Source organism: Zingiber officinale, chromosome 4A (assembly GCF_018446385.1).
Source record: "Zingiber officinale cultivar Zhangliang chromosome 4A, Zo_v1.1, whole genome shotgun sequence".
In the NCBI taxonomy this organism is placed as follows: Eukaryota; Viridiplantae; Streptophyta; class Magnoliopsida; order Zingiberales; family Zingiberaceae; genus Zingiber; species Zingiber officinale.
Window position 1 is genome coordinate 60,811,856 of NC_055992.1, and position 72,089 is coordinate 60,883,944.

The 72,089-nt window shown below is 41.3% G+C and overlaps 1 protein-coding gene across 1 annotated transcript; it reads right to left on the bottom strand.

The window, feature by feature from the left end:
• Positions 1-18,695: 18,695 nt before the first annotated feature.
• On the bottom strand, positions 18,696-55,602 carry LOC121969953 (catalase isozyme 2-like). Its single transcript, XM_042520286.1, has 8 exons — positions 55,544-55,602; positions 55,127-55,223; positions 20,844-21,121; positions 19,566-20,339; positions 19,395-19,484; positions 19,022-19,089; positions 18,839-18,932; positions 18,696-18,755 (listed from the first exon to the last, which is right to left on the bottom strand). Exons 1-8 carry the CDS (start codon positions 55,556-55,558, stop codon positions 18,696-18,698), a joined length of 1,476 nt encoding a protein of 491 aa, XP_042376220.1. The 5' UTR covers positions 55,559-55,602.
• Between the last annotated feature and the right edge of the window lie 16,487 nt (positions 55,603-72,089).

The window sequence follows — 72,089 nt, forward strand, 5'->3', positions numbered from 1 at the left end:
CTCCTTGATATGAGATTTGGAGCTTTTCCCATGCTTGCTTGGCCGAAGTTGCACTTGAGATTTTCTCAAAACCATCCTCATCTAAGGCTTGATAAGTGAGAAAAAGAGCGTTCTTGTCTCTCTTTCTTAAATCTCTTAGACTGTCTTTTTCAGTCAGAGTTAGCGTCGAGTTGTCACGTGGCTCAACGTAGCCTTTTTCTACAACCTCCCAAACATCATGAGCTCCAAGAAGCGCCTTCATCTTGATACTCCAATTGTCATAATTACTCGTTTTGAGTACTGGAACTTGGAAGGGAACCATACCTCCATTAGCCATGGCTCTGATACCACTTTGTTAGAAAAAGAATTATTGGAGAAGAAATAAAAGAAAATATGGGAGAAAATAATATGAAAGAGGAAGAGAATCTCTACGTGGAAGAGAAGAAGAATAAAACAAAACTCAACTTGCTTCATTCATGAAAAGAGTACATATTTATAGGTTTATTGGATAAGCATCAAACTTAGATAATCATGACCTTTTTATTATTATTATTATTATTTTATCTTCACAAAATTCTTATTCCTATCATGATTGCCACCTCATCTATTCTATCTCCACAAAACTTTATCAAAAACTTTTATATCTAAAAAAACAAGTTTAATTTCCAACAGTAACCACGGGGGTAGAGAACCTCGGAAAGGCATCGGAAGGTGGAGGACAACACCGGAGAACCACTTCGATGATCTGGAGATGATCAGAGATTGTTTCCGCCGCCACTACATTGAACCCTAGCCCTTGCAAACCACTCTGGCGAGAGCAGCAAGGATGCCACGGAAGAAGGGAAAATTATGAAAAACCTCTCTGACGAGTTGAGCTTGATCGGGGGATGTTGTCGCCGTCGCTCGCAACTGCCAGAACCGCTGTCGTTCGTCGCCGCTTGGAGAAGATCGGGAAGAAGAGGAATTGGGGGTGTCGGGCGTGTGGGAGGAGAAGAAGAAATGTGACGCACACAGAAACGAAGAAAACCCGAGCCCGCCGAACCCTTAAACCGAGAGATGCCTTTTAACACTGCAATTGAATCGAACCAAACCTGTGAACCGGACTAAACTGGCTGGAAATGAGCCAAATCGGATCACTAAACCAATCAAACCAATTCAATTGTAATTTTTAGGATTTCTTTAATTAAATTTTGAAATTAGGTGTTTCTTCTTCTTTTATCCTGTAATCGAACTGAATTATAATATGAATCGTATTTGATAGAACCGACGTCTTCTGCTCAATTATTATCTCTCTCAATTTCTACAAAATAAAATATAATCAAATAATATCTAAAATATCTATAAAATATGCAAGAATTAAAAGGAAAACTAATAAAGATTTAAAGTCATGAAACACAGTAAATACATATGATTTAATACATAAAAGGATATAAATACCAAGTTATAACAATAAAATAAAATGTCCAAATGTCAATTATTATTTATTTCCTTACCTCTATGTCTACACTTTATAGGATTTCTAACTAATGTTTGGCATAACCCTGCGAAGATCGCATCGAGAACTTTATCCAAGTTCTAATTCCATTAAGTAAAGAAGCAAACTCTAGAAAGTTTAGTTAAAAGATTACCCTAAGGCTCCTTGGGTATACAATTCTACAGTTATCCGATTTACTTCCTAACAATATATTAATGCAACTAAGTACAAGAGGTAATATAGAAAGTCCGGTTCAAAGATTATCTTCTGTCACAGGGCTCCCCGATTATACATTTCTGGATTACACAAATCACTTTCTAAATTAATTTCGAAAAAAACCCTCTAAACTCTAAGTAGATGTTCCTTTGTACAGAATCGATCTCCTTGTAAGAGGATTATTCTATAAATTTCACTTAAAGGATTACCCCTGTCATAGGGTTTTGCGGTTATACAATTTAGCACTTCTCCTCTACAAGGTGGCCAAATCCACTACAACCCACATGTATACACCATATACATATTTCGTCAAACATGTACAAGACACTATACATAAGAACAAGTCACAAAACATATCATTGAATAAGGAAATAAGCAAATACATAGTTCATACATTAACACACATCATAACTACTTCCCACATCCTAAAATTGGAGAATTTACTTCATTGCGAAGGGAGACACAACCAATACATAAAGAAATAGCATCCTATAACACAATACGTGAAATAAAGAGAAGAAAATACTTATCCATGAAATTCGGCGTTGTTGGAGGTGCTCCCTTGCTCAGGAGGAGGGCATATGGTGTGGATCAGCGAAGATGAAGCCATAGGGTTCTCCCAAGGTGGAAAACCCTTTCCTAAGGAAAAGGGGCAGAACTCTAAACCAAAGATAGGTCAAAAGGGGAGAAGAGTCCCTTTTATAGGTGAGGGACTGTGCCCCTCATGTTCTCCGCCACACGACCCCGTCGAATGACACGGTTAGAGCATGTATACCACGCCCCTGGCAGACACGATAGTGGCTCTCTCTGGATGGATGAGGCATGATCGTGCTTTTGGCACGGCTGCCCCATGTCTTCTTCTGAGATGGGAGACACGACCGTGCCCTTTGGCACGATCGAACCGTGTCTTCTTCTAAGATGGGAGGCACGACCGACCAGTGTTTCCGGTTGAGGGTTACACATGACTGTGCCTTGAGGCACGACCGACCCATGGGAAGCTATTGGGGAGGCACAAGGCTGTGCCAGGGCAAGACCAGGTTGTTGGATTTTCACAAATTGCTTCAATATGTGCCTTTGTTCTATTTTCGCTTCAAATGATGTTCTGTCAATTAAAATATGTAAAGAGCAGATATCTGAATAATTAGAATAGAAGTATGACATAAATAATGAAATATGGAGCAATAGTCATAGATTATATTCATGAAATTCTAGTAGATGTGCATCAAATAATGCCTAGAAATATATATAACCTACACACATGAGTTAATCCAACTATAGTAAAGTTGATATTTTAGGACATTTTCAAGGTATTATGATATCTTGAAAATAAAATTTCAAATGTTATCTTTGAGAATTTTTATAATGTGTCAATCAAATTTTGAATTCTTAAGTTGATCAAAATTGGCATGATAGGATAGATTTCTCAAGTGTGCCAAGTTTTAGGTTTTTGGCACATTCAAGGGAGTTAGGACCGCTAATGTCAAATTTTGTATTTAACTACATAATGATTGGTTGAAAACACCTAGATTGAAAATTTAGGCATTTTATATTATTGTGCCATATTTTTCATGCCTTGAGTGTCATATCCTATGTCATAACATCATATCATGCATTTATCATATCATGATAATATGTTGTTTATCTTGAAATATGTATTGATATTATCATGTCATATCATATAAGCATCATTTAAATTCCTTGATGCATGATAGATTTCTTATCATATTATGATAGACTTTTCTTTCAAAGTTATGCATTTGATGTATATCATACTCATTTACATGCATAAATTTTAATTTCTTATAATTAAAGACAAATGATATTAGTTAACATTTTAGGTAGGATGATCAAATTTAAAATATCTAGATAAATATGCATGATCCTTTACTTTAGAAAAAAATAAATTTTACATCTCACAAGGACAATAGAATTAACTTGTATGTATTTAGACATATTAGAAATAAATGAGATGTTAAGATGATGAACTAAGTTCAAGATATTGATTTGGTGCATCAAATTGAGCTAAATTTTATCAAATCAAATGAATTTATAATAACTAATTACAAGAAAAACTAGTGCACAAGTCATGTGCATTTAGCCTATAGATTATAATTGAAAAATGATTTTGAAAATGATTTCAAAATTATTTTAGAAAATATTAGTGAAATTTATTTGTTAATAAGAATCACTATTAATTATTGATACAAAGTTAGAGAGAAACATTGAAGCTTATAGTATTTTCTAACTTTGTACCATTTTTTTAAAATAAAATATAACTATTTTTCCATGATAGTATTTGACATAATTAATATCTGTATGCATGAAGTTTTGTGATTTTTCAAAAAAATATAGAATTACCTATATATTTCTAAAATTTAGTAATTGTAGTTTTTCAAATTAACAATTGATTAATGTCCACTAGCAATCGATTGCTACTTGTATCAATCAATTGACATCCAAAACAATCAACTGTTATAGTGAGTTTTAATTGAAACAAAGTTATTTTAGTCGGTTAAGCTCAATCCTAGAGATCTTAACCATTCATAACACTCTGATATGCATGGATAAATATTCAAAGGGAATTTTATGAGTGACAAGAAAGGGATGTTAAAAGGAAAAGATGAGAAATTAAGAAGAGATTTAGTCTCAAGTTGAAATTTTATAATCTCATGACTTAGTTCTTAGAAATTCCTAAAGGTTTGGATACTTCAAAATATTATTGGTGTAATGATTGAAGTGGAGCATCCTTTGAAGGGAGGTCCACCTTAAAGACATGATAAAAATATGAAAGGGAGAATTGAAAGTTTGGTAAATGAATGAAGGATTGTAAACTCAAGTTTGTGCATCGGAGAAAATAAAAATCTCCAATGTTGGAAGTTTGGAATGGAAGAAGTGAAATGATTTTGAAAAGAGTTTTTATACATGCCAGAGGGTCCTACTTTGGCATGAGCAGAAGGACGAAGTAGACAAGATAATGAAATTTGAAAGATGAGTTATAAACTATGGACTAGGAATCAAAAATACCAAACTATATAAAATCCAAAATGTCGCCGGTGCTTATTCTTCTTGAACAACTAATAAAAAACCAAAATTGATCCGTTGCACAACTAATAACTAACCAAAATTGATTTTGAGTTTAGAGATTGCAATTTCATGTTACAATTACTCATCCTCTCCTCTATAGCTGGTTCATCAATCTTATATATAAAAGATGAATAACTATACTAAATGCTGCTTTAGTTTTGTTAAAAGTTCCTTTCCAAAATAAATATTACATTAGGGTTTTTGGTTTCATTCGGAACAATAGAAATAAATATTACATGAAAGTATTAGGTTCATTCCGAACAATAGATAAATTTTTTTTTCTTTCAATATTTTAAATAAATGAATTCATTTTTCTCTTAGATATTTTTGATTACTTGGAAAATTACCTATAAACTGAAGGGGGAAAAAACTTCCAAAATCTCTAAATTGAATCTTGTTTCTTCACATAGCTGTGTTTCATAGAATTTAATATTAGTGCTCTACCCAAGTGTAACTTTATCTTTGGTGAGATCGATTTCAAGGTGCTCATCTTTTTTCACAAGCGGTGCATTGTCCTATTTTCAATCATGTGATGCCTTAACCACCAATCTACTATAGGCATTACTCCAAGTTATGTAACCAGTTATACAGAAAATTTTCCAAACAACTCTTGACCAATTTTCATAATTGTCTTGTGCTTGAGATGATTGATGGGACAATATGCACAAAAGGCAATCAAGTTCTAGTTGATGTGTATGACCCTTTTACGACATCTGTCCTTGGAACTTCCACTGGCGTATGCGCATACTTTCTCTATGGACTTGGAATCGAATTTACTTCTTTTCCACTTACAGACTCCACCCCACCTCTCCATACATCCGTCAGTTTCAAGGATTATAAAACTTCTGCAGGAGGTACTGTGAGATCTGGTAATTGTTGAACAAGATCTTTGATGTGTTGAATTAAATGTCAGTTCTGAGTATTCATACGCTTATCTCCTGTGGGTTGGTTTTTGCATAAAGTGGGCTTAAAAGCCTTCCTAAATTTGGAATATAATTACGGGCATAATTGAGAAGTCCAAGTCATGATCGAAACTCATGTTTGGTCATTAAATCTTCATCTTTGAAGTTGGCTATCTTTTTAATAATGTGAGGTTGCAGTTTAATTCGTTGATTGCCAATTATAGCACCTAGAAATTCAATTTCAGAAACAACAATCTTCATTTTTATTGGGCTAAGGATTAATCCATTTTCTTGACATATCTGAAGCATCATTTTTAAGTATTCGGCATGCTCTTCCTCATTTTTAGAAAATACTAAGATATCATCAATATAGACTGCAATAAAATTTTCTTTCCCCTTAAAACAGTTATCCATTTTTCGTTGGAATATTGTTGGTGCGTTTTTGAGTCCGAATGACATTGCTAACCATTCAAAGAGGCCATTTGGGGCCCAGAATGTAGTCCATTCAATGGAATCATAATGCATAGCTACCTAGTGAAAATCGCTTTTTAAATCAAATTTTGAATAAGCTTTGCTATTACTGACCTTTTGAAGAATGGTATTAATTCCTGACAGGCTGTATTGGTCCTTATTTGTCAAGTCATTCAAGCGTTTATAATTAAAAACCATTCGTTCCTTTCCTTTGACTTCTTTGCCTGTCTCAGGATCTATAGTTGTTCCTGAATTCACAATAATAGCTGTGGTTCGATGTCGACTCTTGCTTGGTCTTATAACCTTGAGATTTAATAGAGTTGTAATATGCTTTGTGAATGCTTCTTTCTGTTGAGGTGTGAGATGTTTCAGAGGTCGATCTTCAATGATAAAATCAGGATTTTTGACATCAATATGGCATAATATCTTGTTTTTTTGACCAGTGAAGGAGTGGGTTATCTCTAATATAACCTTGGCTTCTTAACTCTGATAATAAGGATTTAAACTGTTCATGGAATTGCTGAGTTATCTGCTCAAGGAGTAATAGACCATTTCTTTAATCTGAATATATTCTTCTTCCTCTAACTCAAGCTCTTCTATGGTTGCACATACAGTTGGTAACGTATTAATTGTTCTTAGCTGCTTATAGAATGTTACCGTATTTCCTTTTATACGGACTCCTCCATGCATTGCTCGTATAAAGTTGCAGCCAAGTATCATCCGGATCTTGTCCCCTAGGACCATTGGGAAACTATATGTATAAGGGATTCGGAATATGTTATCCCCAATAATCATCTTTCCTTTCTTCAGTTTTAATTTAGCGGATTGGTGAGAATTGATTCCTCTAAAATGAACAATAAAAGTATTTTCTTCGAGTGCTTCCTTTGGAACAGAATTTTTGTCAACGCAACAAGTTGTCGCACCAGTATCAAGTATAGCTTTCAAGGAAAATTTAGGAATTCCAGGAATATCAATCTCAACCTTTAGGTTATATAACATATTTTTGACTAACCTGAGGTTTTGGACTTCCTGGGCCGCCGTTATTCTGCTAGTTGTTTCTTCATACAGCATATTGGTAGCTTCTTCCTCTTCTTCTTCAGGAATAAAAGGCTCTTTTCTTTGTTCCATTGTCTTAAAATCTGTGCTTAATTTTTCTTCAAGAAATCCTTCATATAAGGATTTGTAATAATTTACCTCTTTTTGGAGCCTTTCCATTTCTCCTTGACACCGGAATATATAATAGTATTGCTCGTGAATTAAGCTTTTAGGGAAGAAGGGGGTAGGTGTAGCATTGTAGCAAGGGCTACTGGTACCTCTTCTTTGAAATAATTGTAGGGAGATCGATGGCCGGCTTAAAGGGGGGTTGGATAGACGACACTCCCAAATCGATAGCTTCCTATACTATTGTTAGCTTGCGTAGCGGAAATACAAACAAAACAAACAAGCTAAACTAAAACTAAGACAAGAAATGAAATGCAAACCAATACACATCTGTTTAACGTGGTTCGAAGATTAGGGCTCCTACTCCACGGTTGTCCGTAAGGTGGACGATCCTGATCCTTTGGTGGATTACTCCCCGGTAAACTCCGGCTAGCTCAACATCCTTATGGGTGGAGAAACCTCACCACAACCCTCACAAGAACTCCTTTGACGCTAGGGCACAAGTTGACTACTAATAGAGATTAACCACCTCTATTTCGTCAACCTCAACCAAGCTTCCAAGGCTTGGTTATATAGGCCGCGGGTTAGAAAACCCCGCCTACTAGTCGACTGTCAAAACATGTAGTTAACTGCCCTCTGTGGAAATTCGATTGTTACATCCCAACGACTCGATACCAGTCGACTGGTAAAACTAGCAGTCGACTGCTCCACACTGGTTGAGCGAACAGAAGCATTCTACTCGCTCCCAATGGACTACACCAGTCAACTGATGAAACATGGAGTCGACTGGTACCGAGTACATTCTCTCACAACACTCGTACCCTCACCCTTACGACTCATTTGACGCTTCCTTCGCAGCCTTGACCTTTTTCCTTCAATCCTACTTCCTCTTTGGCTCTCGTCCCTCGGATGCATACAAGCCCGCGGCTTTTCCCAATGTCATCCTTCGCGTATGTCTCGAAGTCGCTTCCCTCGGCCCTTGTCCTCGCTGCCTTGTCCACGGTCCCTCGGATGCTCCATTCTTCACTAGACCCAAAGCCGTCAACCTGAGTTACATGTGTATCCTGCAGTCCTACATAACTCAAGTACACATATCAAATAACAAGGGTGAACCTAACTTAAATCCTTTGCCCAAACACCAAAACACATGGTCCCACAGACCATTGGGATTGCTCCAACAATCTCACTCTTTTTGGTGTTTGGCAATACGTTTAAGTTAGGGAAAACAAATAGAAAATAAACATGCTAAAAACAATAATGGACTTACGATGCCAAGACTACACACTTGGACTTACTCCGCCAAATGGACTTACGTTGTCAAGGCTACACACTTGGACTTACACCGCCGAATGGACTTACGTTGCCAAGGCTACACACTTGGACTTACACCACTGAATGGACTTACGTTACCAAAGATACACACTTGTACTTACACTGCTGAAACAATGCAACAAGCATTGGAACCTATAACAAGGCTCCCCCTACACCTATGCTTCCCATTGAGCTAGGATTTTCCAGCAGGACTTTTTAAGAACCTATCCCAAGGCTCCCCCTACACTCCAACTCCCCATTGAGCTAGGATTTTCCAATAGTAAGAACCTATCCCAAGGCTCCCCCTACATCTCAGCTCCTCATTGAGCTAGGATTTTCCAACAGGGCTTTTTAAGAACCTACAAGGCTCCCCTGCAAAGGCACTAAGGTTTTCCTAACTAAATCTTACTTCTCCCCCTTTGCCTAACATCCAAAAAGTTCTCCAACAATATCCCAATTGTTGAAAACTTGTCATCCAAATTGACCCTAAACTCGTGTATTCATCCCCCATGGATTTTATACACATATATAAGCTGACCCGGTCCCAAACCAAAGCTGAAAACAGAATCAGCCTAGTATCAATCGACTGCCCCAGTCGACTGGACTCATCGAAACAGCACACAGAACCATTCTATGTTCGATTTTCACTATTACCAGTCGACTGGTAACTGTACCAGTCGACTGGCACACTGTTTCGGCCATTTTCAGCATTTCTGACCCAAATTCAAAAATGCACCAAATATTCTACAGACATCCAAAAATCTCCAAATTTTGTGGAGAGGTCTGTTTTACCCATGTCTACTTGGGAAAAATACATTCAAAAATGTACCTATTACCAATCCCAAGATTGACACAAAACTAGCTAAATGGTTCAATTGAATCTTGACCTAAAGTCCTAGTTTTGACTTCCTCTTGATGTATTTGCCCATAATAACCCATAATGCATCCATATCATTGGTTTATATGACATCTATACATCCAAAATCAATTATCATGTTATATGACCCCAATGTCATATTTCTAAGCATAAAACATAAACCAATTGTGCCAAATCCGTAGGTTTGAGACTCAAGCCCGTCTCCAAATCATTTGGCACATTCCATGGCTCGTTTAGACTCCCAAGTAAAGCCTACCTGAGATTCATTGGTCATGGGTCCCAACTTGACTCTTTGAGCTCCTCCTAGAGCTCTTAACCTTAGCCACCTCCCTAGGTGACTCATCCACAATTGCTAGGTCACATCGGTGCACCTCCGGTAACACTTGGCCTACAAACCTAACCTTCTTAACCTTGGACACATTGTCCTTGGTTAACTTCTTCTTACCTTTAAATGACTTTCCCTTACCATTTATTGATTTCTCCTTGCTATAGTCATATGCAACCCTAGCATAAGACTTTCCCTTAGTATTGGAGACATTAGATCGTTATTCCAAACCCGATCTATCATTATTGGATTTTTGACTACCCAACACCATACCTAAACCCTTAGATCCAACATTGAATCTTTCTAGGATTTTTTCTAATTTATCAAACTTTGCCTTTAAAGCTTGATTTTCCCTTTCTAGGTTCGTAACCCTAGAATTGACTTGTCCATATTGGACATTCCTAGACCTACCCTTCCTAGGCATATGTCTCCCCTTCTTGGGATTAATGCCTTGGGTCTCCTTAGGTCTACCATTTCTAGAGTTATTATGAATTGGTCTCCTAGGGTTTTGATCTACCTTTACCCTATTTCTATCATGATATCTAAATCTGAAATTTTGCATGGGCATATAATGATTAACATTATTTTTCCTAGCATGCATGGAGGAATTTAAATTTGACTTCAAATTTAAATTAGGATTTACCTTACCCTTTACCTTTGGAGTTCTCCCTTGACATGAGTCTCCATTCTTCCTCCACTTCTTCTCCTTCTTCTTCAAATGTGCCAACTTTTTGATTTCTTTCTTCCTTGGGCATTTGGTGTGGTAGTGACCCCCGCTCACCACACATGAAGCACACTATGTGCTTCTTCTCCTTCTTCTTCCTACAACTCAAATTAGATTCAAAATGAATTGAATTGAGTTTAGGAGATACCTTCTTCTTACCCATTGGACACCTACTCTTGTAGTGTCCCTTCTCATTGCACCCGAAGTAAATTATGTGGTCCTTTGACTTTCCTTCGGTGGAGGTGCTCACTAGGTTGACTTCCAAGACTTCTTCTTCTTCTTCACTTGTCTTGGATTTTTCTTCAACCTTTGAGGATGTAGATGCTACCTCATCTTTCTCATCCACACTTGTGGATGACCTTTCTTCATCCTTCTTCTCCTCGGATGTTGAGCATGGCTCAACTTTCGGTTGCTTCTCCTTTTTTTCTTGAGCTATTAAACTCATCTCCTTGGGTTCTACCTCTTCATGTGTAGGCAAAAATTCCTCCCATGGAATTTTCTTCACTTCGCTCCACAATTCACCGGCGTTCTTGTACTCACCTACACACCTCATCACATTAGAAGGCAACATATCAATTAAAATTGATATTACCTTATCATTTGCCTCCGATCTTGAGGTTTGCTCCTCCGTCCAATATCGTGGTCGGAGCTTCTTCCCTTTCTTGTCTTTTGGGACTTTGAATGGTTCTTCGACGACCATCATTGTGTCCCAATCCGTCTCGAAGAAGTTTTTCATTTTCACCATCCAAAAGGTGATGCCCCATAAACTTCCTCCTTCGAACTTCGGCGGTTCAATTAAGCCGGTCATCTTCTTAGCTTCCTCGGCGGTTAGTCCGACGGAGAGCGGCCTCGCTCTGATACCACTTGTAGGGAGATCAGTGGCCAGCTTGAAGGGGGGTTGGATAGACGACACCCCCAAATCGATAGCTTCCTATACTATTGTTAGCTTGCACAGCGGAAATACAAACAAAACAAACAAGATAAACTAAAACTAAGACAAGAAATGAAATGCAAACCAATACACGTCCGTTTAACGTGGTTTAGAGATTAAGGCTCCTACTCCATGGCTGCCCGTAAGGTGGGCAATCCCGATCCTTTGGTGGACTACTCCCCGGCAAACTCCGGCTAGTTCAACCTCCTTGTGGGTGGAGAAACCTCACCACGACCCTCACAAGAACTCCTTTAACGCTAGGGCACAGGTAGACTACTAATAGAGATTAACCACCTCTATTTCGTCAACCTCAACCAAGCTTCCAAGGTTTGGTTATATAGGCCGCGAGTTAGAAAACCCCGCCTACCAATCGATTGCCAAAACATACAGTCGACTGCCCTTTGTGGAAATTCGACTGTTACATCCCAACGGCTCGATACCAGTCGATTGTTAAAACTAGCAGTCGACTGCTCCACACTGGTTGAGCGAACAGAAGCATTCTGTTCGCTCCCAATCGACTGCACCAGTCGACTGATGAAACATGCAGTCGACTGGTACCGAGTACATTCTCTCACAGCACTTGGACCCTCACCCTTACGACTCATTTGACGCTTCCTTCGCAGCCTTGACCTTTTGCCTTCAAGCCTACTTCCTCTTTGGCTCTCGTCCCTCGGATGCATACAAGCCCGCGGCTCGTCCCCAATGCCATCCTTCGCGTATGTCTCGAAGTCGCTTCCCTCGACCCTTGTCCTCGCTGCCTTGTCCACGATCCCTCGGATGCTCCATTCTTCACCAGACCCGAAGCCGTCAACCTGAGTCACATGTGTATCCTGCAGTCCTGCATAACTTAAGTACACATATCAAATAACAAGGACGAAATTAACTTAAACTCTTTGCCCAAACACCAAAATACATGATCCCACGGACCATTGGGATTGCTCCAACAATAATAAGGTCCACATAAATTGCAAGCAGTTATGAGATATTCTGGGCAGTGTATGCGAGCCCTTTGTATTGTATCTCTTTTACAACAAGTGCATTTGGAAGGCTGAGGAGGGAATATTACCTCATTATGGTGCCATTGATGGGGGCACTGCATTTGCTTGTCTATTACTTTGACCTGAGGGAGATAACCACCATCAATTTCCCTAGCATATAAATCTGCTCATTTAGATATAGGGTTTGGATGGATTTATGTAGGTCTTCATAGTCATCTTCCCCTTCTAAGATGTTGTAAACAACATCACTTTGTGCTTCTCCCTCCTGTACAGAAAGTATTTCGCAATCTTCTAGTAAATCAATTTGCTCGAAAATAGCGACCTTTTTTATATTTCTTTTTTCATTTGGGCATTCTCTTGCAAAATGACCTTCTTGCCCACATAAGTAGCATTTACACTTTTTATTTCTTACCAGGTGCTTCTTCGTTTCAATTCGAGCATGAGTACCATGAGGTTTACCTTTATAAGTTTTTGATTTTCTAATACCCATCTTCTTCTTTTCAGTATTATAGTAGCCAGGTATTTGGATTTGGCTACAGAAAGAAAGATCCTTAAGCGAACGCTTAAAGGCTGCATTTTTACACTCTTGTTCAAGGAATTTATATGCAAATAGTATTCTGGGAAAGATGTCGATAGTGAGGCATGTATATTTTTCATCAAAGGCCTTTTTTATTTTGTTGCCTAAGTCTCCAGGCATTTTGAGTCATAATTTCTCAGAGACCTCTGGTCCCATATATAATCGGCCTATTTTGGATGCTAGCCTCATATAGTCATTAAAATACTGGATAATATTTTTAATATTATCACAAAATAATTTTTCTAGGTCTCTGTACGCTTAATCTTGGATTACGGCGGATCCTGAAGTAGGGTCTTCTGAAGAAAAATATCCGTCTCATTTGAGAGAGAATATTCTGTGTGCTTTCTCGTCCTTTAGAGATATTGATGAGGGCTTCATACTCCATGGGATAAGACATTCTCCATTGGTTCCATACTAATTTTTTTGTTTCTCCCAGTAAATTTTTCATGAATTCTATTTTATTATGAGAGTCAGTAAAACCGTGGCTAACTAGATAATTTTTTGTAATAGATTCCCATCTGGAGAATACGTCATGAAACCTTCCTAAATTTTTTGGTATAACAAATATAGCACCAGTGTGTTGTTGTGCTGAGGGTAAAGTCCATACTTCATTTGTCATATCCCTTTTGAACTTCACAAGTGCAGGTCTTTGTTCATGAATTGGTTGTGATGGACCAGGAATAGGTTGTAATGTTGATGCTGGGGGGGGGGGGGGGGGGGGGGGGGGGCCCTGGGGGACCCATAGTGACTTCTTGTGGTGGATTATACGGAGATATTACAGTGCTAGAAAAATATATTTGCTCTTGAGGGGTCTCTACTAGACGCTGCAGACTTGGGTATTTCATTTCATAACTAGTTGCAATTAATTCATTCCCACCACCTTCTGATGCAAAAGGATTAATAAAATCTTCTTCAAGCATCATAGGTTGAGTAAGAGATGCCATATACTATATTTGGTGAAAGAAATCATAATTAGAATCATCTTGAGTAGTGTCCATGGACCGGAATACAGTGGCCCCTGGGCTTGTAGCTCTTGCATGGTCTTCCTCAGGACTTCTTTGAAAATGTTCTCTTTCATGAGTAAGAGTTAAAATGGTATGACACTCCTTAGGTAATAGAATGTCCATAAGTGGTGGGATAATTTGTTGTGGGGTTTCTGGCGGTTCATCATCCCATGAGGGTGTAGGAAGTTCCAAATCTGGAAGTGGGTTAGGAATTGCATAATTAACATAGTAATCATACATATTGCTTAGTTCGCCTAAAGTATCCCATCGTGCTTCTGGTTTCTTGTGTGATTTATTTTGAAGAATAGGAGTTGTAGATCCAAATCCTTCTGTACCACGGTTGGTAGGTGTCAGATTTTTGACTTCATATACTTCAAGTATGGCAATGTATTCAAGGATGAGTTCAGTGACACAATCTCCTCTATAAATATGAATAAATTTATCAGAATGATTGAAGGCGAGTATTTTGATTTCGCCCCTATAATCACAGTCGATAACACCTGCTCCAATATCAAGACCAAGTCTGAATGTTGCACTTGATCTGGTTGCTATTTGTCCATAAGTTCCCCATGGTATTTCCATGCTAATTCTTGTAGATATAAGTCCCCTACCTCGAGGCTGGATAATATAGTCTTCACTTGTAGCTAAATCTAGTCTTGCAGCACCAGTAGTTTTTCTAACAGGAATAATTACAAATGGAGATAGTTTGTGTACCAGTAAATATGGGTGGTCTGTTCCTTCAATTTCAGGATTTGTTGGGATGTCAACTTCTTCAAGGACACCATTATCCCTTTCAATTAATACAGCCAGTGTTTAAATAGTATCTTCATCACTTTGGATTTCCTCATCTTTATCATTATACTTTAATGGCCTTGATGAAGAAGCAGCTTTATAGTTGCTGAAGCTTACATATATTCATCCATCAATTAGGTTTCTATTATTAACTTCAGCCGATTGCATAGGTATAAGAAGTTGTGGAGGTTTGACAATCTAGTATAGTCCTTGTAAACTGGATGCAGAATATCTTCTTCCTAGCAGGGCTCGAACACATGGCTTGTTAAATAATCAATAACACCTTGTACTTCATAAGCAAATCCAACATTAGGAGTGTTAGAAAGACGACCAACTAATCCCCTAGTAATTAGGAGATTTTCCTCGCCATTCTGCCATCGTTCATATCCTCTTGTGAGGATAGAGATTTGAATATTTCTGTAGAAATCTCCAATGGTCAGCATAATATCAGGAATAACATAAACAAGTTGACTTCCTTGAGTAAGATCAATTTCCATTGTAGCAAGGATAGCTTGATCACCAAGCCATCGATTATCCCTAAAGATAACTAGAGCCATGGTACCTTCTTCTTGTCGATGAAGAGCATGTATACGTAACTATAGAATACCTAAATGAACATACTGCATATGGCTCCTTTGGAGGTTGTTGAAGCTTTCTTCTTGAATAAAACTTCTGTCTAGCTGGCCTCCATTAGTAATAAGCACAACTTCTTCTGATTTATGAACATACACCCTATGGTGTACATCATCTCGTCGAGAATGGTACAAAACTTCAGCAGGGACTATTGAAGCACGCTCCTGCATAGATAAACGTAATTATACCTGAGGATCCAATTGTTGCTCCAAAGTGTATTGTGAGCTCGACTGCCCAGTAAGTTCCTGCCAAACCCCATGGCTTGTTAAATAATCAACAACACCTTTTACGTCATAAGCAAATCCAACATTAGGGGCGTTAGAAAGACGACCAACTAATCCCCTAGTAATTAGGAGATTTGCCTCGCCATTCTGCCATCGTTCATATCCTCTTGTGAGGATAGCGATTTGGATATTTCTGTAGAAATCTCCAATGGTCAACATAATATCAGGAATAGGATAAACAAGTTGACTTCCTTGAGTAGGATCAATTTCCATTGTAGCAAGGATAGCTTGATCACCAAACCATCGATTATCCCTACATATAACTAGAGCCATGGTACCTTCTTCTTATCGATGAAGAGCCTGTATACATAACTGTAGAACACCTAAATGAACATACTACATTGGCTCCTTTGGAGGTTGTTGAAGCTTTCTTCTTGGATGAAGCTTCTGTCTAGCTGGCCTCCATCAGTAATAAGCACAGCTTCTTCTGATCGATGAACATACACCCTATGGTGTACATCATCTCGTCGAGAATGGTACAAAACTTCAGTAGAGACTATTGAAGCACGCTCCTGCATAGATAAACGTAATTGTACCTAATGATCCAATTGTTGCTCCAAAGTGTATTGTGAGCTCGGCTGCCCAGTAAGTTGTTTTCTTAATCTTCCAGTTGCTCGTTGGAGATTATGTATTCGTCATTGATTTTGCCTGTATTCTCGTATCTAGTCTTCAAATAAGGGTGTTGTAACTGAAGTAGGTGCTGGTGCTGGTGTAGTTTCAGTTCTGGTAACCATTAATTCTTTAGTTTGGCTTGTTCTTCTTTAAGCACCTTGCAGGGATGGAAACTCTCAGCTTTCCTTTACCTTCCTCTGGGTTGTCGTTTGAGCCTAGAGATAAGTTTTTCAATTTTTCTACCAAGTCATCAAGTATAGAAGTGGTCTGGACTCCTTTCTTTGTTTGTTCTATAACAAGATTAAGGTCAGATTGTATATCTTTTAGAGTTTCTGTGATCTGAACCAGGAGTTGTATTTGTGTATTATTTTGCTTTATTAGAACAGCTAAAGTATTGGTTGGGAATTCGTTAGGTTTAGCAAAACCAATTGGTGGTGCTTCGAGTTGTTCAGTGGCTTTAATTGCGTCTTTATACGAGTTTGTACTTTTTGTAATAATATAATTGTTCATCTTCTAAGGGGGATTTAGTATTTGAAAAAGATCGGGTTAAGGTACTAAGGGTAAAACTTATTCTGAGATTGCTAGCAAGTTTTGAAAGGGTAGTACCTTACCATGCTATGTCTCACACAGGTGTGCCCTTGGATTTATCACAGCATGTCTTTGCCTTTTACCAAGTTAGGATATGTTCTTTTGAATAACATGATTTGCATAATGCTAACATTCAAAAACTTAATAGATATCTCAGTGTTAGTTTTCCTTTACTACTTGTACCTATGAGGTTTTACCCCCGAATCATCTTTTTAACTGGCTCTGAGAATAGGGGGTGAGCAAAGAAATAAAGAGAAAAGATGTAAACTCACGGATTCTTATTACTTCTTGTACTTAACACAGAACCCCAAGTAAGAACCAAGGATCACTTGTGTTCTTGCAAGGAGAATGGGCTATCCTTATATAGAAAGAGGGTAGAGATGTCGGGTGCTCATTGGGCCCTATCATCGCAAAAGCTCTATCATCTCCTAGTGAGGACAACTTATCGCGAATCTACTTTATAGCACACATATCTTATCGCGAATATCATCGTGAATCTACTTTACAACATACATGCGAATATTATCGCAAATCTACTTTACATATCTTCTGGGCCCACCACTTCCTTAAAGGCGAAAGGAATCCATTCTTCGGACTGCGTCATGTAATGCATAAACCGTTTTCTCAAGTTGATCATTAACTTGTTTTATTGCTGGGTACTAGTCAGACCACCAGTTATCCTTGGTATTCCTTTCGTGACAATCTTGAGTTTTCAAGGAGTGAAGTAGCCTGAGCTGCTGTAGTGCATTTGTTGCTTGCATAGCTGCTTGCTGTTGTATGTTATGCAATTGCTCCCTAACTTCTTGTTTATATTCAAGGGTGTAGGGATACTTGTAGATGGCTTGGATGAGTTGTTGATATCTTTCAACAAGGTTGAGAGGGCCAGGAGAGCCTGGGCCAATGTGGCTTGTGCCTCCTTGCTGGGCTTTTCCTTGAGCCCGTTGAGGGTTGGTGCTACCAATTCCAGCTTGGAGAGTAGAGTTGTCTTCGACCATTCTGTAGTAATAAGACAAGATATTAGTCTTGATAAGGCATCTGCCAATTGATTATCCTTCCCATCTATATGTTCAAAAGTGACTTGAATTCTTATGCCAGTAATATAATCAGTAAATGCAAGCCACCGAACTTTGGATGATTTGTTTACTGAGGACTTTCCAAAGAAAGTAATAATGGCTTGGCAGTCTGTTCGAATTATAAGCTCATTTTTATCAAGATAATAAATTTTTAATGCTTCAAGCAAGTTTATCATCGCATAAATTTCTGTATCAATTGTAGACCGCTAGTTTCCCGCATCTAGTAGCAACCTTCAAAGAATGCATAAATTACCTAGTATTCAACTTTAGCTTGACTGGATTTCACATACAACTTTAAGGCAGAGTCGTTTTGTATATAATTACAAATTAGTATTAGGCTTGTAAGAGGCAATTTTGCTCTCCAAACATTAGATAATCTTGCTGGGGTTTAAAGAGAAATGCTTCTTATTGTTGTCAATTAATTGTATAGTTGAGAATTGAACTTATTCAGGTGATGGTGACTTGAAAACAGGACATTTTAATATTGCGATACATGATACATCTGTAATGGCATATCAGATGCAATTATCACTACATCAGTCACAAATGTATCAGGCATAAGACAAAACTAAGATACATTATTCCAGAACTGTAGCAGATCAACAAACACGTACTTAATATGCTCAGTAGCAGCATTTTCATACCGTCAAACTCAATCTTGACCATGAAGCAGTTCCCTTTAAACGCTTGGCTTTACATTAAGACAAGTAGCGATCTTCAGACCAAGAGACTTGTCACACTGCATTATACCAGACAACAATCAGCAACTTAAACCACTATTGAAGAAAAACATAGAACATTCACAAGAGATGGATAACCAACCTGAGACCAGTAGGAAGTCCATATGCTTCGTATTTCATGGGTCACCCTAGGATCAGATAGTGCCTCAACGCATCTTCGGATAAAGCGGTCTTGTCTGCATTGAGCATCCAAATTTCAGGATAGATTTTAGTGCACGCATGCTTTAAAAGAAAAGAAAAAAAAGTCCAAGGTCAAGGAACAAACCGGTCAGGAACCCAAGAGAGATATCTCTCTCCAGGCTGCTTAAAGTTGTTTTCCTTGGTGATTATGGTCTGAAGTTGTAGAAAGATGGAAATTTAGATCTCATGACAATAGCCATACGACAAGTAGGTAGTTCCACTAATAGGCATCATTAGCAATTTAAGTAATTCCCTGCCTTCATCAGTTTATCTGGAAAATGAAAAGTTTTAAAGTACTTTGCATTAACACTTTGATTTCATCAGACATTTCAACAAGGCTGGGAAGTGGAATGAATGCACTTAACCTCATTTTGATCAACTAAGTTGATGGAAATCACAAAATGAATCAGATCCAACGTAGTCCTTAAGTATAGAGTTGAAATTGAAAAGGGACTCACTTTCTCACGCCTTTCTGTGACAACACTGGAGGGAATAGGGAACCTCTCTGCATGTCGAACAGGATCATACCTGGAAGGGAAGTAATTCACCTGAAAGCAGCAGCTGTGTAAGTTTAGTTAAGAGTACTTCTTTTAAGGCTATCGTGTGGAAAATGAAGAAACTAAGTTTACCTCATCATCTCTGTGCATGAAATTCATAAATCCTTCATGGTGATTGTTATGGTGAGCACACTTTGGGGCATTTGCTGGCAGCATCAAATAGTTTGGCCCTAGACGGTGCCTCTGGGTGTCAGCATAAGAGAAAATTCTAGTCTGAAGTAACTTATCATCTGAATAATAGATTCCAGGAACTATAATTGCTGGGCAGAAGGCAAGCTGTTCATTCTCAGCAAAGAAGTTGTCAATGTTTTTGTTCAAGACCATGCGACCAACCGGCTGTAGAGGAAAGATATCCTCTGGCCATGTCTTGGTAACATCAAGTGGGTCAAAGTCGAATCTATCCTCATGCTCAGGATTCAGTATCTGAATGAAAAGCTTCCACTCTGGGAAATTTCCAGCAGCAATAGAATCATAAAGGTCTTGGGTTGCATGGCTATGATTATTTCCCCCTACACTCACAACTTCATCCTCCAACAAGCACTTCACTCCACATGTTGGCCTCCAGTGGAACTTGACATAAGTAGATTTTCCTTGCCCGTTGACAAGAGTAAATGTATGGACACCAGAACCATCCATGTACCTGTAGTTCAATGGAACACCAACATCATCAAAGAGGAAAGTAAACATGTGCAGGCTCTCTGGGTGGTGCGAGAAGTCAAGAATCCTCCAATTCTCCTGAATGTGGGACTTCGGATTTGGCTTGAGAGCATGAACCATGTCAGGAAACTTCATCCCATCACGGATGAAGAACACAGGGAAGTTGTTGCCCACCATATCAAAGTTGCCCTATGTTCAGTAAAAATGCAGAAAATAGGAGTCAGAAAGAACAATTGATTCTCACATTCAGTTTACAAATTAATATCCAAATCAAGAACACAGTTACTGTTGTTGAGAACTCAGTACTAGCAAAAGCAGTTGCTCAGTAAGTGCAACAGTGGAACATAATTAGCTACCATGTTTAAAATGTGAGCATCATCAGGATTTTAAAAAGAAATCATGTATTGTTCCACTCAGAAGCTAATATATGCCCTTTCATACAAGAAGCAAAGATTGCACCATAGTGACCGGACTTCCAGAATAAATGGTGTTTGGTACTTGAACATCTAGTTCGGCATAGAAATTATTCATTCAGTACATCAAAATATTTATTCTTGTACCATGTAGAAAGTTCAGTAGTATTACAAGCTGCATTATAAAGAAAACTAAACAGTGCAATTCTCCCGGATGCTAAAAGCCATAATTTACATTACCTGCAGAGCAACAGGCTATGTGCACATAATGTTCAGTTACCTCTCTTGTGTAGAACTTCACTGCAAACCCTCTTGGGTCTCTCAAGGTTTCGGGACTTCCACGTTCATGAATAACAGTTGAAAAACGCACAATGACTGGAGTCTGCACTCCTGATGCACGGAGGAAATCAGCACAGGTCAGGTGAGAGACATCATGAGTGACTTCAAAGAATCCTTTTGCACTAGCTCCCCTGGCATGGACGACTCGTTCAGGAATGCGCTCTCTATCAAATTGTGCAATCTTTTCAACTAGATGATAATCCTCAAGGAGGATAGGTCCTTCCAATTAGAAAATATTTTTAGTCAAAGTGCAGATAGACCCAATAAAACAAATATAAGAAAAAATCTTCTAGCCACTGATTGAATATAGAAAGTGACAGACTACTGATGAAGTATCAGCAGTTTACACCAACGAATATTTGACCACTAGAGCCAATCAATAAATGATGAGGTTCAATTTAAAAAAAAAAACATATGAGAGAAAATAGCCAAGTTGATATGCAAAGCATTCCTATTCATAGTGACTCAACTGAATGCATGAGACCACTGTACGCAGGTACTAATAAATAGACGATGCCTCATGAATACAATCATATGACTATTGAACATCATTGAGCAAATTTATGTGTATGTCTTATAGCAAATCAATTAGATACAATAATAACCAAGCTTTTATCCAACTAGATGAAGTTGGACAATAGATCAAGCAGATATTAAGGAAAAAATTAATCAAGAATAATATTTTAAATTCAATTACCACGAAATTTTTCATAAAACTTATAATGGATTAAATTTGCCTTTGGTGTTATGTTTGAGAGATATCCCAAGACAATCGCCTTATGGTTTATACTATTTATTTCAATAAATAAAATTCACTATTTGAGTGCACTTTACTTATGTGTTTATGTGTTTGAATGATCTTAAACTCATTTACTAAATGGCCATAATACGATTCATAGCATAAGAGAACTTGTGATTGGATCACAACTAGTGAGCGTCTCTATATGTGTAATTATGAAAGTATTAAAATATTCCCTAGTCTATGAATTGATGTATTTGGCTATTGTTAGAATAAGTAAAAGGGTATTTGAGTCTTTTGGTGTATATCTTCTTTTCTATATAAAGGGCCTAACTCGTGGGTTTCCTATAACACGAGATTTTAGGTTTTGCTTTGAACATGGTATCAGAGCCAAAACCCTAATTTCTTTTTCTCTTCCCCGCGTCAAATTCCTGTTCTCTCGCGCCGCCTCCTTCCTCGTTCCCTTTTTTTTCTGCCGCACGCCGTCTCTTTTTCTGCCGCGCGAGTTCTCCAGCAGCGAGCGCCGCGCGAGTTCTCCAGCGGCGACGGCCTTTCTGCCGCGCGACGGGCCTCTCTCTAGCAGCGAGCACCGCGCGAGTTCTCACCGGCGCCGACTGGCCAAGCTTCCATCCGGGCGTTGTTCTTTCATCCCTGGTCGCGAATACTCGCCGGAAGCCAGGCACACGAGCTACCTCTTCACCATGCCCTAGCCGTCACTCTTCCTCTCCCCGAGTCCACTTCGTCGCAGGCACAGATTCATCGCCTCTCTTTGCCGGAGTCGCTTCAATCGAAGCCACCAGGCACATCAGGCTCTCGATCCGCCATCGCCGATAGCCGAGCGGTGTTCTCTGTACCTCTCGGTACTGAGCCCTCACGATTCCACCGCACGTTGACATCGCTGCCGATCTTGTGTTGATTTCCACTCTACCTCATTCTCCTCTGCCGACTCGAGCCACTTGCGGAGTGATCCCGACGTCCCGGTCCAGTGCTAGACCTCTTCCTCGCGCGTCTCTACCGACTTCATTGCTGCAAGCTCTGCTGGGTTGTGCCCTAGCTTTGGTTAACTCCAGCGGCGCCGTCTCTTTCTGCCGCGGCCTTTCTCCAGCGGCGTCTCTGTCATCAGCAGCTAAGAACCTTCACCTCTGCCTCTGCTCTGTCATCAGCAGCCAACGAGCCTGACGCCAGAAGAAGCACTTCTGACAGAAGCAAGCGCAGTCCGGTTCATAGTTCTATTCATGGCTACACCTGGCGCTCCAAAGCCAGATACCTCAATCTTTACCAACCATATTACTGCACCCCTCTCTTCCGAGCAGTTGGATGGTAAAAATTATATCTCCTGGGCATCTCACATTGAACTTTGGCTTGTTGGACAGGGGTATGAGACACATCTCACTCAAAGTGAAGAAGATGTTCAAGACGCCGATCGTCCTCTGTGGAAGAAAGTTGACGCTCAGTTGTGTTGTATTATCCGAGCCTCCATCCATTCATCTCTTAGGAATGTTTTCCATACTCACAAAACTTGCAAAGCTGTTTGGACACAAGCCCAACAACTCTTTACAAACACCTCTCGGCGACTCTATCAAGTTTGTGAAGATCTCATGACTATCCTCAACGCCAATCAGATTAAGGATTCAATGTCAACTTATATGGGTTCAATTTCTAGCCTTCTTTGTGACTTCAATGAACTGCTCCCACCTGCGGCTGATCCTGTTGAAGAGCTTGAAAATCGGAAGAAATTTTTTATGTCTTTGGCTTTATATGGTCTGCCCACAGATTATTCTCATGTCCGTGACCAAATCCTGGGCAGCCCCACAGAAGCTACCATGGAAAATACCTGGGCGACTCTTCTTCGTGTCCCGGCCAAAGTCTTGACGATGCCTTCTTCTGTTCCTGTCGACTCGTCAGCTTTGGTCTCTCGACACAAAGGACCTCCACCTCGCAAGGGTGGCAAAGGACGCCCTTGGTGTGATCATTGCCACCGACCGGGACACGCGATTGATAAATGCTGGAGTTTACATGGTCGTCCTCCTCGTGTTGCTCAGATTGTTCAGAGTTCTGTTGCTCCTTCAGCTTCCACTTCACAATTAACACCTGATTCGACTTCAACACCTTCCTATACTGACTTTCTGAAATAGTTTGAGGATCGACAGGCTTCGGGTTCCACTGCTACCATTGCAGACGCTGGTACTTCCTTTGCTGGCATATCTCGTTCTTCGGGTCCTTGGGTTCTTGATTCGGGGGCCACCGATCATATCACTGGTAATAAATCTCTTTTTTCCTCTCTCACTACTTCTGATAATTTACCAATGGTCACCATGGCCAATGGTTCCCAAACTCAATCCCAGGGTATTGGTATTGTTCATCCTTCTTCTGTTGGGTTCTTCAGGCCGAGAAAACCGCTTTTCGCGTCGCGGAAACCCCGAATCACCCAAGGCCAACGGATCCGTGCAAGGAAAAACCAAACGATAAATACGAGTACGAGTTTGAAAATATCTAGATCTACTCCTAGATCTATGTGTTAAGAACTTTACCCTTGTTGCGTGCCTTTCGCGTTCCCGCTCGTCCAAGGAGTTGCCGGATCTCTAGACCGTCAAGCGTCGGCCCTCTAGAAGTATCCACACGGACACGTAGGTGGAGAAAACCTTACACAAAGGTGTGCTAGCACCTTGGTAAGATTCGGCCAAGGCAAGGAGGAGAGGGAGAGGGAGAGCTTGAGAGGAAGAAGGAAGAATAATCACTTGAATGAAAAATGAATGGAAAAATTCAATTCACTTTCAAAAATGGCCGGCCACTTCTCCTTTGTGTAACTCCCCATTAAATGCAATTAATGTGAAGTTATTAAGAAAATTGCTTTGTAACTTCCATGAGGTGGCACCCATGATGATGTGGAGTAACATCATTGGTCTACTTCAATGCCAACTCACCAATGAGGTGGCATAAAGTCAAGTCAAACTTGACTTTTAATCTTCCTCTCAAGTCAAGTCAAACTTGACCAAATCTCTTCCATGGTTGATCGAATCCAACCATTTGATTCAAGCCAACTTAATATAATGAATCTAATTCATTTAATTAAATTGATTCAATGAGCCAAAATCTAAATTAGACTCATTGAACACATGAATCAACTTGAGTCGAACTCAAGTTAGCCCAATTAGGATTACTCTTAATCCAATTTGATTCATCAAATGAATTTAATCCTCTTGGTTCATCATATGAACCTAATTTCCATCTAATTGTCCTAAGTGTGTGACCCTATAGGTTTTTGTAACGTTGGCAATGCCCTAAACCCATTTAGGAGCATAAGTAATGAGCGGTATCTAGCAACACATCATTACTACCCAAGTTACAAGAATGTCGATATCCGACATCACCTTGTGACTACTAATTGTGACTCCTCACAATATGTGACATTGTCCTTCTATCCTAGACATCTAGATTGATCAATATGAGGCATAGACCGTGTCATCCTCTAATCAATCTAAATCTTGAACTCCAAGCAGACTCACTCGATCAAATGAGCTCAACATCTAATGTTGACTCATTTGAACATGGCCATGCACTTAGTGGTCTCACTCTATCAAGAATACCGATGTCGCTCCCGTCATATGGGAGGGATAGATCCCATCTACATCACTCACATCCCTCTACATAATTCGTTATATACCCAGTAATCGCCTTTATAGTCCACCCAGTTACGGGTGACGGTTGACGAAACCTAAGTACATAACTCCTTATGTAGGGATCCATGGTGACTTCAGGTCCAAGGACTAATAGTCATACTAATAGCCACATGAGAAAGTATATGACACTCATATAACGATCCATGATACTTTCTCATGGCGGGTCATTCAGTATACATTCTCCAATGCATACCCATGTGTCAACTTGATATCTCCATATCCATGACTTGTGAGATCAAGTCATCGAGTTGACCTACATGCTAGTCTTATTGCATTAACATTGTCCTTGAATGTTAATACTCGACTAGGAATGATTTAGAGTAGTGTTCCCTATATCATCTCACTATCGATTCAACTAATCGATTGATATAGGTATAAACCTTCTACTCAAGGACGCTATTATACTTAGTCTATTTGGCACTAATACAAATAAGTATAATAACCAAACAAATGCCTTTATTAATATACAAGAATATGATACAATGAGTCCATACAATCATCAAATGATTGGCTCTAGGGCTCTAACTAACAATCTCCCACTAGCACTAGTGCCAATCAGTATAGGCTCTAAGGCCTAATGACCTAGTGTGACCATCATGCTTCCTCTGTGCCAAAGCCTTGGTCAAGGGATCTGCGATGTTAGCCTCTGTAGGTACTCTGCAAATTTTCACATCTCCTCTATCGATAATCTCTCGAATGAGATGGAAGCGCCGTAGTATATGCTTGGTCCGCTGGTGTGAGCGAGGTTCCTTCGCTTGTGCTATAGCTCCATTGTTGTCACAATAGAGCTCAATGGGGTCAGCAATGCTGGGAACCACCCCAAGTTCAGTGATGAACTTGCGGATCCAAACTGCCTCCTTTGCTGCCTCTGATGTAGCAATGCACTCGGCTTCTGTTGTAGAATCAGCTACTGTATCCTGCTTCGAACTCTTCCAGCTGACAACACCACCATTAATGCAAAATACGAACCCCGACTGCGATCTATAGTCATCCTGGTCGGTCTGGAAGCTAGCATCACTGTAACCCTTTACAACTAGCTCATCATTGCCTCCATATATCAAGAAATATTCTTTAGTCCTTCTTAAGTACTTAAGAATATTCTTGACCGCTATCCAGTGACTTTCACCTGGATCTGACTGGTATCTGCTCGTCATGCTCAAAGCATACGAGACATTTGGTCGAGTACATAGCATGGCGTACATGATCGATCCTATGGCTGAGGTATAAGGGATCTGATCCATGCGGTCTCTCTCCTCTCTAGAAGAGGGACTTTGAGTCTTCGAAAGACTTACGCCATGTGACATCGGCAGAAATCCCTTCTTGGAGTTCTGCATGGCAAACCGAAGGAGTACCTTGTCAATGTATGTACTCTGACTTAGGCCAAGCAATCTCTTAGATCTATCTCTATATATCTGAATCCCTAGAATGCGGGATGCCTCACCTAAGTCCTTCATTGAGAAGCAACTCCCTAGCCAGGTCTTGACGGACTGAAGCATAGCGATGTCCTTCCCAATGAGTAGTATGTCATCCACATACAATATGAGGAAGACAACTATATCCCCTACAACCTTCTTGTAGACACAAGGCTCATCTTCGTTCTTGATGAAACCAAACTGTTTGATTGCATCATCGAAACGAAGATTCCAGCTCCGAGAAGCTTGCTTTAGTCCATAAATGGACCTATGCAGCTTGCATACTCTGCTAGTATGCTGTGGATCGACAAAACCCTCAGGTTGTGTCATGTACACATCCTCGAGTAGGTTTCCATTCAGAAACACGGTTTTGACATCCATCTTCCATATCTCATAGTCATGGTAGGCTGCAATAGCAAGCATGATCCGAATGGACTTAAACATCGCTACTGGAGAAAAGGTTTCATCATAGTCAATACCATGAATCTGCTTGAAACCTTTGGCTACCAAGCGACCCTTATAGATAAGTCCATCCATGTCAGTCTTTCTCTTAAAGACCCACTTGCACCCAATGAGTTTTACTCCTTCAGGTAGATCAACCAAAGTCCATACTTGGTTGGTGTACATGGATTCCATCTAGGATCTCATGGCCTCTAGCCATTTCTCGGAATCTGGTCTCATCACAGCTTCCTGATAGGTGGTCGGCTCATCCTCTATGAGCACAATGTCATCATGGTCAGACAAGAGAAATGAGTATCTCTCAGGCTGACGACGTACCCTATCAGACCTGCGAAGAGGTATGTCTACTTGAACTGGTTGTTGTTCCTCAACTCCTTGTGGAACATCATCCACAACACTTTGTGGTTCCAGTTCAACTTCCATCGAGGCTTCAGTGCTAGTATTCGCATCTTGAACTTCTTCAAGATCGAACGTGCTCCTACTAGTCTTTCTAGAAACAAAGTCCCTTTCTAGAAAGACCCCAGTCTTTGCCACAACTACCTTGTGCTGACTGGGAATGTAGAAGTAATATCCCTTAGTTTCCTTGGGATATCCGATGAAATAGCACTTGTCGGATTTGGATCCTAATTTGTCTGATACTTGACATCGTACGTAAGCCTCACAGCCCCAAATCCTCATGAAAGACACCTGGGCATCTCTCCCAGTCCATATCTTATATGGTGTCTTTATCACGGCCTTAGATGGAACTCTGTTGAGAATGAAAGCTGCCATGTCTAGAGCATATCCCCATAGATATGTCGGAAGATCTGTGTGACTCATCATAGATCGTACCATATCTAATAAGGTACGATTCCTCCTTTCGGATACACCATTCCACTGTGGTGTTCCAGGAGGAGTGAGTTGAGATAAAATCCCACACTCAGCTAAGTAATCACGGAACTCATGGCTTAAGTATTCACCACCTCGATCTGATCGAAGTATTTTAATACTCTTGCCAAGCTGGTTCTGTACTTCATTCTTGAATTCTTTGAACTTTTCAAAGGATTCAGACTTATGTGTCATCAAGTACACATAACCATATCTACTGAAGTCATCAGTAAATGTGATAAAGTATCTATAACCGCCTCTAGCAGCGACATTAAAAGGGCCACATACATCACTATGTGTGAGTCCTAACAAATCAGTCGCTCTCTCGCTGTGCCCACTAAAAGGAGTCTTGGTCATCTTGCCTCGTAGGCATGACTCGCATATCTCATATGATTCAAAATCAAATGAGTCCAGCAAACCATCCTTATGGAGCTGGGATAAGCGCTTGTCATTTATATGACCTAAGCGACAGTGCCAGAGATAAGTTTGGTTCAGGTCATTTGACTTGAACTTCTTGATATTTATGTTATAAATAGGGCTCTCAAGGTCTAGAATATAGAGTCCGTTTATTAGTGGTGCACTACAATAGAACATATCTTTTAAATAAACAGAACAACATTTGTCTTTTATTATAAAAGAGTATCCTTTCTTGTCTAAACAAGAAACTGAAACTATGTTCTTAGTAAAAGCAGGCACATAACAACAATCATCTAAATCTAGTACAAGCCCAGAGGGCAGAGATAGCTGATAAGTTCCTACAGCAACAGCAGCAACCCGTGCTCCATTGCCTACTCGTAGGTCCACCTCGCCCTTTGCCAATGCTCTACTATTTCTTAGCACCTGCACATCAGTACAAATGTGAGAAGCACATCCAGTATCTAATACCCATGATGTAGAAATAGATAGATTAACTTCTATAACATATATACCTGAAGTGGAAGTCTCACTTCGCTTCTTCTTAAGATCCTCCAAGTATACCTTGCAGTTCCTCTTCCAGTGCCCGGTCTGACCGCAGTGGAAGAAGGTAGCATCCTTGGCAACCCCTCCTTTAGGCTTCAGTGCCTTGCTTTTGCCCTTGGTTTGGGACTTTCCCTTACCTTTGGGCTTGCCCTTGCCCTTGTGCTTCTGGACCATCAGAATGGGCTTAACCTTCTTAAGGTTGATCTCAGCAGTTCGTAACATACTAAGTAGCTCGGGCAGTGGCTTGTCAATCTCGTTCATGTTATAGTTGAGAATGAATTGACTATAGCTATCCGGCAAGGACTGCAAGATCAAGTCAGTGGCCAGCTCTTGGCCAAGTGGGAACCCCAGTCTTTGTAGGTTCTCTATGTATCCAATCATCTTGAGTACATAAGGACCTACGGGAGCCCCGTCTGACATCTTGCACTGAAACAGTGCTTTAGAGATCTCAAATCTCTCATGCCTCGCTTGTCCCTGATATAGTTGGCGAAGATGCTCAACCATATCGTAAGTGCCCATCAACTCGTGTTGCTTCTGAAGCTCAGAGTTCATGGTCGCGAGCATTAGACAGGACACATCTAATGCGTCATCTTGATGCTTCTTGTAAGCATCTTTGTCAGCTCGCGGGGCATTGGCAGGAGGAGCCTCCGGAATGGGCTGCTCCAGAACGTACAGTTTACGTTCCTGGGTGAGAACTATTCTCAAGTTCCTGTACCAGTCCAGGAAATTCGCTTCGTTGAGCTTGTCCTTCTCAAGGACAGATCGCAGGGAGAAGGAATTCGTGTTCGACGTCATGGTTATCTACAACAGAAAATTTACAGAAATAAATATCATATTCTTTTAAAATCATTTAATTAGGTTTTTAACTAAATGATGCTCCCACTGAATACTATAATTCATGTGGGACAAGATCCACATCATACTAACCCTTGAGTTAGCTTTGGCTAATACGCCCAAGGCTTAGTATGATCGGTAGGTAACGATTACCAATTACATCTCTATGCAACTCTTGTTTATAGGATCAAGATCCATATTTATATTAAAACTCGAGTTAGCTTTGGCTAATACGCCCGAGAGTTAATATAAACGTGATTTTTTCCTACCTTTCCAACTATTAGAAGAATGCCTATAGTTGACTCGATCCAACCGAGTAACTAGGAATACTCAATCTAATTGAGTTTGTATTCACCCATGCGTTGATAGGCGGGACCAAGATTGTCCCTCCGTACCCTACCAAGATAATATGTATTGCTCTGCTTTGGCAGATTCAACAATACATGTGATCGAGGTAGTGATAGGTATCACGGCACAGTTAGGCATTAGAGTTGAGTCGATTGAGATCTAATCTAATCGAAAAGGATGCATCTTGTGCATGACTTAGATCTAATCTAATCGCAGGGGTGCATCATGTGCACGACTTAGATCTAATCTAATTGTAAGGCACTAATTAATTAACTACTTATTAAATATGCATCACATACACAAGCAATTAATTAATCTATTTGTGATTTAGTCATGCCCCTACTACGATCTTCTCAAGCCAATGAGAAGATCGATTGGTCAACCTAGGGTCAACAGCTTCTCCAAGCTCCTCCCTTTGACCACCTTGTGTTGCTCGTGTCCGCCTCGGAACTCCGTCTCGTGTGGACCCTCCACCGCTCCAATTTGTACATTACAATTTGAAACTCGAGTTACATTTGAGTCTAAATCTAATTTACAACAAGAATATAAGAGAAGGCACGACGCGCAGGTCGCGAATATAATACAACACTCGCAAACACATAACGGCACGCAGGCCGTATTATGAATTACAACACAATCCAATCATATTAGGTTTTTGGGCCATGATTATCACAAAATTAATATATAATTAAAAATTATATATTTTTCATAATTTTCTGTAATTTTAAAATTAATTTTTAACAATTTTACGAGTAAAATTTCCCGGCGGACCCGTTTAGCGGTTTCGGGCGCAATCACGGAACGGATCCCCTTACGGGGCCAGGGGCAGCGCCCCTACCCGCGATCTAACCATCGCGAGGGTTCCTTTGCGATCCAACAGCGCCTAAACCCGCTGTCCCAAAACGATTTGGGCCGAGACATTGCCGGTTCGGAAAAATCTTCCCGGCGGGTTCGTTTTTAGCGATTTCGGGTGCAACCGCAGAGCAAATCCCCTTGCAGGGTTAGGGGAAGTACCCCTACCTGCGATCTAACCATCGCGAGTTGCTCCTAAGTGATCTAATGGCACCCAAGCCCGCTGTCCCCAAAAATTTTGGGGCGAAACGAAGCCGTTTTGGAAAAATCTTTCCGATAGCCGAAGCCTACAAGTGCCGAGACACTTGTGCTTCGCTTTTACGGAAAAATTACCCATAAAAACTCGAAAATCATAATTTTACAGAAAATTACAGAAACTTTAGTTTTCATAAAACCAAAAACAAACTCGTACAAGCCTTGCACGTGGCTCTGATACCACTGTTGGGTTCTTCGGGCCGCGAAAACCGCTTTTCGCGTCGCGGAAACCCCGAATCACCCAAGGCCAACGGATCCGTGCAAGGAAAAACCAAACGATAAATACGAGTACGAGTTTAAAAATATCTAGATCTACTCCTAGATCTATGTGTTAAGAACTTTACCCTTGTTGCGTGCCTTTCGCATTCCCGCTCGTCCAAGGAGTTGCCGGATCTCTAGACCGTCAAGCGTCGACCCTCTAGAAGTATCCACACGGACACGTAGGTGGAGAAAACCTTACACAAAGGTGTGCTAGCACCTTGGTAAGATTCGGCCAAGGCAAGGAGGAGAGGGAGAGGGAGAGGGAGAGCTTGAGAGGAAGAAGGAAGAATAATCACTTGAATGAAAAATGAATGGAAAAATTCAATTCACTTTCAAAAGTGGCCGGCCACTTCTCCTTTGTGTAACTCCCCATTAAATGCAATTAATGTGAAGTTATTAAGAAAATGGCTTTGTAACTTCCATGAGGTGGCACCCATGATGATGTGGAGTAACATCATTGGTCCACTTCAATGCCAACTCACCAATGAGGTGGCATAAAGTCAAGTCAAACTTGACTTTTAATCTTCCTCTCAAGTCAAGTCAAACTTGACCAAATCTCTTCCATGGTTGATCGAATCCAACCATTTGATTCAAGCCAACTTAATATAATGAATCTAATTCATTTAATTAAATTGATTCAATGAGCCAAAATCTAAATTAGACTCATTGAACACATGAATCAACTTGAGTCGAACTCAAGTTAGCCCAATTAGGATTACTCTTAATCCAATTTGATTCATCAAATGAATCTAATCCTCTTGGTTCATCATATGAACCTAATCTCCATCTAATTGTCCTAAGTGTGTGACCCTATAGGTTTTTGTAACGTTGGCAATGCCCTAAACCCATTTAGGAGCATAAGTAATGAGCGGTATCTAGCAACACATCATTACTACCCAAGTTACAAGAATGTCGAGATCCGACATCACCTTGTGACTACTAATTGTGACTCCTCACAATATGTGACATTGTCCTTCTATCCTAGACATCTAGATTGATCAATATGAGACATAGACCGTGTCATCCTCTAATCAATCTAAATCTTGAACTTCAAGTAGACTCACTCGATCAAATGAGCTCAACATCTAATGTTGACTCATTTGGACATGGCCATGCACTTAGTGGTCTCACTCTATCAAGAATACCGATGTCGCTCCCGTCATATGGGAGGGATAGATTCCATCTACATCACTCACATTCCTCTACATAATTCGTTATATACCTAGTAATCGCCTTTATAGTCCACCCAGTTACGGGTGACGGTTGACGAAACCAAAGTACATAACTCCTTATGTAGGGATCCATGGTGACTTCAGGTCCAAGGACTAATAGTCATACTAATAGCCACATGAGAAAGTATATGACACTCATATAACGATCCATGATACTTTCTTATGGCGGGTCATTCAGTATACATTCTCCAATGCATACCCATGTGTCAACTTGATATCTCCATATCCATGACTTGTGAGATCAAGTCATCGAGTTGACCTACATGCTAGTCTTATTGCATTAACATTGTCCCTGAATGTTAATACTCGACTAGGAATGATTTAGGGTAGTGTTCCCTATATCATCTCACTATCGATTCAACTAATCGATTGATATAGGTATAAACCTTCTACTCAAGGACGCTATTATACTTAGTCTATTTGGCACTAATAGAAATAAGTATAATAACCAAACAAATGCCTTTATTCATATACAAGAATATGATACAATGAGTCCATACAATTATCAAATGATTGGCTCTAGGGCTCTAACTAACATCTTCATCTCTTTCAATTCATAATGTTCTTTATGTTCCCGGCACTCCTTTTAATTTATTGTCGATAAGTCAACTTACTCGATCTCTTGATTGTGTCATTTCTTTTACTAAGACGTCTGTTTCCTTACAGGACCAGAGTACGGGGAGGATGATTGGCTTCGGATGTGAATCTCATGGCCTATATCGGCTTCAACAACCCTCTTTTGTTGGTTCGGTGGCGGCATCTCCACTTCTTATTCATGCTCAGTTGGGACATCCAGGTCTTAATAAGTTGAAACAGTTACATCCTAGTCTTTCTCACTTAGAGTCTTTATCTTGTGCGTCGTGTCAATTAGGTAAGCATGTTCGTATTTCTTTTTCTCCTCGTATTGAGAGTCGGGCTATGTCTCCTTTTGCTTTGGTTCATTCTGATGTTTGGGGTCGAGTCGTGTTCCTTCTACAATGGGGTCAAGGTATTTTGTTACTTTTATAGACGATTTTTCCCATTGTACATGGCTATATCTAATGAAGGATCGTTCAGAATTGTTTTCTATTTTTGAATCCTTTTTCCTTGAAATAAAAACTCAATTTGGTACTTCCCTTCGAACTTTACAAAATGATAATGTACGCGAGTATTTGTCTACTCAGTTTCGTACCTTCTTGACATCTCATGGTGTGCTGCATCGCACGGCTTGCCCTCATACCCCTCAACAGAATGGGGTTGCAGAACGCAAGAATCGTCATCTCCTTGAAACCACTCGGACCCTTCTTCTCCATTCTCATGTCCCTCATTAGTTTTGGGGTGATGCCGTACTTACTGCGTGTTATTTCATCAATCGCATGCCTTCATCCGCTCTCCAAGGTAAAATACCTCATCAGGTACTTTACCACATCAGTCCCTTCATCCTCTACCACCTCGGGTCTTTGGTTTTATTTGATTTGTTCATGCTCTTGATCGTGGCATTGACAAACTATCTCCTCGGTCTCATAAGTGTGTCTTCCTTGGGTACCCGCGGTCTCAGAAAGGGTAAAAGTGTTATTCCCCTACTCTTCGTCGGTACTTCATCTCTGCTGATGTCACATTCTTTGAGTCGGTTTCTTTTTTTGGTCCTTCCACTTCACAGGCCGAGGTTTCTCCCTCTCCACCTGCACCAGTGACTATCTTTTATCCTCCGGAGGCGCCTCTATCACCTCCAGCCTCGTCTCCTCCTTTGCAGGTTTATCAGCGTCGTTCTCGTTCTGCTTTACCACCGACCAACACTGACACTGCTGTGGGCACATCTTTGGAGCCAAGTCCTTCGTCGTTTCCTCCGGTCCCATCTCCTGACTTTGATGTTCCTATTGCACTTCGAAAGGGTATGCGTTCCACTTGTAATCCTTCTCCTCACTATGTTTCTTTAAGCTATCATCGTCTTTCCCCATCCTATTATTATTGTCTATCTTCCTTGTCGTCTGTTTATGTTCCGAAGACTACAGGTGATGCCTTTGCCCATCCAGGATGGAAACAGGCTATGCTTGATGAAATGAGTGCCCTACAAAGCAGTGGGACTTGGGACCTCGTTCCTCTACCTCCTGGGAAGTCAGTGGTTGGTTGTCGATGGGTGTTTACGGTGAAAGTTGGTGTAGACGGCACGGTTGATCGGCTTAAGGCTCATCTTGTCGCTAAAGGCTATACTCAGGTATTTGGATTGGATTATGGCGACACATTTTCTCCTGTTGCCAAGATGTCTTCTGTGCGTCTTTTTCTATCTATTGCTGCAATTCGCCATTGACCCCTTTATCAGTTGGACATCAAAAATGCATTCTTACATGGTGACCTGCTCGAGGAGGTCTACATGGAGCAACCTCCGTGTTTTGTTGCTCAGGGGGAGTCTTCTGATCTTGTATGTCGCTTGCGGAAATCTTTATATGATCTCAAGCAGTCACCCAGAGCATGGTTCAGTAGATTTAGTACCATAATTCAACAGTTTGGCATGACTCGAAGCGAGGCTGATCATTCTGTTTTTTATCGCCACTCATCTACTGGTTGCATCTATGTAGTGGTTTATGTTGATGATATTGTCATCACAGGTAATGATCATCTTGGAATTTCACAAGTAAAACAACATCTTTTCAAACATTTCCAGACAAAAGATCTCGACAAACTCAAATATTTTCTAGGGATAGAAGTGACACAGTCTAAAGATGGAATCATTATATCCCAAAGGAAGTATGCAATGGATATTCTGGAAGAAACAGGAATGTTAAACTCAAAGACAGTCGACAATCCCATGGATCCTAATGTCAAGCTCCTACCAAATCAGGGGGAGCCTCTTTCAGATCCTGAACGGTATAGGCGATTGGTAGGGAAACTAAGCTACCTTATTGTCACTCGTCCGGATATCTCATTTGCAGTAAGTGTAGTAAGTCAGTTTCTTAGCTCTCCATGCAAAGAACATTGGGATACAGTAACTCGCATTGTTCGATATATCAGAGGTGCACCAGGAAAAGGTCTTTTATATGAAGACAAAGGACATACTCAAGTCGTAGGGTATTCTGATGCAGATTCGGCAGGATCTCCTTCTGATAGAAGGTCCACTTCTGAATTTTGTATATTTGTCGGAGGTAATCTTATTTCTTGGAAAAGCAAAAAACAGAATGTTGTGGCAAGATCGAGTGCAAAGGTAGAATATCGAGCTATGGCTATTGCTAGTCAAGAACTTATATGGTTAAAACAGTTGCTTCAGGAACTAAGGTTTGGAGAGGTTACACAAATGACACTCATATGTGACAACCAAGCCGCTATGCATATTGCCTCAAATCCAGTCTTCCATGAGAGAACAAAGCATATTGAAGTTGACTGTCATTTTGTTAGAGAGAAAGTCATATATGGAGAAATATCTACTAGCTTTGTCAACTCAAATGATCAGCTAGCAGATATATTCACTAAATCACTTAGAGGTCCCCGGATTGACTACATATGTAACAAGCTTGGTGTATATAATATATATTCTCAAGCTTGAGGGAGAGTGTTAGAATAAGTAAAAGGGTATTTGAGTCTTTTGGTGTATATCTTCTTTTCTATATAAAGGGCCTAACTCGTGGGATTCCTAAAACACGAGATTTTAGGTTTTGCTTTGAACAGCTATCATCAATTCTGTGAAACTAGCACAAGTTATACTCCTTAGTCTAACCAAACAGCTGATACTCACTAGCTGGAGACATTGAGATGTTGAGAGTTAAACGTGGATGTTATTTATGGTAATTAGTTCATTGGAGTGACCTATTGTAAGACTTCATATGTTTCTATACATATATGGATATGTCTGTGAAGTATTTACTGCAGCTCGAGTTCAAGTTTCTTTCGACTTGAGGTATTCAAGTCATCTTGATCACAGGCTTATACTTTAACATCTTAAGTAAAGCATCTTTTGGAGATGTGAACCCGAGATAATTGGGTATAAGTCGAAGTACTCGAAGGTGTTTGGATAGCCCATAGAGGATTCATTGCTCCTTGCGAGGAGACGTATACCCTATGACTGCTTGTTAGGATTATTACTCAAAGTCTTTGCAAAGTATCACATGTTAAGAGTATGAGACTCTCGGGCACATGTAAGAGTAATTTAAATCCACAGGATGAGGAAGTATTACTTGGGCTGGGTGTGACGTAGTCAGTTTAGTGGGGAAGACACATATACCATGTCTTGAACCAAGTGGGTATAAGACGAGTGAAAGGAACAAAGCACGACTCACTGTAGCTGCTGAAGGGTTCAAAACTAGTTCTGAAATCAACAGTAATTTTCTGATTAATTGGGAATCATAATGTACTACTAGGTGTCACTCATGATCGATTCATAATTAAATAGTTAACTATAGACGACCAAGATAAAGCAGGAACCTACTAGGTCACATGCACTACGAATATCTAAAAGACATAAAATAAGTTTGAGAATTCAATTTTCAGATCAAGAGATAAGATGTTTGATTGTACCAGATGAAGGGCAAATATGGAAGATATTTTGTCAAAACAAAAGCACGGATGGGTCACATCTCTTATGGAAGAGTTAGACCTTATTTGATTTTATAATGAACCAAAGTGGTTTGGTTTAAACAAAGTTAGTTTGTTTGTGAACTAATCCAAGAGGTTATTGGATCATATTTTGGTTAAGAAATTTGGATCGAGTTTGAACTTTTTAATCCAACTCATCAAGAGAACCTATATATTGAAATAAAAGGGAGAAAATTAATAATTAATTCAGTATTCGTGAGTTTAGGCTTTTGGAAACCAAGCCTCTCTCTCTCTCCTCCCTCTGTCGCCGCCCACCAAAAGCCAAGGAAGAAGTTTTTCTTCCTTAAGCTTTCACTTCTTCTTCCTTTTCTTGGATGATATTGCCTCCACGTTTGGCTAGTACCAATCGGAGGCGAGCGTTGTTGCTTACAGGAGTTGTTTTAAAGAATTCGGCGTGGATACGAATAGAGGCGAAGTTCGTGGATGCCGCCAAAGTTGATGTCATTTTCCTTACGCATCATCCGTAAAGTACGCCTAGTATAATTATTATTCTTAAATTTTTGTTTTACGATTATGTTTGCGTAATTGAATCTTGCATGCATGTGGTGTGTGTTGTAATAAAATAGTTTTATTATCGTATTTTTGCTTCCGCTGCATGTTTTGCAAAACGTATTAAGCACAAACCGTATAAGTCATATCCCAAGTGATATCAAAGTCTGATCGTGCTTCAACATAATCGTAAAATTATTTTATGAGTCATACTTGGTCATAGATTGATTTCTGGAATTTTTTCTATTTTATTAAAAATTTCTATTGTTTAGAAAGTTTCCTAATTTGTTAGGAAATTCCAATTTTGGAAAGATTATGAAATAATTTAGAGATTTTCATTTTGAAAATATTTTAGAAATAATTTAGAAAATTTCAATTTGAAAGATTCTGAATTTTTAAGAATTTTTATTTTTGGAAAGTTTCCTAATTTATTAAGAAATTCTAATTTTGAAAAATTCTGAAATAATTTAGAAAATTTCAATTCAGAAATATTATGTAATAATTTAGAAATGTTTAATTTAGAAAGATTTTGAATTAATTAAGAAATTATATTTTTAGAAAATTTCCTAATTTATTAAGAAATTCCAATTTTGGAAAGTTTCTAAAATAATTTAGAAAAATTCCAAATATAAAAGATTCTGAATTAATTAAAAAATTCTAATCATAAATTTCCTATTTGTTTGGTAATTTAAAATTAGGGAATTATTTCCTGATTGAGTATGATTTTCTAGATAAAGAATGTAATTAAAATTTAAAAATTTATTTCCTAATTTAATTATAGAAATTTTGATTTATGAAAATCAGATTCTTAATCATATTTTATTTACGAATAATATTATGACAATGACATAATTTATACTAAGACATGTCATATATCGTATGTTATATAGATGCATTAATTAATTTTAATTTATGCTATGATTAGATGTAATTATGTCATGTATGTGATGTCATATTGATAGATCATATACATGATGACAATGATATCTAAATCCTTTACAAAATATTAAAACTTAGACCTTTCGTTAATATGGTAAGAATCGGAGTTTTATTACTTGTTTGAGTTGTTGTGCCAAAGCCAAGCTCAACCTGAAATTAAACATGTTCAAATTATTGAGATACGATTTCATGACTAACGGGTTGATTTTAACTTGAAGAGTTGATTTATTGTGTCAAAGCCAAGGTCAACAAGGATAAAGGTGAAGTTGGGTGATATGCATTTGATGTATACTTGTTAATGTGTTAGCAACCTGATGTTTATGCAAATATCAATTGGTTGATAGCATAATATGATAGTTGCATATACGTGATATGTAATCGGTATATTTGATATATATCACTACAGCTAAGAATGACTTCTTGTGCCAAAGCCAAGGTAATTCTTATTTGAAGCGGATATCAACCCATTTGGAGAAAACCTACCATCTCCCGAATTCATAAGTAAGAGCTCTTGAATTCGATAAATAAGCAGGAATTTTATTATATGTAAATTGTTTACATAGAAAAATTATCTCTTTCATATATTTTCATTTTTGTATTTCTAGGTTAATCATTTAATTATAACATCTTTGAATTTGCGTTCGTTAATAGATCCGAACAAACCGACTGGGCTGAACTTCTTGGACTAGTTTCGAAACATGAGAATTGTTCTCAAGGCCGAAAAACTAGTATATATCCTTGAAAAGGCACTTCCCATAAATATAGCAGATAATGCAACACCAGACCAGATATTGGCCTTTGAAAAACAAATGACTGATTCTGAGCTTGCGAGTTGCATCATGCTGGCCTCGATGTCTCTTGAACTACAAAAACAACATGAGCATATGGATGCTTATACAATTATTTTTCATCTGCGTCAGCTATTTGATGAGCAAGTTAGATCCAAACAATTCAAAGTCACCAAGCTACTCTTTTTCTCTAAGATGCAGGAGGGTTCATCTGCAGTATAATTTGTGCTGAAGATGAATGACTACATTGAGCGTTTGGGATCACTTGAATTTGCATTGGATCATGAATAATTGACTTAATTCTGCACAATTTATCCGCTAGTTATTCATAGTTTGTAATGAACTACCGGATGAACGCATTGAATCCACAATTCTAGAGTTTGTCAACATGATCAAAGATGTAGAACCTTTTGTAAAGAAAGAACATAAGACATTGATGTTAGTAGACTCCTCAAAGAAATATTCTAAGAGGAAGCCAAAACATCAGGCCACGGGGAAGAAGAAAAAGGCCAAGACAGTATAATGGGCAATAAAAGGCCCATGCCATCATTGTGGCAAGATGGCAAAGCAACTGCAAGATTTATCTTGAGTTTGTGAAAAAAAAAAGAAAGCATTTGATGCCCCATATGCTTCAGGTATTTTCGCTATTGATTGTCAAACTATTAGCTTTGACACTTGGATATTGGATACCGGGTGTGACTCACATATATATTGACATACAGGCACTAAGGAATAGCAGAAAACTTGTCAAGGGAGAAACAAATCTGCGAATTGGAAATGAAGCAAAGGTTGCAGTCGGAACATATTTATTGAAACTTTCTAGTGGACTTGTCTTAGAACTGGATAATTATTATTTTGTTCCTACACTAATGAAGAACATTGTTTCTATTTCTTGTTTAAATAGAAAAGATTTCCATTTGACTTTTAGTAACCACTGTTGTTATATAATTTTGAATAATGTTTTTTACTGTACGGGAACTTTATGCAATGACATCTACACGTTAGATATATCCGGCGACGTATTCAATATCGAAACGAGCAATAAACGTGCTCGAAAAGATAATCAATTAACCTCCTACTCGTGGCATTGTCGCCTTGACCATATAAACTAGAAACGCATGTCCAAATTACAAAGACTTGTAATTCAAGAATTATTTGAATTAGATTCATTTAATACATGTGATTCATGTTTAAAAGGCAAGATGACAAAGTTACCTTTTACCAGAAAGGGTAAACTAATCAAAGAGTTACTTGGTCACATACATACCGATGTATGTGGACCAATATCAACTCAAGCACTAGGAGGTTATAACTACTTCATTACCTTCATCGATGATGATTTACGATTTGGTTATGTGTATCTTGAAATACAAGTCTGAAGCCTTTGAAAAGTTCAAAGAATTCAGAAATTAAGTAGAGAAACAACTTGGTAAAAGCATTAAGATACTTCGATCCGATCGAGGTGGTGAATACTTAGCCAAGAGTTTCAAGATTATTTAAGGAACAATGAAATATTGTCTCAATGGACTCTGCCTTATATGCCACAACATAATGATGTATTTGAAAGGCGAATCGAACTTTGTTGAAAATGATTAGGTCAATGATGAATCATGCAAGCCATCCCAAATCCTTTTGGGGTTATGCACTTGAGAGCTAAATAGAATTCCGACTAAGGCAATCTCTTTTACTCCATATGAAATATGGACTAGTAAGAAATCTCATCTATTTCATTTGAAGATATGGGGTTGTCCTACTTATGTGAAATGGACTGTGTTAGATAAGCTAGATGCTAAGTCTGATAAGTGTCTATTTTTTTATTACCCTAAGAAATAAAGGGTTATCAATTCTATAATCCCTTGGAACAAAAAGTATTTGTTTCAAGGCATGCGACATTCTTAGAGAAAGAGTTTCTCTTACAGGAAACAAGTGGGAGTATGGTTGAAGACTCCAATAGACACTGAAGAGATGTCTGGTCAAGAACCATAGCCGATTACTCATAATGATGAACCATCGATTAAACATATGGTAACACAACTTCCTTGTAGATCTCGTAGGACACGCAATATTCCTGAAAGATATGGATCTCTCATAAGTGAATCGAATGATGTATTATTCATTAAGAACCTACTAATTATGAAAAAATTCTAAAAAGTTCAGAAAAGGACAAGTGATTTATAGTCATGAAGTCGAAAATGGATTTCATGTATGAAAATCATGTTTGGAATTTAGTGGACCCACCTGAAGGCATTACGCCCATTGAGTGAAAGTAAGTTTTCAAAAAGAAAACTGACATGGATAGTAATGTAATTATCTACAAAGCAAGATGGGTGGCAAAGAGATATTGTCAAAGACAAAAAATTGACTAGGACGAAACCTTCTCACTAGTAGTTATGCTTAAATCCATTCGGATACTCCTGACCATGTTAGCTCATTATAATTATGAGATATGACAGATGGATGTGAAAACAACTTTCCTTAATGGAAACCTACTCGATGGCATATATATGATACAACTTGAGGATTTCACATCTGTTGATAAAAATAAAATACACAAGCTTCAACAGTCCATTTATGGATTGAAACAAGCATCTAGGAGTTGGAATATCCATTTTTGATGAGGTAATCAAAGAGTTTGATTTCTTACAAAATCTTGACGAATATTATGTATACCAAAAGGTTAGTAGGAGTGTAGTCGTATTTCTAATATTATATGTAGGTGACATGTTACTCATAAGAAATGACGTGCTAGTTCTACAGTCAGTTGAAGTTTGGTTGTTCAAGACATTATCTATAAAAGACATGGGCGAAGCAACTTACATCCTCAGAATGAGGATCTATAGAGATAGATCAAAAAGGTTGCTTCATTTTTCACAGTCTAGAGTGTTAAAACACGGTTTAGCATGTCTGAATCCAAGAAAGGTTTCACACTCATGAGGCATGGAATTCACTTTTCAAAATCTATGTGCCCACGCACAGAAGATAAGAGGATTTGCATGAATAAGATTCCTTATGCATTTGGGATAGGATTTATCATGTATGTTATGTACAAGGTCCGATGTATCATATGCTTTGAGTGTCACGAGTAGATACCAGTCAGATCCGACTGTCAAGATAATCCTTAAGTAATTAAGAAGAATTAAAGATATGTTCTTGGTATATGGAGACGGTGATATGATTATACGCGGGAATATGAATGCCAGCTTCTAGACAGACAAGAATGACTCCAAGTCCCAGTTTGAATACATATTCACATTGAACGGAGACACAGTTAGCTGGAAGAGTTCCAAGCAAGGCACCATAGCAGATTCTACCTATAAGGTGGAATACATCTTCAAAAGTAGCAAAGGAAGCGATTTGGATAAAGAAGTTCATCACTGAACTAGGAGTGATTCTGACCATTGTTGAAGCATTACCAGTCTACTGCGATAACACTGGAACCATTACGCAAGCAAAGGAACCCAGGTCTCACTAGCGATCCAAACATGTGCTTCATCGCTATCATCTGATTAGGGAGATCATCCGTAGGAAATAAATACAACTCGAGAAAAATTTCATCGAAAGGAACCTAGCAGATCCTTTGACAAAGACTTTACCACAAAGCAAGTTTGAGAGTCGCGTTCAGGCTTACGGTTTAGGACACCGTGGCGATTAACATTAAGTGGGAGTATGTTATGTTTGAGAGATGTCTTATGACAATCGCCTTATATTTTATACTATTTATTTCGATAAATAACGATTCATTATTTGAGCGCACTTTACTTACGTGTTTAAATGGTCTTAAACTCATTTACTGAAAGTCCACAATACGATTCATAACATAAGAGAACTTGTGATTGGATCACAACTAATGAGTGTCTCTACATGTGTAATTATGAAAGTATTGAAATATTCCATAGTCAATGAATCAATATATTCAGACATCATCGATTCTGTGAAACTAGCACAGATTATACTCCTTGGTCTAACCAAACAACTATACTCACTAGCTGGAGACATTGGGATGCCGAGAGTTAAATATGGATCATATTTATGGTAACTAGTTCATTGGAGTGACCTGCTATAAGACTTCATATGATTCTTTACATATATGGATATGTCTATGAAGTACTTACTGCAGTTCGAGTGCAAGTTTCTTTCAACTTGAGGTGTTCAAGTCACCTTGATAAGGCTTATACTTATACTTTGACATCTTAAGCAAAGCATCTCCTTGGAGATGTGAACTCGAGATGATTGGGTATAAGTTGAAGTGCTCGAAGGTGTTTGGACAACTCACAGAGGATTCACCACTTCTTGCGAGAAGACGTATACACTATGACCACTTGTCAGAATTATTACTCAAAGTTTTTGTAAAATATCACATGTTTAAAGTATGAGACTCTACACATGTAGGAATAATTTGAATTCACAGTACAAGGAAATATTACTTGGACTAGGTGTGACGTAGTATGTCTAGTAGGGGCAGACACATTAGTAGACCTCCACATCATCACTTCCACCTCAGCATCCACCTCATCACTAGATTTTCACAGCATCAAGACTTATTTATGGTTTGACATCGAATTTTTTAAAGGGACAAGGTCAAAGGTAGTAGCTGAAATAGAAGAGGCAAGGATAACAACGATGAGGGCAAATTAGGCAATGTTTTTTTAAGGCGTCAAAGATTAACATGAGATGTCGATGCCATAGAGAGGGTTGTCGGAATGGTTAAAAAGCTGCCATAGGAAGATTGTCTGCATTTGGTGAGGGCACTAGAGGTCAGCACTAGACTTTGAGTGGTGTAACAAGTGTTAGAGTGTATACTGAAAGCCTAAGCTTTTGTAAACATTTATTTTGAATAAAGAATCACATTTGGTCAAATTATCTACATTTGTAGTTGTTCAATTAATTTATATTGTAGATAACATAATATGTGATGTCACATACAGAAGATGATGTTGTCAGTACCTTATAAATTATAAACAGTAGCTCACGACCAAAATGGAAAGGAACAAACCATTGGAAGGTCGTAGTGTAATTAGAAATTAGTTTATCTTAACTATATAATTACACTAGTACACTTAGAGTGTATTGAGTAGGACCATTAGAGGTCGTTTCTTTTATACTGACTTTATAAAGAAACAAATACCTCAGTTATTATGGAAGTGTGTGCTCTTAATCCTAATATAATAACAAGCACATATATTTGATATTTATTTCTTTAATTTATCAATGGGTGAGATTTAGTTCGATAAATCAATAAGCCCGATAAGTTGGGAAATGATATCACTTATAGTGTGTGTTGTTGATTATAGAAGGAAACTGTGTCCTAGTGATCTAGGTTGATAATGTCCCCAAGAAGAGCTCATAAGGATTGTCATGTTAAACCCTGCAGGTGGACTTAGTCCGACATGACGATCAGGTTGAGTGGTACTATTCTTGGACTGAGATATTAATTAAATGAGTTGTCAGTAACTCACTTAATTAGTGGACATTCGACATCTTAAACACAGGGAGATTAACACACTCATAATAAGGAGCCCAAAAATGTAATTTGGGATTGGTGCGGTAGTTCAATAATAGTTCTCTAGTGGAATGAATTATTATTGTAAAAATTAAGTTGAGTGTTCGGGGCGAACACGGGATGCTTAATTTTATCGGGAGACCAAAACCAATTCCTCCTCTCGGTCCCTATCGTAGCCTCTTATTTATAGAGTACTATACCCACCTATACCCACCTTCATACCCATGATGTAGGGGTCGGCCAAGCTAGCTTGTATATCAAGCTAGGGTCGGCCAAGCCTTGGTTCATGGGTGGCCGGCCCTAGCTTGAACCCAAGCTTAGGTGGCCGGCCCCCATTAAATTAAAAAGAATTTTAATTTTAAAATTTTCTTATGTGAAAGATATAATTTATTGGAGAGATTAAAAATTAAAATATCTTTTTTAAAAGGATCTACAAAAGATTAAAGAAAGAGATTAGATCTCTTTCCTTATTTGTAGATTGGAAAGATATTTTATTTTTCTTCTTTGTAAATTATTCACATGTTGAAAAATTAAAATTATAGAAATTTCTTTTTATCAACCATAAATGGATTTTAAAGGGAAATTTTATTTTTTTTTAAATTTCCGAAGACAAATAAGGAATTTTAATTGTTGATTGAAATTGCCTTGTTTGCTCTTATTGATGTGGTCGGCCATGACATGAAGGTTTAGGAAATTTTTGTTTAATTTTTCTTAATTAATTTATGTCAAGGAAAGTTAAGGAAATTTTATTGTAATTAAATTTCCTTATTCACCAAAGCTAAGGAATATAAAAGAGGGGGTTGGGGTGCCTTCATGACACACAACTTTTATTATTCTTCTCTCTCTTTTCTTCCTTGGTGTGGCCGGCCTCATCCTTTCTCTTCTCTCCATCTTTGTGGCCGAAATTCCCCTTGCTCTTGGAGATTAAGTGGTGCCCGGTTTCTAGCTTGGAGAAGAAGGAGAGAAAGCTTTCATCCCTTGGAGCTTGGTTGGTTGTTTCTCTTCTTCCTTGGAGGTGCACTTGATTTGGCCGAACCTTGCAAGGAGGAGAAGAAGGTGCTTTGGTGATTTCTCATCTCGGAAGATCGTTGCCCACACAACGTCCGAGGTTAGAAGAGGAATACGGTAGAAGACCTAGAGGTTTTTGCTTGCAAAAGAAAAGGTATCCTAGTATTTTATTTCCGCATCATACTAGTTTCATCTTCATGTAAAAAATACCAAATACAAGAGGCATACGATTCTAGTATTTCGAATTTGTTTTCGATGTTGTGTTCTTTGTTTTTTCTTTTCCTTGTGATTTGATTGTTCTTTTCGGTTGACCTAAAGTTATTTAAGGAAATTAAATATTAGTTTTCCTTAAAAGGCTTTGTCTAGGCGGTGGTGGTTGTTCCCATATCCAAGAAGGTCATGTGCCTCGCCATGCAGTCATGGAAGCCAATTTTGGAAATTAATATTTAATGGAATTAATAACCTAGGTGATTTGGATCGAACGTGTTAAGTTCCGCAGGAGATCCAAGTCTAAACCTAAAAGAAGAAATAGATTAAACTTTGGATCAAACGTGTTAAGTTCCGCAGGTGATCTAAGTTTAATTTAAAAGAACACATGGTAGCTAGGAAAAGGTTCAGACCTTTGTACAAAATTTTTGTACAGTGGAACCAATAGGTTTTCCGAGTAGAAACCATCAATTGGTATCAGAGCTAGGGTTTTGCCTCTGTGTATTTGGTATTAGTTTAATTATGCACATGTCATACATAATTTAGGCAGGTTAATAGTAGAATGTGCTAACTTTGTGGATGCAGGATCCAACTATTATGGCTTATAGTTTTTATGTGTGTGATTAGACTCTTGGACATGTCAAGAGCATTTATGTGTGTGCATGATTGTATTATAAAATACAGCAGGAGCTGTATTTAGTTTTATTAGGATTTTATTTTTGATCTAGTTACATGTACATTCCTTTTATGGAATATAGGATCGATGGATGTAAATTTTTATTTTTTGTTCGATCTAGTTTACATGTACATTCCTTCGAGGAATATAGGATCGAAAAATGTAAAATTCTATATATGTCACGGATCAAATCTTGCAAGGCGTGGAACCTTTTGAGGACCAGAGGCACAGCGGAACAAGGAGCAAGATGGATGCGACAACTAGACCCGGTGGCAGTGGCCAAAGATAGCAGCAGCTAGGGTTGGCGACACACGGAGGACAACAATAGATAAAAGTTATAATAGTTGAAAATTAGTTTTTCTATTTATTGCTTTTATATTGTATTGTGTGTGTTAGTATACATGTTTAGTAGGCTAGCATAGTTAAAATTCCTCATTTATAAATAACTAAGTGGGAGAGGGATTTTAAATAAATTCCACGGTCTCCATTACTGGTTTGTAAGTAATGCAAACAAGCTTGCGCGTTGGCTCTGAGTGCCTTCCTCCATATCGGATGAGCTTGTTTGTGGATCACTAGAACAAACTTTCATTTTGGATGACTATAGGAAGTTAATTAAGAGCGTATGATCTTCCCCATCGGAAGGGGCACAATCTTATTAATGGACTTAGTGTCAAGTAATGGTGTACAGTTAGGCACGTCTAATAGTATCATCCCCATCGGAGTCACTGCTATTATTCGTGTGACCAAAGGATACCAACTATTAATTTTATTTGTCAAAAAGTTAGGTTGACAAGATAATAAAATTAATGGGTTTAACCCTCCTTTTACAAATGTTGAATTTGTATACGTCCACACTATCGTGGCATACAAAATTCACGGTGTTTTGAGGTGTTGGTTAATTTAAAATAGTATTGTTTGAGGAATAATATTATTCTAAATTTAGAGTTCTGACCAAAAGTTATTTGTGATTCTTAGGATGACTTTCAACCCACTAGCCATCATACTAAAAGAAAATAGACTTACTGGTCCTAACTACATAGATTGGAAAAGGAACCTGGACATTGTTCTTACTGCTGAAAGCTATAAGTTTGTACTGACTAAGTCTTGCCCTGATGCACCCACTGGGGAATCTACCCAAGAGGAGATTGAATATCATAGGAAATGGGTAAAAGCAGATGAGATGGCGCGGTGTTACATTTTGACTTCAATGTCAAATGTATTGCAACATCAACATCAAGATTTACCAACAGCTTATGATATTATGAACAATCTCAAAGAACTCTTTGGTCATCAGGATCGGGCTTCTAGGCAAGAAGCCATGAGAAAGATAATGACAGCCACCATGCAAGAGGGTACTCCTGTGAGAGATCATATCCTAAAAATGATGGCTTATCTGAACGAAATACAGATCCTTGGAGGAGAAATTGATGGGGAAACCCAGATCGATATGATCCTTCAAACACTACCTAGAAGTTTTGAGCAATTCCGCCTGAATTACAATATGAACAAAAGGGTATATTCATTGGCGGAACTACTGACAGAACTTCAGGCAGCAGAAGGTTTGTTTCGTCACAATTCTCATATTCACTATGCTGAAAATGGTTCTACTTCTAAACCGAAAGGAAAGAAGAAGAAGAAGAAACAAGTTGGTCCAGCAAAGAAAGTGAATAAATCTCAGAGTACAGGACCTAAAGCTGGAATGAAGAAGTCGAAGGGTAAGTGCTTCATCTGCAAGCAATCAGGGCATTGGAAGGCGGACTGTCCTCGTAGGAATCAGAACAACAAAGGTATATCTCATGCTCTAGTTGTTGAAACATGTTTAGCGGTGTTATCTACCAGCACCTGGTGTGTAGATACGGGAGCCACTGATCATGTCTGCAATTCCTTACAGGGTTCCAGGAAACCCGACGACTAACTGAAGGAGAGATTACCGTCTACATGGGCAATGCTACTAAGGTGGTGGCTGTTGTAGTGGGAGACGTCTACTTATCTTTTAATAGGAATAGAAATTTGGTTTTAAGAAATTATCTTTATGTACCCAGTTTTAGAAAGAATTTAATTTCAGTTTCTAAACTGTTTTTGGATGGATATTCAGTTTCCTTTAGTAACGATGTAGTTATTAAGAGAAATAAAGTGATTATCTGTTCTGGTGCATTAGTTGGCAATTTATATACTTTAAATCCAATTTCTCCCACAAAGCAAAATATGGAAATTTATAACTCATCTTCTAACTCAAATAAGAGAAAAGAACCTTTGGAAATGAACCAAGCATATCTTTAGCATCTAAGGCTTGGTCATATTAACTTAAGTAGGATTCAAAGGCTTATAGCTGATGGACTTTTGGGTTCATTAGAGTTGGAAAATTTTCCAACTTGTGAATCTTGCTTGGAAGGTAAAATGACCAAGAGGCCTTTTAAGGCCAAGGGGTATAGAGCCAAAGAAGTGTTAGAATTGGTTCATTCTGATTTGTGTGGTCCTATGTCTATCCAGGCGAGAGGTGGTTTTGAATATTTTGTCTTTTTTATAGACGATTATTCAAGATACGGATACATTTACCTAATGTGCCGCAAGTCCGAGTGTTTTGATAAGTTCAAAGAGTATAAGGCTGATGTGGAAAAACGACTAGTTAAAAGTATCAAGACACTACGGTCTGATCGTGGTGGCGAATACCTCTTAGGAGAGTTTAGGAATTACTTATCAGAGGCCGGGATTCAATCCCACCCCAACAGAATGGTGTGGCAGAGCGAAGGAATAGGACTCTTATGGAGATGGTTAGATCGATGATGAGTTATTGAGAATTACCAAATTCGTTTTGGATACGCCTGGAAACGACAGTGTACATTCTGAACTTAGTACCTTCTAAATCAGTTTCTTCTACTCCCACGGAATTGTGGAATGAGCGAAAGCCCAGTCTAAGACATAGCACATGTGCTGAAACCAGATGCTGATAAGTTAGAATCTCGTACAGAAGTTCGTGTGTTTGTGGGGTATCCCAGAAGAACGAAAGGTGGTTTATTTTATAATCCTAAAGATCAGAAGGTCATTGTTAGCACCAATGCCCAGTTTTTAGAAGAAGACTATATAATGGATCACAAGCCCAGTAGCAAAGTTGTTTTAGAAGAACTTAGAGAGGACACGTCTACCTTAGTACCAACAGTACAAGATGAAGTACCACAAGAGACTGCAACACGTGTCACACATGATACACAACCACAGACAGTGCCTCGTCGTAGTGGGAGGGTTGTAAGGCAGCCTGATAGATTCATGTTTTTGGGAGAGTTTTCGGACTTAATCCCGGGTAAACATGAACCTGATCCCCGAACATATGACGAAGCACTTCAAGATATAGATGTAACATCTTGGCAAAAGGCAATGAATTCTGAAATAGAATCTATGTACTCTAATAAGGTCTAGGAGCTTGTAGAACCACCTGATGGTGTAAAAGCCATTGGATGCAAGTGGATCTACAAAAGGAAAAGAGGGACAGGCGGGAAGGTAGAAACCTTCAAAGCTAGGCTTGTTGCGAAAGGGTATACTCAGAAAGAGGGAATCGATTATGAGGAGACTTTTTCACCGGTAGCCATGCTTAAGTCTATCCGGATACTCTTATCCATTGCTGCTCATATGGATTATGAGATTTGGCAAATGGATGTCAAGACAGCTTTCCTTAATGGAAGTCTTGAAGAGAACATCCATATGATGCAACCAGAAGGGTTCATTGAAAAAGACAAAGAACATCTAGTGTGCAGGCTCAATCGGTCCATTTATGGACTGAAGCAAGCTTCAAGGTCTTGGAACATCCGATTTAATGAAGTAATCCAGTCATATGGATTTATTCAGTGTCCGGATGAGTCTTGTGTATACAAGAAGTGTAACGGAAGCGTGGTGGTATTTCTTGTACTATACGTAGATGATATTTTGTTAATTAACAACAATGTCAAGGTATTATCGGACGTAAGGGTATGGTTGTCCAAACAATTTGATATGAAGGACTTAGGAGATTGTGCACACATTCTTGGGATCAAAGTTATAAGGGATTGCAAGAAAAGAATGCTGTGCCTATTCTTATATAGATACAATCCTTGCTCATTTTAGCATGCAGGATTCCAAGAAAGGTTTCTTACCTTTTAGGCATGGAGTAGCTCTATCTAAAGAGATGTCTCCGAAGACATCAAAGGAGATAGAGGACATGAAAGCAATTCCTTATGCTTCGGCTGTAGGAAGCCTAATGTATGCAATGCTATGTATGAGACCTGATATCTATTTTGCCGTGGGCATGGTTAGCAGATATCAGAGTAACCCTGGATAAGGACATTGGACTGCGGTAAAGCATATATTAAAGTACCTGAGAAGGACTAGAGATTATATGCTAGTTTACCAAGCAGACGATTTGCTCCCTGTGGGTTACACGAATTCAGATTTCCAATCAGATAGGGACAACAGTAAGTCTACATCAGGCTATGTGTTTACTTTAGGAGGTAGAGCCATTGCATGGAGGAGTGTTAAGCAGAAATGCGTTTCGGACTCAACCATGGAAGAGACGGCTAAAGAAGCAGTATGGCTCAAGAACTTTCTAATGGACTTAGATGTGATTCCTGGTTTGCCTAAAATCATCACAATTTATTGTGATAATAGCGGTGCAGTTGCAAACTCGAAGGAACCACGAGCCCATAAGGCAAGTAAACATATAGAGCGCAAGTACCACCTGATACGAGATATCGTGAAGCGAGGAGAAGTTGTCATCGCCAAGATTGCATCAGCAGATAATCTGGCAGATCCTTTCACTAAGGCCCTTCCGGCAAAAGCTTTCGATCGGCATGTGGAGGGAATGTGAATCAGATGTATGGCAGAAGATATGGCAGCTTAGTCTTTAGTATAAGTGGGAGATTGTTAGAGTGTATACTGAAAGCCTAAGCTTTTGTAAACATTTATTTTGAATAAAGAATCACATTTCGTCAAATTGTCTACATTTGTAGTTGTTCAATTAATTTATATTGTAGATAACATAGTATGTGGTGTCACATACAGAAGATGATGTTGTCAGTAACTTATAAATTATAAACAGTAGCTCACGACCAAAATGGAAAGGAATAAACCATTGGAAGGTCGTAGTATAATTAGGAATTAGTTTATCTTAACTATATAATTACACTAGTACACTTAGAGTGTATTGAGTAGGACCATTAGAGGTCGTTTCTTTTATACTGATTTTATAAAGGAACAAAGACCTCAGTTATTATGGAAGTGTGTGCTCTTAATCCTAATATAATAACAAGTACATATATTTGATATTTATTTCTTTAATTTATCAATGGGTGAGATTTAGTTCGATAAATCAATAAGCCCGATAAGTTGGGAAATGATATCACTTATAGTGTGTGTTGTTGATTATAGAAGGAAACTGTGTCCTAGTGATCTAGGTTGATAATGTCCCCAAGAAGAGCTCATAAGGATTGTCATGTTAAACCCTGCAGGTGGACTTAGTCCGACATGACGATAAGGTTGAGTGGTACTATTCTTGGACTAAGATATTAATTAAATGAGTTGTTAGTAACTCACTTAATTAGTGGACATTCGACATCTTAAACACAGGGAGACTAACACACTCATAATAAGAAGGAGCCCAAAAATGTAATTTGGGATTGGTGCGGTAGTTCAATAATAGTTCTCTAGTGGAATGAATTATTATTGATAAAATTAAGTTAAGTGTTCGGGGCGAACACGGGATGCTTAATTTTATCGGGAGACCAAAACCAATTCCTCCTCTCGGTCCCTATCGTAGCCTCTTATTTATAGAGTATTATACCCACCTTCATACCCATGATGTAGGGGTCGGCCAAGCAAGCTTGTGGATCAAGCTAGGGTCGGTCAAGCCTTGGTTCATGGGTGGCCAGCCCTAGCTTGAACCCAAGCTTAGGTGGCCGGCCCCCATTAAATTAAAAAGAATTTTAATTTTAAATTTTTATTATGTGAAAGATAAAATTTATTGGAGAGATTAAAAATTAAAATATCTTTTTTAAAAGAATCTACAAAAGATTAAAGAAAGAGATTAGATCTCTTTCCTTATTTGTAGATTGGAAAGATATTTTATTTTTCTTCTTTGTAAATTATTCACATGTTGAAAAATTAAAATTATTGAAATTTCTTTTTATCAACCATAAAGGGATTTTAAAGGGAAATTTTATTTTTTTTTTAAATTTCCGAAGACAAATAAGGAATTTTAATTGTTGATTGAAATTGCCTTGTTTGCTCTTATTGATGTGGCCGGTCATGACATGAAGGTTTAGGAAATTTTTGTTTAATTTTTCTTAATTAATTCATGTCAAGGAAAGTTAAGGAAATTTTATTGTAATTAAATTTCCTTATTTACCAAAGCTAAGGAATATAAAAGAGGGGGTTGGGGTGCCTTCATGACACACAACTTTTATTATTCTTCTCCCTCTTTTCTTCCTTGGTGTGGCCGGCCTCATCCTTTCTCTTCTCTCCATCTTTGTGGCCGAAATTCCCCTTGCTCTTGGAGATTAAGTGGTGGCCGGTTTCTAGCTTGGAGAAGAAGGAGAGAAAACTTTCATTCCTTGGAGCTTGGTTGGTTGTTTCTCTTCTTCCTTGGAGGTGCACTTGATTTGGTCGAACCTTGCAAGGAGGAGAAGAAGGTACTTTGGTGATTTCTCATATCGGAAGATCGTTGCTCACACAACGTCCGAGGTTAGAAGAGGAATACGGTAGAAGACCTAGAGGTTTTTGCTTGCAAAAGAAAAGGTATGCTAGTATTTTATTTCCGCATCATACTAGTTTCATCTTCATGTAAAAAATACCAAATACAAGAGGCATGCGATTCTAGTATTTTGAATTTGTTTTCGATGTTGTGTTATTTGTTTTTTCTTTTCCTTGTGATTTGATTGTTCTTTTCGGTTGACCTAAAGTTATTTAAGGAAATTAAATATTAGCTTTCCTTAAAAGGATTTGTCTAGGCGGTGGTGGTTGTTCCCATATCCAAGAAGGTCATATGCCTCGCCATGCAGTCCTGGAAGCCAATTTTGGAAATTAATATTTAATGGAATTAATAACCTAGGTGATTTGGATCGAACGTGTTAAGTTCCGCAGGAGATCCAAGTCTAAACCTAAAAGAACAAATAAATTAAACTTTGGATCAAACGTGTTAAGTTCCGCAGGCGATCCAAGTTTAATTTAAAAGAACACATGGTAGCTAGGAAAAGGTTCAGACCTTTGTACAAAATTTTATACAGTGGAACCATTAGATTTTCCGAGTAGCAACCATCAACAAGTAGTGAGAGCTATCCTGCTAGTGGACGAGAATGAAGAAAAAACTCATTGCCCATCGCATAGAGTGTGAAGGAGACTGAAGGGATAACTAATACCAAGACCGAACCATAAAACTTTAGCTTTGATACCAATTGATGTAGCAACAATTTAAATCATCAACCACTCTTGAATTTGGTTGAAATTGATGAAACAAAAGGAATAAATACCTCATGGAAAAAAATATCATCTAGAGGAAATACCCTCACCAATAGAATCAAAGAAAGAATTTTATATGTCCCCATGGGTGTGGTGCGGTGATAAAGCACGAGCAATAAAGAGAACTAGGATTTGAACTTTGAATCCCAAATAGTAAATAGAACTAGGGTTCGAATCCCATATGGTACTAATATTTTGGAAGTTGGCTTATAAGTGTGCATACCATATACCTCCAGCCTGGATTAGTAAGGCAAAGTTCAAACACCTGGATTATCAAAAAAAGAAAAGAAGAGAATTTTATACCCTAATGTTAAGGTTCTATTTGAGCAGTGAATAGCAGGAGCTCATTTAGAGTGAATAGTTGTAGTTGTACTATTTGAGAGATACCACTTATAGTTTTTGTGTGGAGGGATGTATTTGTTGTTGGCTTCTAGTCAGTAATTTGTATATTTGCATTTACTGATTAAAAACAGAAGGAATTTTATTAACTCAAAAATTGTCCGCATATATGGAATTTTTTATACTCTCCAGAGGGACTACTTCATAAAATAATAACTCAGTTTATCTCAATAAAATCTCTATACCTCGCCAATAAAACAGGCAGCTATAGCTACAAAAGATCGACCAAGGTGATAAAACGGTTAATCAGAAGCAATATACGTAGATCTTCCATTACCGCGGATTCCAACGGTGAGTGAGGAGTTATTGTTCCAAACAGGGGCCCCGGAGTTGGTGGTCCAGAAGGGGGAGCTGTAGTGGCTCGATGGGCGTTGCTGCACCAAACCAAAGACCGAAGAAATAATTAGACGAAGAACATATGTTTGGCAAAACGTAAAGATCCAGCCTTTCCACAAAATCCCAAAAAAATAATGAAGAAACAATCGGAGAATACAAACTAAGTAACCCATAGATAAGAGAAACATGCACGGATTCGAACGATTTCTAGCAAATCATACAATTAATATCGAAACATCAACAGGGCAAAAAACAAAAGAAACAACAAGGATTCAACTTCCGGCGGTAGGGCGGGAAATATATGCAAAATATTGATCTTTCATGGGTAAGAAGGAAGAAGAGGGGATCGCCACGCTACCTTGTAAGGATCCATTGCTGTTCCTTGTGACTATGATCGCAGCGGTTAAATCGCGAGGGTTGCCGTCCTCAACTAGGTATCAAATACATAGCTTTCAGGTCTGACCTTAGGAAGTGAGGTGTTTACTTTTAGCAAACGAACTGACGCGTTTCAACCTTTTGTGCGTTTCTTTTCTGTCTTCCCTGTTCTAGCTCCGCATCAAATCCTAAATAAGAAAACAAAGTACCTCGTATTGTCACTCAGATAACGGCATTTTACTACTCACCAGGGGACATCTTATCGGATTTTTATAAAAGGATATCACACATTTAATAAATCATCAAATAGCTTTTTATAATTTTCTAATTTTCATCAAATAGATACGATTTATGATCTGAACCACAGTCCATTGACTTACTTGGTTTAGAGTTTTAGTATTACGATTTATCACCTTTCAACTCTCGCAACTACTTCAATTTTTTCTCAAACAGCGGAAACAACTTCAAAGGTATATAATAGGATGTCTCAAATAGAAGATGAAATCAATATAATATCGTAAAATTTTGCATTTGTCGATCCAAAGCTCTCATTTAAGGTTTAGAATTTTTACATCATTTAGGATTTAGTTTGTTACCCATGCCAGTTACTACAAGATCACAGCAGGTTCCTTAATGATTGCTTCTACTTTATAGCAAGTAGGAACACTGTCCTTGATACTACCATGAAACCTACTATGATCTTGTAGCAAACAACAATGGCGATACAATGTTGTAGATGTCCAAATTCTTTAGTTGTGAATACATTAACTATTATAAAGGTAGTTGCTAGCTGCTAGTTTATATAGGTTGTTGCATCTACTTGCTAGTTTATATATATATATTGTAGTAGCTACCAGCTAGCTTCTACATATTAACAGTGTCCTTGATACTACCATGAAACCTACTATGATCTTGTAGCAAACAACAATGGCGATACAATGTTGTAGATGTCCAAATTCTTTAGTTGTGAATACATTAACTATTATAAAGGTAGTTGCTAGCTGCTAGTTTATATAGGTTGTTGCATCTACTTGCTAGTTTATATATATACTGTAGTAGCTACCTGCTAGCTTCTACATATTATTTCATCAAAAAATAATATTGTATGGTGATACCTTGTGTTGGATGTTGATAAAAGTAAAACACATAATTTATTTTTACTTTATAAAAATTAAATATATACCTTGGTTGGTGATGTACTAATCTCCAGCATTGCACACCTTCAAAATTGTTGTGAACTCTAGCCATGGATTGCTCAAAGTCGAGATGATAGTTATGTATCTCAAACTTTCAATATTATGTCACACACTTCAACTCTTAACCTGGTGATGTGTGATGATATCCTTCTTTTTATTTTTCTCAACAAAATAGAGACTACAACTCTCTTCTTTCTTCAATACCCTACTCTTGTTTTTACCCTTACACATACTGTTTGAGCGATCCTGATGGTCTGTGATCCGGCAGTAAGAATGGGGGACCCACAGATAGGGTCCCGTCCGAGCGGAACCCGAGATTACCCAGCCAAAGGTTTGGGTTTCCGACGCCAAAGCAGGAGAACTAGAGCCGAGTGACCGAGCGGAGGTGTCCGCTCGGCCGAGGACAGAATGGCCGAGCGGAGGTGTCCGCTCGGCCGGAATCGTGGCAAGGGAACAGTGGTTAGCCGAGCGGCCTATTCGCTCGGCTCGGGATATGGTATGTCAGCAAAGGCATGATGATTAGACTGTACGCAAGATGGCACTATTAAAGGCCCCACCATCACGTCACGGAAAGGTTGATACAGTAGTGATATGGCCTTATGGATGCCCTTCTGACAGGCCCACACCTAGGCATGGTCGAGAGCAGGTGATTGTATCAACAGTATGTTCTTATGGATGCCCTTCTGACAGGCCCACACCTGGGCATGGTCGAAAGCAGGTGATTGCTTCGATTGGTGTGCCCAGGCTCCTTTGAGAGGTCTATATAAGGCCTCCACTTCTTCAACCGAAGGTACGCGAGTCTTCATCCTGCAGCCACCTTCTTCGCCTATTCCCTTGCCTGACTTGAACGTCGGAGGGTCGTCGCCGGGATCTCCCCGGCCCGACTTCTGTGCAGGTTCGCCAGAGCATTCGAGGATCCAGCAGAGAGCGCCACATCCCCAGCGTCCGTTGACTCCTGGTTCGGACAGGATCAAATTGGCACCGTTTGTGGGAACGCACCTGCATCCGAACGGGAACAATGGACGAGGTTGGACGACAACACACGGTGACGCTTTCGACAGAAGAACTCGATGCTCTGGTCGAGATAAGGGCCGCCAAACTTGTGGAGCAAAAACAGAAAGCAGCAGCCGAACGGCCGGAGCAACAAGCAACGTCTGCATCGGGTGGCCGAGCGGAAGCACCTCCAGCCACCGTCGCATTCCACCGGGCCTTATTTCGCACTCCTGAAGCCGTACCAGCTCGAAAAGATAGAGGATCTTCTTCAGACGAAATGCCTAGGCGAGATGACAGAAAGGGGAAAGCCCCCCGAGCGGACTCATCTCCCGAGCGGATCAATCGCCAATTTTCGGAGGCTATTCTACAAGACCCTCTGCCCAAGCACTACGTGCCTCCGACGATCGGCGAGTACAATGGAACAACAGACCCGGATGATCATCTAGGTAAGTTTGATAACACGGCTACGCTCCATCAATACACAGATGGAGTAAAATGCCGAGTTTTTCTTACCACCCTCTCGGGATCGGCTCAACGGTGGTTTCGGAGGTTGCCGGACGGATCTATCACCAGCTTCAAAGACTTCCGAACGGCCTTCCTCCACCACTTTGCAGGCAGTCGGCGATATCAAAAAACCAGCGTTAGTCTGTTCGCCATCAAGCAAGAAGCCCGTGAATCGCTCCGAGCTTACATCCAGCGATTCAACAAAGTGGCGATGGATATTCCAACGGCCACATCAGAGACCATGATGAATGCCTTCACACAAGGCCTAGTGGATGGGGACTTCTTCCGGTCGCTCATCCGAAAGTCGCCCCGAGATTATGATCACATGCTACACCGGGCCAACGAATACATCAACGTGGAAGAAGTGCAAGCCGCCCGGAAAAAGGAAACTCCAATCGAGCGGGCACCTACTCATGCCGAACGGAAACAGCACGCCGCTCATCAGCCGCCCAGAGGACCGAGGGCCGAAGCAATCCGATCCCCCCACGCCAGATCACACGTACAAGAGGTATCCGCCGCTCGGCCCAAGCCAAAGAAGAGATGGACCCCTATGTTCTGCTCCTTCCACTGGACGGATACGCACAACACGAAGGATTGTCGAAGTCTTCCCTTCGTGGCTAATCTCGTTCCCAGGAATGCCGAACGACGGTCTCCTTCCATCGACAGGAGACAAAGGACCCATGAAGCCGACCGGACCCGCACCGAGAGGCGACATCAACAGATGCCCGATCGGCACCGATCTCCAAAACAGGAGAATCGCCGAGCGTCCAGAGAACGGTCCCGACTGTCCACTCGGGAAGAGGAAAATAGGAGCAATACTTCCCGGGGCGAGATCAACGTTATTGCTGGTGGGCCGACGGGACTCCAACCGAGCCAGAAAGGCGGGCGTCCGGCAGCTCCAGATCCACGCAGTCGGTTGCAGCCAAGAGCGGGCAAGTGGACCGGAAATCACTTTCGGGCCCGGGGACTTAGAAGGAGTTGAAGTGCCCCACGACGACGCTCTGCTCATTAAAGCGGTAATAGCAAATTACACTATTTACCGCATATTTGTTGACACAGGGAGTTCGGTCAACATCATATTCAAGAAGGCGTTTGATCAGCTGCAAATTGATCGAGCCGAGCTGCTGCCCATGACAACCCCGCTCTACGGGTTTACGGGTAATGAAGTTCAGCCGGTCGGACAGATCCGGCTGGCTACCTCGCTGGGAGAGGAGCCGCTCAGGAGGACCAGGACAATAAACTTCGTGGTGGTCGACTCTCCCTCGTCCTACAACGTCATTTTGGGACGACCGGCGCTCAGCGAATTCCGAGCAGTCGTCTCAACCTTCCACCAGAAGATCAAGTTCCCCGTGGAGGATAAAGTGGGAGGAGTACGGGGAGATCAGCTAGCAGCTCGGCGATGCTACATCGAGATGCTCCGAGCAGAATCCAACTCCGCTCGGAAGGCGCCTCGAATCGAGGTAAATGCCATCACTGAAAAGCCACCCTCTTTAATTTACGAAGAAAAAGAGGAAGTGCAGATTCATCCGACCCGATCGGAGGCCACGACTTTTATCGCCTCTGATCTGGAGAAGCAGAAGGAGGAGCTGATCCAATGCCTACGGCGAAATCATGATGTCTTCATCTGGTCGACACATGAGTTGCCCGAAATTTCGCCGAGCATAGCGCAGCATGAGTTGCATGTCCGACCGGACGCTCGGCCAGTGAAGCAGAGAAAAAGGGATTTCAGTGCTGAGTAGAATGCCATCATCCGGACGGAAGTAGAGAAACTTCTGGAGGCCAGCCATATACGCGAGGTGCAATTCCCGAGCTGGCTGGCTAACGTAGTATTAGTCTCTAAGCCGGGCGGCAAGTGGAGAGTCTGCATTGATTTTCGGGACTTGAACAAAGCATGCCCCAAGGACTTTTATCCTCTGCCCCGGATAGATCAGCTGGTGGACTCTACGGCCGGCTGCGAATTAATTTGTATGCTCGACGCCTACCAAGGCTATCATCAAGTGCCGCTCGCCTGTGAAGATCAAGAAAAAGTCAGCTTCGTGACGGCCGACGACACTTATTGCTATAATGTGATGCCGTTCGGATTGAAGAATGTCGGGGCCACCTATCAACGCTTGATGAACAAAGTGTTCAGGGAGCAGATCGGGCGGAATCTGGAAGTCTATGTGGACGACATTCTTATCAAATCTGCCCGAGCGGCCGATCTCTTCAAGGACATGAAGAAACCTTCCGAACGCTACGCAAATATGGAGTCAAGCTAAATCCCCAGAAGTGCCTGTTCGGAGCAAAAGGAGGGCGTTTCTTGGGGTACATAGTGACCGAGCGGGGAATCGAAGCCAATCCTAGCAAGGTGAAAGCTCTACAAGACATGCCGCCTCCAAGAAATACAAGGGAAGTGCAGCGTTTGACCGGTCGGATAACCGCATTGTCCCGATTCATCTCCAAAACTGCCGACCGGAGCCTCCCTTTCTTCAAAATTTTGCGCAAGGCCACTAAATTTCACTGGGACGAGGAATGCGACCGAGCATTCGAAGAATTGAAGACATATCTTAATTCTCTGCCTATACTAGCCAAGCCGATCGGGGGTGAGTCACTTTATATTTATCTGTCTTCAACCGAGCATGCTGTAGGCTCGGCACTTGTAAGGTCCAGCGGCGAGGAGCAGCCGGTGTATTTTCTGAGCCACATTTTAAAAGATGTCGAATCTCGTTACACTGGGCTCGAGAAGTTGGCCTTTGCTTTGGTCCTAGCCGCTCGGCGCCTTCGACCATATTTTTTGGCTCACACCATCATTGTCCGGACGAACAGTCCACTAGGAAGAGTACTGTTGAATCCAGAAGCGTCCGGACGACTCATCAAGTGGACGACAGAACTAAGTGAATTTGACATCCAATACCAGCCCCGCTCGGCGATCAAAGCGCAATCCTTGGCTGATTTTGTGACCGAAGTGCAAAGACCTGAGCCGGAAGCTATGTGGAGAATATATGTGGATGGGTCTTCCACTCGGCTCGGAAGTGGGATTGGAATATTGCTGCTCTCACCTCAAGAAGAAAAAATGCACCTATCCGTCCGGATGGATTACAAAGCTACCAACAATGAAGCAGAGTATGAGGCCCTCATAGCCGGATTGCAGGCAGCACGACATGTGGGAGCCGGTCGGGTGACACTTTATTCGGATTCACAGTTGGCCGCTCAGCAACTTTCTCGCACCTTTGAAATCAACAGCATTCGGCTTAAACTCTACGCTGAGGCCTTTGAAAAACTCAAAGCTACTTTCCGAGAGGTTCTTATTCAGAAGATCCCCCGAACGGAGAACCAGGCCGCCGATGAGTTGGCCAAACTAGCAAGTTCTATAACGCCGATCGCCATTCAGCAACCAATTGAAAAAGTACTGCTGGTAGGGCATGTCGACCGAATGGAGGGCCTTACATTTCCAAGCGATTGGCGGACACCCATCATAGAATTCCTCCGCTCGGGCGCCGCACCATCCAATGCTTATGAAGCCCAGTTGCTAAGAAGGAGGGCCGGTCGGTTCACACTCATCAGCGATCAGCTTTACAAGAAAGCTTTCTCGCGCCCGTTGTTGAAATGCGTGAGCTCGGAGGACTCGGTTTACATCCTCCAGGAAGTGCATCAAGGATCATGCGGGGGCATCCGGGCGGACGCTCGTTAGCCAAGAAGATCCTCCTGGCTGGGTATTTTTGGCCAACTTTGCAAGCTGACGTCGCTCGGACAGTATCTACATGCCTTTCGTGCCAGAAATATCACAACGTCTCCCACCGACCGGCCGAAGAAATGAAGGCATCCACCATTTCATGCCCGTTCGATCAATGGGGAATGGATATTATCGGTCCATTTCCGATGGCGACCGGGCAGAGGAAATTTTTGCTAGTGGCCGTCGACTATTTTTCCAAGTGGGTGGAAGCCGAACCGCTGGCGAAGATCACCGAGCAGATGGTCAAAAAATTCATCTGGCAACACATCATTTGTCGGTTCGGCATCCCTCGCCGATTGGTTTCCGACAATGGGCGGCAATTCATAGGCAAGGTGCTAGAGAACTGGTGCAAAAGTTACGGCATCGAGCAACATTTCACGTCCGTGGTCTATCCCCAGAGCAATGGTCAAGCCGAAGTAGCCAATCGGGAAATTCTTCGTATTCTGCGCGCTCGGCTCGACCATTTAGGAGGGAGTTGGCCGGATGAAGTGCCGGGCGTCTTGTGAGCCATCCGAACGATGCCGAAAGAAGGGACGGGCGCCACACCGTTCCATTTGGTGTATGGCGGTGAGGCAGTCATTCCGGTTAAAGTCGGCGTTGAGTCCGTCCGGATCCAAAGCTATGATGAGGAGAACGCCGAGCGGAGGAACATGGAGCTGGATTTGGTCGAAGAGGAGCGAGCTAGGGCGTCCGTGCGATTGATGGCATACCGGCAGCGCATGAAGCAGAACTACAACCGCCGAGTAATCCCCAGATCATTCCAGGTCGGCGATCTCGTCTGGAAGAAAGTCAAGCCTGTCGGCGACGTCGGCAAGCTGGAAGCTCCTTGGGCAGGTCCCTTCAAGGTTATTGAAAAACTCCGCTCGGGCGCTTACTACTTGGAGGATGAGGACGGGCGGCAGCTGGATCGACCGTGGAGTGCAAATCATCTCCAGCCCTATCGAGTTGGATGAAAGGTGCACGATTGTAATTTATTCTGGTGTATATGCTAGTCGCCTGTGTACTTGTAATACAGGAAGCAAAAAGATGAAAGCGCATTGAGCATTCCCTGCCAAACGGCTTACTGCGTGAAGACCCCGAGCCGATCGGCCGGGAGGTTTATATCCGAGCTAGGAGCTCGAGAACGAAGGCCCCCGAGCCGATCGGCCTGGAGGGTTATATATTTAAACTCGTAAGCGAATGATCCGTGCTGTTCGGCCGGGCATAAATATTGTTCTAGCGCGGGATATGCTACGAAGGCCAAGGTCGCTCGACCTGGTAAGGAGTTAGCCTTGAAAGGCCGACGAGTCCCGTCGTTAAAGATCGAGAGCCGCGCCGACCGGCTATAAATATCCGCGCCGTCGAGCTCAGACGTTAAATATCGAGAGACGAGCCGGCGTCTATAAACATCCGAGTGGAAGGCCGACGAGTCCCGTCGTTAAAGATCGAGAGCCGTGCCGACCGGCTATAAATATCCGCACCGTCGAGCTCTCACGTTAAATATCGAGAGACGAGCCGGCGTCTATAAACGTCCGAGCGGAAGGCCGACGAGTCCCGTCGTTAAAGATCGAGAGCCGTGCCGACCGGCTATAAATATCCGCGCCGTCGAGCTCCGACGTTAAATATTGAGAGACGAGCCGGCGTCTATAAACGTCCGGAAGGGCCGACGAGTCCGTCGTTAAAGATCGAGACCCGGCCGGCTATAAATATCCGCGCCGTCGAGCTCAGGCGTTAAATATCGAGGCGAGCGGCGTCTATAAGCGTCCGAGCGAAGGCGACGAGTCCGTCGTTAAGATCGAGGGCCGCGCCGGCTATAAATATCCGCGCGTCGAGCTCGGCGTTAAATATCGAGGCGAGCGGTGTCTATAAACGTCCGGCGGAAGGCCGGCGAGTCCGTCGTTAAAGATCGAGTGCCGACCCGCGATAAATATCCGCGCCGTCGAGCTCCGGCGTTAAATATCGAGAGACGCCGGCTATAAGCGTCCGCGCCGACGAGTCCGTCGTTAAAGATCGAGAGCCGCGCCGACCGACTATAAATATCCGCGCCGTCGAGCTCCGGCGTTAAAGAGACGAGCCGGCGTCTATAAACGTCCGAGCGGAAGGCCGACGAGTCCCGTCGTTAAAGATCGAGAGCCGCGCCGACCGGCTATAAATATCCGCGCCGTCGAGCTCCGACGTTAAATATCGAGAGACGAGCCGGCGTCTATAAACGTCCGAGCGGAAGGCCGTCGAGCTCCGACGTTAAATATCGAGAGACGAGCCGATCCGCGCCGTCGAGCTCCGACGTTAAATATCGAGAGACGAGCCGGCGTCTATAAACGTCCGAGCGGAAGGCTGACGAGCTCCGTCGTTAAAGATCGAGAGCTGCGCCGACCGGCTATAAATATCCGAGCCGACGAGCTCCGTCGTTAAAGATCGAGAGCCGCGCCGACCGGCTATAAATATCCGCGCCAACGAGCTCTGTCGTTAAAGATCGAGAGCCGCGCCGACCGGCTATAAATATCCGCGCCGACGAGCTCCGTCGTTAAAAATCGAGAGACGAGCCGGCGTCTATAGAAACCGAGCGGAAAACCGACGAGCACCATCGTTAAAAATCGAGAGTCGGTCCGGCGACTATAAATACCCCGGGCGGACGAACGAATATCAGAGAATAAGAAACCGCGGAAACCACAAGTATTAAAACATTTAGGCCCGCTCGGGCGTTGGTCCTTCGATACTTGGCGTTCGTTGACTTCACACAGGCTAGATACGTGTAGAGCGAGTTGGCCCTCCCGCTCGGACTTTGCTTAATGGGTTAAACTGAGCGGCCGCGTGACGGAGAACACTTAGAGCATGACTGACTCTAAGCATAAACGTTAAGCAAACAGAAGAATATTATGGGTAATGATCAGGAAGACACAAGCAATGACATAATTGCATTAAAGGGAAAGCATGCCGAACGGCAAGTACAAAAAGTTGCGCTGGGCGTTAGAAACGCAAAAGCAAGATAGAGACGAGGAACACTCTTCACTCGGGGTCTTCGAAGTTGAAGAAACCGTCCGGAATGTCGTCTATCATGGCCGCCAGATCGGGGGCAGGAATGTGCATTCCCGCAGGAAGGTGGCCACCCTTCTTCAAGTACGCCATGGTGACCTTGACCGCCTCGGCGAAAGTTGAGGAGACGTTGACACCGAATTTTGAGCCGAACCGCTCCGAGCGGAGGTATTCTTGGCGCGCTGCTGCTAGGCGACTCGGCTCTCCCTCCTTATATTTTCTGAGCGCCGCCCGTGAGGCAATTAGCGAGTCCTGGAGAACTTTCTGGTCCACCTCCGCTTTAGTGCGTTCAGCGGACTGCCCATCCCGTTCGGCAGCTAGTTGGGCTTCTAGCTTCTTAGATTGCTGATCTAGGGCTCGGACTTCAACTTTCATCTTGTCCAGATCAGCAATCGCCCGCTTCTTCCGGCTACTGGAGCGCTTCAAGTCTCCGTCGCGCTTCTTCACCAAGTCTTCAAGTCGGGCCACCTCTTTAGTCAGGTCGGCGGCCTTCTTCTGTTCGGCCTTGAGGGCTTGTTTCCCCCGCTCGGCCGATGGACCCCCCGAGACTTGGAGTTTTTCCATGAGATCCTCCAGCTCGGCTAGCCGATGGCTAGTGGCGATTTGCTCGGCCCAATGCTGTAAGGGAAATAATAAAATCAGGAACCAAACAGTAGCAGGGCACAAGAAGAAAAATGAACCTACCTGAGTGGCCTGCTGCATGTGGTTATCGCCGAGCTGCTTGGGTGTCATAAGGGCCACCCGAATCTGGGCGTCCTTGAAAAGTTTGGCGAGCGGACCCGTCAAGGTTATTTCATGAACGGGGCTTGATGGCCGATCGGCAGACAATAAATATTCCTCCGATGGGAATCGAAGGGTAGTCTTGATGGTCGGGTGACCGGCCGGCACTTCCTCAGTCTCAGTCGCTTGGCCCGAGGACTCCCCTATGGTAGAAGTTTCGCCCAACCGTCGTAAGCGACGACGAGTCCATGGAGGAGAGCCAGAGGGCTGTGCGGGGGGCAAGGCCACTGGGGTCCCGATCTGCGACGGCGTGCGATCTGGCGAAGCGACCTCGATCGGCGCCTGTGGTTCACCCTCTTGGGTCGGCGGAAGGCTGGGGTCTCTTCGACGTTTCCGCCGAACTTCCAGTGGTGAATCCCCGGCCTGGGGGACTCCCAACTCGGCTGGAGCAGAGGAAATAGGATCCGCCTCAACCTCCGTTGAAGCGGATTGGGTAACTTCTGTTTCAGGGGCGGACTGCGCCCCCCCCCCTCTCCTGCGTCTGCCGGGCGGCTGGGGATAAGACCCCGCTCGGCGAGTTCTTTTTTGGTAGCCGCCTCAATTTCCACGGCCTTCAATTTCAAGTGATCGGTAGCCTTGGAGCGCCACATGACTTCAGCTGCAGTGGAAGAAATTAAAATCAGTTAGACAAAAAAGGCGAAGGGAGTAAAAGAGTCCTTACCCATGCGGTAGGGGAGATTGGCCCGAACGGGAGATAATCCAAAAATGTACAACACTCCCTTGAGAAGCAACTGGTCGATTTTGTACCGCTGACCGGACAACCAGTTTTCTGCATGAAGGTAGGCCGGATTGCTTCTGAATTTGCCGAGTTCCGACTGGGTCGGCAAAGCGGTCTGCCATTTGGTTCGGAATGCTGGCCGCTCGGGATGTCGTATATAGAAGAAGAACTCCTTCCAGTGCTTGTTGGAGGTCGGCATATTATCAAAAAATTTGAAGCCTATTCTACTTTGGAAAATAAAAGTGCCCAACTCGGATTGTTTGGGGTAGAAGAAGAAGTGGAATATTTTGGGGTCAAGTGGAATACTGTGCAGCCTAAAGAGGACGACCACCCCGCTCAGCAGCCTGAAGGAATTTGGCACAAGTTGGCCCAGCGGGATGCGGAAATAATTACAAACTTCCAAAATAAATGGATGGGTAGGAAATCTAAGGCCGCCCTGGAATTGGTCTAGAAAAAAACAAATGGTACCGATCGAAGGGTTATGGGGCCGATCGGTCGGGCCGGCTACAACTATTTCATGGTCGTTCGGGATCCAGTAGGTCCTAACAACGCGCCGGGCGTGCTCCTCATCGAACCTACTCTCCATACTCATATACCATGGACCGTGAACCTCGGTAGCGGGTGCAGAAGTGCTCGCCATGACTAAAGAGGGGAAGGAAGCCTAGCAATACTCGGAAACGAGGGGACGAGAGAAGAGAAGAAGCTTACTGAGGGAAGATCAAAGGAAAGAACTCCCAGGAACTCGAAAACCGCCGGAAAGCAAGCACTGGGAGTCGCCGGAGTAAGCTAGCAGCGGGCGGCTTCGACAGAGGACGCACGATGGAACAGAGGGTGCGGCGTGAAGGCCAGCACTAGGGCTTTATACAAGCGAGACCGCTTAACCTCGTCCGTCGGATGCAGGGCACGAGAGACGAGGTCATCATCTAGCCCTCCATTTCAAAACAAAGGGCGTCCCATCGTACGGAGTGTCACCGCCACTAGAGACGAGCCACGTGGCGCTCTGTCACCAAGCGCAATTAATGCGCCCATACCGCGCATGCTTCGGCTTAATGAAAAAGAATTGCGCAATTTTCAAGAGGATTTAGATAAGCAAGCATCCACTTTGGGCGCCAAGGCATACAAAGCGAAGAGCCGAGCGGCTAAATTCGGCATGAGGGCCGAACGGCTCAAGGGATATCAGCAGCAGCGATAAGGCGACGACCGCCCGCTCGGACACATAGTCCAGTCAGTCGGACTCACTGCCTCCTTCGACTAGACTTGAAGGGGAGTCAAGTGATCCGGCAGTAAGAATGGGGGACCCACAGATAGGGTCCCGTCCGAGCGGAACCCGAGATTACCCAGCCAAAGGTTTGGGTTTCCGACGCCAAAGCAGGAGAACTGGAGCCGAGTGACCGAGCGGAGGTGTCCGCTCGGCCGAGGACAGAATGGCCGAGCGGAGGTGTCCGCTCGGCCGGAATCGTGGCAAGGGAACAGTGGTTAGCCGAGCGACCTATTCGCTCGGCTCGGGATATGGTATGTCAGCAAAGGCATGATGATTAGACTGTACGCAAGATGACACTATTAAAGGCCCCACCATCACGTCACGGAAAGGTTGATACAGTAGTGATATGGCCTTATGGATGCCCTTCTGACAGGCCCACACCTAGGCATGGTCGAGAGCAGGTGATTGTATCAACAGTATGGTCTTATGGATGCCCTTCTGACAGGCCCACACCTGGGCATGGTCGAAAGCAGGTGATTGCTTCGATTGGTGTGCCCAGGCTCCTTTGAGAGGTCTATATAATGCCTCCACTTCTTCAACCGAAGGTACGCGAGTCTTCATCCTGCAGCCACCTTCTTCGCCTATTCCCTTGCCTGACTTGAACGTCGGAGGGTCGTCGCCGGGATCTCCCCGGCCCGACTTCTGTGCAGGTTCGCCGGAGCATTCGAGGATCCAGCAGAGAGCGCCACATCCCCAGCGTCCGTTGACTCCTGGTTCGGACAAGATCAGTCTGTGTCATAATGTGTTTTGATATTTGGGCAAAGGATTTAAGTTAGGTTTACCCTTGTATTTGATATGTGTATGTGAGTGTGTGATTAACCCTAATTTTGTCGTGATTTGGGCATCAAATAATTTCACCGAACTCCTTTCTACACTAATGCAGTATAGGATGACTCGGATCGTCTCTCTCAAGGAATGTAAACAGTAGGATGATAGTCTTAGGATCAATTATTGTTGGCTTGGGTTTTCTAGACAAATTGGGATTTAAGAAATGACCTATGAACAAATAGAAGAAATAAGAACCAAAATTTATGCTACAATTGCAAATTCAATTCATGGAAAAGTAACAAGAAAAGAATCTACAAATCTAAACTACTGCATTGAAAGAAATAATAACCAAGAATAGCCTATTGCAACCATTAAGCAAACCTAAATTGTTTAGACATCAAGAACAGTACTCTTAACCGAAGGTTTCAAAGCAATAGCAAGAGAATTTGATCAACTATGCATTGATCAACTACAACAAACTAATATTCAAACAGAGATAAAGAAACTATCATTTAGAGGATTCACACTAATCAAATTGGAGATACCCTAGCTTGGGTTCGGTCTACATCAGATGAAGAACTCGGCGTTGAAGACAAACAAAGTAATTCAGCTGGAAATGGATCAACATTAGAGAAAAGGAAGAATCAAACACTTTCGATAATTCAGATAGGTGCGGAACTTCAGGAAAGGAAGATCGCCGGCCGGAAGACAAAAGAATCGGCTGAAACCACAGAATCCTTCACCTTCTCTGCTTCTTCTTTCTCGCACGAAGTCGCGGCATGGGTTTGAGATCAGATGATCGAAGTGGCATCATCGGTTGCTTGTAAAAGATCACCGAAGGAAGGGAAATGCCCTTGACCTCGCTTGCTCGCCGGCGGTGGAGTGGATCGAAATCGCCGGAGAAGGACCGCGCTTCCTCTGTTTTTGACGCGAGGACTGTAGCTAATTGACGAAACAACTGTAGCTTCTCTTGTGATTTAAATCAGATCTCAGATCTATGATAAACGGATGTGATTCTTCCGGATCGATCCAACGGTGGATCTTGCTCCAAATCTGATCCAAATCTTCAGATCTTGATCACTGGTTATGATCTACTTCCCCTTTTCTTGGATGGATCAGATTCATCATGGATATGTCAGATCTCTCTTAATCTTGAATGAACGGTTCATGTGGCTTCAAAGCTTGATCTTCCCATTCAAGCTCGGATTTGAGTTCAATCTGGTTTGATCAACCTCGGATCCATGATCCCTTGATGCCTACAAAGATTATATCCAAATATTAGGATCAAATACCACAAATATGATATGATTTGTAATTAAGTCCACAAATGACTCTAATGTTAGAACCTTTGTGTTCGGCTAGAGGGGGGGGGGGGGGGGGGGGAATAGCCTTTCTTTGGCTTTTGACCTACAACTTGTTAGTGGAAGATAAAGGAAACAAATGAACAAGTATGAAAACAAAAAGGCAATGCTAACTCCCTTTGTTTACTTGGTCTCCACCTCCTTGAGGTGACTAATCCAAGGAGCACACACCCACACAATGAAGCTCCACTATAAACTTCTCCTTCTCGAATGACAATCGAAGGTGGAGAAACCCTTACACAATCTCCTCTTCCTTTTACAAAGTGAAAGTTTGGATCAGAAGGAAGAGTATGAGTATCTGTAGGCTTGAGGATCACTTGATGAGCACTTTTTCGGTTTTTAAACAGTTGGTTATCTCCAAGCTCTAAGAATTGCTTTTATAGTTTTCCCGACATCAGTCGATTGGTATACCTATCAGTCGACTGATGGGCTTTAACGGCACTAAAGATTTGACGAGATTTTGAGCCGCCACTTCATAACGGTCATCTACCAGTCGACTGGTACTTGCCTCCAATTACCCTGGCGACATTCTGTCCATTCTGTGCCTTGGTACCAGTCGACTGGTATAAGTACCAGTCGACTGGTACCTTATACTTCTGAAATTTACAGCAGTTTGTACCGTCTCAGTTTTACATTATTTTATACACTTGAATTTACTTCCTTAGCTTAGACTTCAAGCCTCCAAGCACCTTCCCTCAGCCTTACGCCCCTAGGATGCTTCTGTCTCCACGACTCCTCATCCTTGCGCTTGCCTTCAAGGGCTACCTTTGGCTCCGTCATGCTAAGTCTCCTTTTTGCCAATAGATCGCACCTCCGGATCTTTCCTTGCCAAAACTTCATACTTGGTCTTTTCTTTGTATCTGCTCACTCAATACTTATGTTAGATCACAATTAATGCCTAGCTTAAACTATTTTAACCAAACATCAACAATGAGTAATGTCTTGAGCAAGATTGCTCCAACAATCTCCCCCTTTTTGATGTTTGGCAAAATGTGTTTAAGTTAGGTCTTTAAATATACAACATCTAGAAAGTATGATGATATTCACGAAGCATAAGCATACAAAATATCTTCATATAACATGAATCATGAATGAAGCATAAGCATACAAAATATCTAACTTAAGATATCCACATCTCCCCCTTTTTGCCACAAAAAAAAAAAAAACTACAACTCCCCCTTAATCCATGATATCGTCTAAGAGCAAGTGATAGGAAGAAACATATGACAGATAATAAAAGAGGACATATGCTAATATAAAGGAGTTTACAGCAGTGAAAGAAAATAAGCACTAGTCACATAATGTCATAACACCAGGCGTCCATCATAGTCAGGAAGCTAAATGTTCGAGATGAACAGAATATAGCACTGTCGAAGCCAAAACACATCTCGACACCAACACACAAAGAAAACCAGAATCATAGTCCTAGTGATCATCACTGGGAGGAGGTGGAGGAGCCTGGTATGTCAGATCCCAGCGCTGCAGCATCGCATACATATCCGCCTGACGCTGCTGAGAAGCAGTCCAATCCTGCCGGAACCCCCGAAACTCCTGAAACCCCTGGCGTACTGTCTCCTCCAGCTGAGTCAATCGAGCCTCGACAGTCATAGGGGCTGGATGCGGTGCCAATGCAGGAGGAGGTACGTCAGCCTCCTCAGCGTCAGAATCATCCGCCTCCTGAGCACGCCATACCATCTCCCCCTGGCGTCTCTCAATACCTGCAAGAGACAACTGGCGGGCCCCAATCTGATCATAGTCCTTAGATAATTGATGCAGTTGACCCCTCATGACATCGAGACCCCGAGAAGCAAAGAAAGACATCAGGATGTGACAGTAAGGCATGTACAACTTCTCATTAGTAGGACTAGAGAAGTGTACGATGGACTCAAAGACGTGAAGAGCGATGTTGATGTCGAGCCGGTGCTCCAAAGCATACATCATGACCAGATGGGGCAGCCGAATCTTGGCTTGCCCCCGAGTGACTATAGGTAAGATACACCCAATAACAACCTTATAAAGGATGTTGCTGCGGGCAGACATACGGGTAGCATCGAAGATGCGCCGCAGAGGAGCTCGGGGGGCATTGAAGTAATACTGATGTATCACTTCAATGGACAAATGAGAGAGTGAATCGGTGAATGGCTCAACAACTGTAGGAAAACACGTAAAGGAGCTCTCAGAAGCCCGACACTCTAAGAAGGACTGGAGAATACTGGGAGTGAAC

Bases quoted from the DNA above. Each gene is read 5' to 3' on its own strand.
- LOC121969953 (XM_042520286.1), bottom strand. The intron at 21,122-55,126 runs GTAATGGAAGAT...TCTAATTGGAAG, and splicing joins ACTCACCGTTGGAATCCGCG to GACCTATCCTCCTTGAGGAT. The intron at 18,933-19,021 runs GTTTGTTCCTTG...TGCTCAATGCAG, and splicing joins CTCTCTTGGGTTCCTGACCG to ACAAGACCGCTTTATCCGAA.